General features: G+C 42.7%; 1 pseudogene; it reads left to right on the top strand.

The window, feature by feature from the left end:
• The first annotated feature begins 26633 nt into the window (after positions 1–26633).
• LOC109738916 (E3 ubiquitin-protein ligase SINA-like 10) lies at positions 26634–38011 on the top strand (annotated as a pseudogene).
• Positions 38012–72089: the final 34078 nt, after the last annotated feature.

Here is a 72089-nt window from a genome sequence, read left to right as displayed (position 1 = left end):
ATCCTAAACCAAGCTTCTCTCAATTTTCTCCCCCCTTTGCTGGAAATTGAGAACTTCATTCTCAGGGGTGCACGTAACAAGGGAGGAACTATCCATAATGAGAAAGTTGGCAAGCAAACAAGAAAAAGGCAAACGGAAAATATTTTTGGAATTTTGCAAAAATGTTTTAGAAGTGGGGGAGATGAAAACGAGAGGCAAATAGCAAATAAAGTAATTTCAAGGAGATGAGAGTTTGTGCGTAGGAACCTGATAGGTGTTGATGGTGTCTGCCAGGCAATGCACCAGAAATTCTTCTTGATTGCTTCTATCTGTGTGGTAATTCCCTGAAGAGGAGAGGATGATGCAGCACAACTACAGTAAGTATTTCCCCTAGTTATGAAACCAAGGTTATCAATCTAGTAGGAGAAGCAAGCAACACTATGTAAACAACACCTGCACACAAACCACAAAAAGTTGCAACCCAACGCGTAAGAGGGGTTGTCAATCCCTCCTCAGTATTGAGATAGATTAAATTGTATGAGATTTGATAAATATATATATAACTAAAACACAAAATAAAATAAATAAAGGGCAAACACAGCAAGGTCTTTTTGGTTTTATATGATGGGAAAATAGACCCGGGGGCTGTAGTTTTTACTAGAGGCTTCTCTCGAGAAAATAGCATACAGTGGGTAAACAAATTACTGTTGGGTAATTGATAGAAAAGCGAATAATCATGACGATATCCAAGGCAATAATCATGTATATAGGCATCACGTCCAAGATTAGTAGACTGAAACGATTCTGTATCTACTACTATTACTCCACACATCGACCGCTATCCAGCATGCATCTAAAGTATTAAGTTCATGGAAAAATGGAGCAATGCAATAAGAATGATGACATGATGTAGACAAGATCTATTCATGTAGGAATAGATCCCATCTTTTTATCCTTAATAGCAATGATACATGCGTGTCATGTCTTTTTCTGTCACTGAGATTGAGCAGTGCAAGATCGAACCCATCACAAAGCACCTCTTCCCATGGCAAGAAAAATCAATCTAGTTGGCCAAACCAAACCAAAATTTCAGAGAAGAAATACGAGGCCATAACAATCACGTATAAAAGAGTTCAACAAAGAGTTAAATAATATTCGTGGATAGAACTGATCATAAACCCACAATTCATCAGATCCCAACAAACACACCACGAAAAGTCATTACATCAAATAGATCCCCAAGAACATCGAGGAGAGCATTATGTTGAAGATCAAAAAGAGAGAAGAAGCCATTTAGCTACTAGCTACTACTACAAAAAAATACACTTATGTGATGATACGTGTTTGTCACAGTAGGTCACGTTTTCTGTCATGCATGTAGATCCATGATGATTTTATGATAGAATCAAGATAGTCATACCTGTGTTGTCGTAGAAGTGTTCCATGACAATACCAAAGTTATCATCACGGGAGTGTCCACTTCCATGATGATAAATGGCGCGTCATGGAAGTGATTTCTTCAAGGGTAATCGACACGTGGCATCCACCGTAACGGGTCGCCGTTAAGCTACCGGGCCCAGTTTTGGATCCGATAACCCGTTAACAGCCCGGACCAATGGGATTTTCCACGTGTAAAATTTTCATTGGCCGATGGAAACACGTGTCAGCTCGTCATTGGGTCAGATAGGCGCCTATGATATGTCGACACGTGCGACGGCCCAACACTGGCCCATTTAGCTTACGAAGGCCGGCCCGTTTGACTTGGTCAAAAGCTAGTGGGCCGACCCATGAAAAGCCTATTAATTGTCTGTTCGCATATAGCCCATTGTACGGCCCGGTAACTCGTGGCCCGTTAGGGCCTTCCCGAAATTGGCCCAACAACGTCATGTGGGCCGTCGAATATAGCACTGGCCCATTTCAATTTCGGCCCATGTATGGCCCATGACGTCTTTCAGCCCATATGAGGCCTTTCATATCTTTAGGCCCTTTAGTGGCCCACGGTGACTCTGGCCTATAATGAACAGTAAATTTCTTTGTACCAATTAACGGCCAATGATTCACATGGGCTGTTTCCAGCCCGTGTTAGCTTTCGGCCTACTGACGGCCCATACGTTCTTGGGCTCCTTTCCGGCCCTCGATTAGTTCCTGCCCGTTACTTGCCTATTCCCCTAATGGGCCAAATTCGGCCCGTGGTTAGAATCGGCCCGATTGTGGCCTGTTAACCCGTTGCGCCGTTTCCAGCTCGTCCTATATTCTGGCCCATTAACGACCCGTTATGCCTGCGATAGAATTAAGCCTTTGCTGTCTTTCGACCGGTTAACGGCCCATTATCGTGCTGACCTGATACCAATTACGCCCGTTTATGGCCCATGTGGGCCCATTTATCCAATGGCCCGAGGCCCACTAATTCTACAGCCTGTTGGAGGCCCATTTATCCGACGGCCCGTAGGAGGCCCATGGATCCTCTGGCCTGTAGCAGGCTCAAGGTTACCACGGTCCGCATATGGACCATGGTTGTTGCGGCCACTAGCAAACCAAGGAAAAAGAAGACTAGGAAATAAATAAGCCAGAAACTAACGCTAGGCTATCAAGGCGATTGAATAGATTACATCCAATGGGCATCAAAGTTCGCCACCAGTGCAAATATAGGGAACACCCTACACTATACAAAAATGGCTTGCTGTTTTCTTCAGCCAGTGGCTGCATGTTAAGAAAAAATTTGTATCGCAACAAAAGAAATTACAACCATAACAAAAGGAAGGTTGGCATAAAAGTTAACAGTCCCGCACCACACGAAGTTCAGAAGCTCAGTCATTTGACCTGACTGTTACGTTTTCATGCTGTACTATCCGATGGAGCACCATAACCTTCGCCTTCATTTATCCTAGGCTCCTGAACAACCTAGCAAATGTCTGACAGTCTTGTTTCAAAACCATGCATATCTTGACGACATCGAACAATGGCTGTCCTTGTTTCACAAAGGGTCTCTGTTAGGGAATGGACTTGTGTCTGGAGCAAAGATATAACATTGTTTTGAGCTTGCATATCTTGATCATGAGACGGTTTGGATGAGATTGCCTGAACAACCAACCCAGTATTATGCAGGAACGTGCTTTTGGCACTACTAGTGGACAGGTACTGACCCACTGCAGCAAGAGGTGACATTGCGGTTATAGTTGCCTCGTCACCTTTAGAAGGTGGCGGTTTCACCATTTGTTCTATAGTTTGCTGAAAAGTTGAGTTTTTACATTAGTAGTACTAGAACAGAAGATATTAAGGAGGTAGCAAAACCAAACAAAATAGCTTTGGTCTATATACAGAACTTATGCTGGTGAACCCGTGTAAAATATTAGTTGTATTTTACTGCAAAGTACATAATAAAACCAGGTTCCAAACATATGACCATGTACCATGGCTAATGTATTGTCTATTTATTCACATTGTATTGACAGCTCAGGATAAAGAGACAAAGTTTATAATACGGTAAGCATAGTATGACATCATTCATATGACAAAACAACTGAGAACAGACAAAAAGGCAATTGTAACATTGTGTGGGCAAGTCCAGCACAGAACTAGATTACATATCAAGATCAAAGGAACACCACTCCTCTCTTTTAAACCTTGTAAGGTGCAATGATATGCTAAGACAGTTGTGTATAGAATTGAAAAGAGTAATAGACATTGGCTGCAAACTGTGCAGTTCAATGCACAAGTCAGAGTAAGTAGTAGTTAAAAGACATGAGTATTAAGGACTTACAATAGCGACTTTGACAGGTGTAGTCATGCCCTTCATCTTGCTGGTGTGACAGTCCTTGAAGATTTCCACAACATTTGGTTCAGGTACTTTTTGGTCCTTGCACTTTCCTCTGCATTTGGAACAAGTCAATATAGATCTGATAATATGGCACAGCGAAAAGAGTGAAACAGCAACTAATTGCAAGAGTGTAGCGACCCGACCCGAGTGGATCAAGTCTCTGTGCTTAAGTGTCATCCCTGGATCGGTATGCCGACACACACAGTACTCGAGGATTTATAACAGAGGTAAATCACATGTATAAAGTAACGTAAATACTATTACCTCAATCCAAAAAGCGGAAGTAACAAGGTTGTGGATTCCCATCAACACCAACGGCAAAGTTGAGTGTAGAAATCGTAACCCTAACGTATCACTTACTCGTCGTAAGAATCCTGCAACATGAAACGTTGCAGCCCGAAAACGGGTCAGCACATGGAATATGCTGGCAAATTCACACCATAGAGAAATGATGAACAAAGGCTATCACTACATGCATATATGGCTGGTGGAAAAGCTCTATGGTTATAATGTTTTTGCGAAAAGCCAATTTTTCCCTACTTCAAAGGAATAAATTTTATTTAACTATCATGGTGGTTGTGAAACATTGAGATGGTTGACAGCATCTCAATCCCAATTAAGAACGTGATTAAACCCAAATCAAATTTAAATTAAGTAACATGATGAGATCAACGGGATAATCCAAGAACTAGATACTCAAGATGTCCATAACCGGGGACACGGCTAATCATGATTAGTTTGTACACTCTGCAGAGGTTTGCGCACTTTTCCCCACAAGACTCGATCTCCTCCGTTGGATTTCTCGCACTACATGGTGTTTGAGAAACGGATGATCGAGACACAGTCTTTCAGAAGCATTTACTCTCTACTCCGGGCAGACCGTTACACCTACAATCCCCCTACATCTGCTAGTCCACCTCTTCAAGAGCTCACACAACTTACTCAACTATGCCAGAGCCCATAATGGCTTGTGGCTGCACACGGAAGTTTCTAGCATGAATAATCTTATGATCCCTTTGAGCCTGGGTGGCGGTCCTTATACAAACAGACAACACTGGGTTCTCCAGGTGCCTCAATCCACCCAGATGTGAGTTTTAGTTGCCACCTTAAGTAAACCATTATTAACAATCTCACATCTGTCATGAATATCTCTCAAACCCAATCCACGTCTACGAGCATAGCATGGCAATATAATAGCAACGTAGAAGTAACTCCCAAGGGTTTGATAAATAAAACAGGTAATAGGTACTACCTCAACTACTTCCCAATACCAACAATTTAATTAGATCCTAATCATGCAATGTTTGAGGAATTGATCTAATGCATAACAAAACTGGGTATGAAAGGGGTATGATCAAAGTGTGAACTTGCCTGCAATGTTGATGAAGATGATTCGCACTCAACACTCTTGATAGATCTACTCGTCACACTCCGGTCAATCTATCGCAAGCAAGCAATGGTAACCACACATAAGCAATCACTCAGAAGATCAGAAAGAACGAGGAAAACAATTCGGAAAACTTCAAAACCAAGCAATTAACTCTTGCAACATAAAACAATTTCTAACAGTACCAAAATTATCTGAATTTGGCCTTATCAGAAAGTTTAGTTCAAGAGCTTCGGTTTGCAAAAAGAATCAACTCAAACGGAGTTACGGAACTTAAGTTATGAACAAAAAAAGTTTGAATTCAAATCTGATCTAATTCAAATTTTAAAATTTCAAAAACATGTTTGAGTTGGATTACTGGTTAGAGGAGATCATAACGAAGAAGTGGGCGTTGGTTTCGTTGGATTTGGACAAACGAGTAAAATGTTATAGACGTTTGAAGATCAGGGGCTAATCTGTAAATAAATTATTCACAGATGGGTCCCTGGCCGAAAATAACAGAAAAAGAAAAAGCTAAATAGTGAACGTTCGTTTATAGGATCTAAACAGTGGACGTTCGCTGTTTAGTAAAACAAAAAAACAGATCTAGGCTAGGGTTTTTTTTAAAAAAAACTGAACTTGAAAAAAAACCGGATTGGACCGGCGGGTTATACCGGTTCAGCAGCGGTCCGGCGCCGGCGGGGAAACTCCGGCGAGGCGGGGCAGTGGCGACGGCGAGCTCCGGCGCGGCGGCTCGGCTTCGGACGCGAGGCAAGGAGCGGGCGGCGGCGCAGGCGAGGGCAGCGAGCGGCGCCGGTGGCGGCGGCGCAGGCGAGGGCAGCGAGCGGCGCCGGTGGCGGCGGGCGGCGCGGCGCGGCTGCGGTGGTTGGCAGCGGCGGCGGCGGCGATGCGGCTCGAGGCGGCGGCGAGAAGAGAGGAGAGAGAGAGAGATCGGGGCCCGGGGCTCCGGCTTTATAGGAGGGCGGGGCAGCTCCGAGGCGTGGAGGTGGGGCAACGGGAGGCGTGCCCGACGCGGTTACGACGGCGGCGGCGTCCTGCGGGAGGCGGACAGCGGCGGGAGCTCGGGGACGAGCGGTGCCGGGCTGGGCCGTTGGGCCGCGGCCTGGCTCGGGCGCTGGGCCGGCCCAGTCGGCGACGGGGAGAGAGAGGAGAGAGAGAGCAGTGCTGGGCTTCGGCCTGGCACTGTTTGAAAAGAGTTTTTTTTTTACATTTTCCAGACAAGGAAAAAAAATAATAAAACGAAATAAATAAAACTATTATATAAGCATATAATATATCAAAATTTTCAGAAAAAGATTTTCTACAACATGAACATTTTTGTGAAGTCAAATAAAATCCTCACAAATTTAAATAAATCAAACAGTGCTACTGCCTTAATAAAATCCAATAAAAATCATTTTAAAAATACCAAAATGATTTCAAATTTATTTCTCTCCAATTTTCTGTTGTAGGGAATCATATTACCCTATTTTCTGTATATTTTTATTTTGGAGAAAAATAATTTGAATAAGACTTCAAATAACTCCAAACTAAAAATGATTTCCAAAAGGACTTTGAATTTGACCTTTGAAACTCCCAACTCATATTTCATATGTTTTGAAGAAGTCATTTTATCTTCTCTCGTGAAAATCATTGAGTTGCATAAAGTTTCTGAAATGGGAAATATTTTCAAATGAAATTCAAATATTTTCAACACCCCTTGTCATTTAAATAAATGGAAGAAGTCATGTCATCTTCTCTCGAGGGTTTTGTGATGAAAAGAATTTGAATTCATGGAGATCATAAAAAGCAAAATGAAAGTTTGGGAAAGTCCTTTTATTCCCTCTCATTCAACTTTCAAAAGATTTCGAATTCCACTCACTTTCAGTCAATCAATCAAACTATCAATCCAATCTATCTGTTTATTATAACATTCCAAAATTTAGAATTTTGGGATGTTACAAAGAGCCTCGTAGTGTGCAATATAGCCACGAGATCCTGTCGTCTGTTGGAATTTCACCTTCGTACGGTTGGCCTTGTTCTTTGAACAGTTCACCTACAAGAAGATAGATTTGTGAGGCACATGCGTAAAAAGGAGTTCAACATGTGATCTGATCACACATATATAATGTACTTGGATACTTTGGATTAGACCAGTGTTTAACGAGGCCGCTCCAGTCTTCATCCGATATATTTTCCACTGGAGATGTTTGGGCAAGTTCACTGTTAGCCTTGCCTTCAAAGTGAGTTTTCCTCAAGTTATACCGATACTGTCGTAGAGCAGACTTGAAAACATGGGTGCAAGCTTGTCTGGTTGCATCATCTTGGCTATCCAACTTGAACCTCATCTGTTAAATATGGGAGTCTCATTATCAGCAACCTAGAAAGTGTGGGACAGAGCAAGACGATATTAGTAGTTTCCATACATAACCGTACTTACAGATAAATGGTCGAGGAAGGTGTTGAACTGGGTTTTGTCTTTGTCATTCCTGTACTGAATCCATGTTGGGAGGATACGTTCATGACACCTAACGGCAACCGCTGCCTCTGATACCAACTTGGCTGACTCTGTAGCATCACATGGCCTTTTTAAACCCGCCTCAAAACAGATCTCCATTCTTCCTCCTTTAGATTTAGTTAACCTATCGAGCATTATCCCTGATGTTTGTTTCCTCTTGCACCTAGGTGCTAGTCCAACAACGAACATAGGAAGTGTTAGTGTACATCAAACTGTGAGACTACATATAAAGAAGCATGCAACTGTAACTTGACTCCAGCAACTACCTTCTTGCCGTTGAAGCTGACAAGCTTCATCCGATCTTGCCAACTCGTCTTGTGTCAAGAGTGCTTCGAAAGAAGTGTCAGGTGGCAAGGGAGCTTGGAAACATGCTGCTAGCTGAGTTGACAAACGAGTAACTCATGCAGCTGGTGGTACTGTGGAAGGTGTTGCAACAACTAGGGCTATCGCTGCTTGTTTGGTGGCAGCTATTAGTTTCCGTTTGGCTTGTTTTGCAGCTCGTGTAGCACGGGATACTGCGTTTGTACAATTTTCCGGTGGACTTTGACCTTCTATTGCACCATTTGTACCAGCCGTGTGTCCTCAGTACGAACACCATCCCCTGCCATTCTGTGTTCCTTCCTCTTTCTCTGTGCCATGTCAAGTCAAGCCGACAAGAAAAATGAATAAAAATTTAGTTCCTCAGAACAAATTGATGTGTGATACAGACGAACTGAACTTTGATGTTAGACAACCACATGATAGGAGGATGTAATATGTATGAAAAACAGGACAGCATGAGATAATCAGAAGTATGCTGTGTAAACTAAGCAGAAGGCATTTCAATAAATTAGAAGCAATGCAAGGGAAGGTAGACAACATATGAAATATGCTACAAATATCGATCTGCCAAGTTAACCGTGTCTCGTCATAACTGCCATTTAAACAAATGTGAAGCAGTACAAGAAATAAATCATATGCAAGATGCAAACAACATCGCACTACCAAGTTAAAGGTCTCTCGTCATTAGTGCCATTGCATATTCACAGCATTGCATATTCACAGCTTATGATGTGTAAACTAAGCAGAAGGCATTTCAACAAATTAGAAGCAATGAAAGCTAGACACCATATGTAAGACACAACGAATATCACTCTACCAAGTTAAAATTGTCTCGTTATTAGTGCCATTTCAACAAATTAGTAGTACAAGCTAGAAAATAATGCGAGATGTAAACTATATCAGACTCCCAAGTTCAACGTGTCTAGTGAAATGTGATTGTTGCAGGTTACACAATAGTAGTACTTTGATGTAAGAACATGGTGTGATAGACTGATATTGTATGTTCTAGAAACAGGAACACGTGCCTTATTCACAAGTATAATGTGTCAAGTAAGCAGATGGAATTCAACGAAATTAGAAGCAATACAAGCTAGACATCATACATAAAATGCAACCACATAGAATAGTGCCATATTAGAGGGAGCACCTATGATGGTGGACAAGGGGGGGGGGGGGGGTTGCTCATCATCAACACGACTACATTGAGTGTCTATGCATGTGTTGTCTTCCAAATCTTGTTGGGGGGATGGCGTAGTAGAATGTGTAGAGGCCCTCCGTTTGGAAGAAGCACCTTTATCCACTGCCTTGCTAATTTCCTTCTGCTTTATTGACTTTGCATTGTCAAGTAAAACTGATAAGAAAAAGCAATAAAATTCACTCTTCAGAACTCATTCATGCATGATACTGACAATCACTACCTTGATGTCAGGCAAACATATGATACGAGGATGGAATATGTATGAAAAACAGGACGACGTGGCATATTCACAACTATTTGTGTAAACTAAGCACAAGTAATCTAATCAAATTACAAGCATTACAAGCTAGACACCGTATGCAACATGCTAGGCAATATCACACTGCCAAGCTAGAGAAAGCACCTGTGATGCCGATTTCATCGGAAGAACGCCATCAGTCCCTGCCTTATTTTTATCCTTCCTCTTTCTTAATTGTATTGCCTTGTCAAGTAAAACCCACAAGAAAAATGAATAAAAATTCACTTTTCAGAATTCATTGATGCAAGATGCTGACGAGCACTACTTTAATGTAAGGCGACCGCATGATAGGACGATTGAATGTGTAAGAAAAAAGGATAGCATTGCATATTCACAACTATGATGTGTAAACTAAGCAGAAGGATTTTCAACAAATTAGAAGCAATGAAAGCTAGACACCATATGAAAGATGCAACGAATATCACTCTACCAAGTTAAAGCTGTCTCGTCATAAGTGCCATTTCAACAAATTAGAAGTAGTACAAGCTAGAAAAGAATGCGAGATGTAACCTATATCACACTCCCAAGTTAAACGTGTCTTATGATAAGTGATTGTTGCAGGTTACACAACATTAGTACTTTGATATAAGAACATGGTGTGATAGACAGATATTGTATGTTCTAGAAACAGGAACTCGTGTCCTATGCACAAGTATAATGTGTAAAGTAAGCAGATGGAATTCAACAAAACTAGAAGCAATACAAGCTAGACATCATACATAACATGCAACCACATATAATAGTGCCAAGTTAGAGGGAGCACCTGTGATGGTACACTAGGGGAGACGTGCTCATCATCAACATAGCTACGTTGAGTGTCTATGCATGTGTTGTCTTCCAAATCTTCTTGGGGGGGGGGGTGGGGGTGGCGGAGTAGAATATGTAGAGGCCCTCCATTCGGAAGGAGCACCTTTATCCACTGCCTTGCTAATTTCCTTCTGCTTTAATGATATTGAATTGTCAAGTAAAACCGACAAGAAAAAGCAATAAAATTCACTCTTCAGAACTCATTCATGCATGATGCTGAAAACCACTACCTTGATGTAAGGCAAACACATGATACGAGGATGGTATATGTATGAAAAATAGGACAAAATGGTATATTCACAACTATTTGTGTAAACTAACCAGAAGTAATTTAATAAAATTATAAGCAATACAAGCTAGACACCGTATGCCACATGCAAGACAATATCACACTACCAAGCTAGAGAAAGCACCTGAAATGCCGGTTTCGCCAGAAGACCGCCATCAGTCCCTGCCTTATATTTTTCCTTCCTCTTTCTTAATTGTATTGCCTTGTCAAGTCAACCCATAAGAAAAATGAATAGAAGTTCACTTTTCAGAACTCACTGATGCAGGATGCTGATGAGCACTACTTTAATGTAAGGCGACCGCATGATAGGACGATTGAATGTGTAAGAAAAAAGGACATCATTGCATATTCACAGCTATGATGTGTAAACTAAGCAGAAGGCATTTCAACAAATTAGAAGAAATGAAAGCTATACACCATATGAAAGATGCAACGAATATCACTCTACCAAGTTAAAATTGTCTCGTCATAAGTGCCATTTCAACAAATTAGAAGTAGTACAAGCTAGAAAAGAATGCGAGATGTAACCTATATCACACTCCCGAGTTAAACGTGTCTTATGATAAGTGATTGTTGCAGGTTACACAACAGTAGTACTTTGATGTAAGAACATAGTGTGATAGACAAATATTGTATGTTCTAGAAACAGGAACACGTGTCTTATGCACAAGTATAATGTGTAAATTAAGCAGATGGAATTCAACAAAATTAGAAACAATACAAGCTAGACTACATAACATGTAACCACATATAACAGTGCCATGTTAGAGGGAGCACCTGTGATGGTGCACTAGGGGAGACATGCTCTTCATCAACACAACTACGTTGAGTGTCCATGCATGTGTTGTCTTGCAAATCTTCTTGGGGGGGGGGGGGGGGTGGCGGAGTAGAATGTGTAGAGGCCCTCCGTTCGGACGGAGCACCTTTATCCACTACCTTTCTAATTTCCTTCCGCTTTATTGATTTTGAATTGTCAAGTATAACCGACAAGAAAAAGCAATAAAATTCACTCTTCAGAACTCATTCATGCATGATATTGACAACAAAATTAGAAGTAGTACAAGCTAGAAAAGAATGCGAGATGTAACCTATATCACACTCCCAAGTTAAACGTGTCTTATGATAAGTGATTGTTGCAGGTTACACAACAGTAGTACTTTGATATAAGAACATGGTGTGATAGACACATATTGTATGTTCTAGAAACAGGAACTCGTGTCTTATGTACAAGTATAATGTGTAAAGTAAGCAGATGGAATTCAACAAAACTAGAAGCAATACAAGCTAGACATCATACATAACATGCAAACACATATAATAGTGCCAAGTTAGAGGGAGCACCTGTGATGGTGCACTAGGGGAGACGTGCCCATCATCAACACAGCTACGTTGAGTGTCTATGCATGTGTTGTCTTCCAAATCTTCTTGGGGGGTGGTGGTGGGGGGTGGCGGAGTGGAATATGTAGAGGCCCTCCATTCGGAAGGAGCACCTTTATCCACTGCCTTGCTAATTTCCTTCCGCTATATTGATTTTGAATTGTCAAGTAAAACCGACAAGAAAAAGCAATAAAATTCACTCTTCAGTACTCATTCATGCATGATACTGAAAACCACTACCTTGATGTAAGGCAAACACATGATACGAGTGTAACATCCCAAAATTCTAAATTTTGGAATGTTAGAATAAATAGAGATTTGATTGATTGTTTGGTTGTTGTGTGATTGATTGACTGAAAGTGAGTGAAATTCGAAACTTTTGAAAGTTAAATGAGAGGGAATAAAAGGACTTTCCCAAACTTTAATTTTTGCTTTTATGATCTCCGTAAATTCAAATTCTTTTCACCACAAAACCCTAGAGAGAAGATGACATGACTTCTTCCATTTATTTAAATGACAAGGGGTGTTGCAAATATTTGAATATCATTTGAAAATATTTCCAGTTCAGAAACTTCAAGCAACTCAATGATTTTCATGAGAGAAGATAAAATGACTTCTTCTAAACATATGACATATGAGTTGGAAGTTTAAAAGGATCTAATTTAAAGTCCTTTTGGAAATTATTTTCAATTTGGAGTATTTGGGTTTTATTCAAATTATTTTACTCCAAAATAAAAATATATGGAAAATAGGGTAACATGATTCCCTACAATAGAAAATTGGAGAAAAATTAATTTGAAATCATTTTGGTATTTTTAAAATGATTTGTTATTGGATTTTAGTAGGGCAATAGGACTCTTTGAATTATTTGAAATTGTGTGGATTTTATTTGACTCTAGAAAAATGTTTGTCTCGTAGAAAATCTTTTTCTGAAAATTTTGATATATTATATGCCTATATAAAAATTTATTATTTTTATTTATTCAGTTTTCCTTTCTGTTTCTATTTAAAGAAAACTATACGTGCGACCCTTATTTTTTGCTCACGTGCGCTGCATAGTGGCATCGGGCGCCCCATCATTTTATATTTTCTTCTCTCCTACATGGGCCAGGCCCAGCCGGCCCTATTCCTCCCCATATTTTTTCCATAGTTTTTTTTTCTTTTCTTTCTTTTCAATTGCTCAAAAAAAACTGCATTGCGCGCGGCCGGCCGAACCGCCTAAGGCCTTTAGGCCCATGCGAGGCGCCTCCCCGTTTCTTTTCTTTTCGTCTACGTTTAGTCCCACATTGCATAGCCTTTAACCCCTAAACCTCTTTTCCATCAATAAATATAGACCCATAGAGCCTTCAAAAATCATCTGACTCGGGTTAAATCAATATTTTGGTTTGACTAGATTCCTTAAAGAAAAATATTTTTCTCCTCTCCGGTGCGACTTTTGAGAATTGTCTCCCCTCTCCGAAGTCATCTTTTCTATGCCTTATAAAGGTAACTTTTTTTTCTCTTTTTATACTTCTGTAGTTTATTATTTCTAGACTAATATGATAGAATAATTAGATTATCAATTAGTCTACGTATTTATACATAGACCTTAGCCGTAACTATTTTTCTTCCGTAAAACAGCTTGGCCCTGATTTTTCAAATAACCATAACTTTTTACTCGTTCATCCAAATTAGATGAAACCAACGCCTATAGTTTTGTTTTGTTTTCACCTATCCAGTGAACCTGTCACATGAACTTTTTGAAATTTTCAAATTTCGAAATTTGTTCAAATTCATATACAAACTTCTTTTGTTCATAACTTAAGTTCGGTAACTCCGTTTGAGTTGATTCTTTATGCAAAGCGAAGCTCTTGACCTAAGCTTTCTGATAAGGCCAAATCCACCTAATTTTGGTACTGTTAGAAACTGTTTTATGTTGCAAGAGTTATTTGCTTGTTTTCGAAGTTTTCCGTGATCTTTTCTTCGATTCTTTTGCTTGATTGCTTATGTGTGGTTACTATTGCTTGCTCACGATAGATTGAAACGGAGTGTGACGAGTAGAAATATCAAGAGTTCTGAGTGCGAATCATCTTCATCAACATTGCAGGCAAGTTCACACTTTGATCATATCCCTTCCATACCCAGTTTTTATGCATTAGTTCACCCTCAAACATTGCATGAGTAGGATTGATAACATGTGGGTATTGGGAAGTAGTTGATGAGGTAGGAACCTATTGCCCTACATTCAAACCTTGGGAGTTACTATTACGTTATGCTTATACTGCTATGCTATGCTCGTAGACGTGGATTGGGTTTGAGTGTATTCCATGACAGATGTGAGATTGTTTACTTAATGGTTCAACTTAAGGTGGCAACTTTAATACACATCTGGGTGGATTGGTAGGGGCACCCTGGGGATATACCAGTGGACTTGCCCGGACACCTAGGGATATACTAGTGTTGGCCTAGGAGATCCCGGGGATATACCGTGTGATCATCCTATGGTCCGCCACCCATGCTCAAAGGGATCATGAGATTATTCATACTAGAAACTTCCGTGTGTAGCCACAAGCTATTATGGGCTCTAGCATAGTTGAGTAGGTTGTGTGAGCTCTTGAAGAGGTAGACTAGCAGATGTAGGGGATGTAGGTGGTACTGTCTCCCCGGAGTAGAGAGTTAACGCTTCTGAAAGACTGTGTCTTGGTCATCCGTTTCTCAAACACCATGAAGTGCGAGAATCCCAACGGAGGAGGTCGAGTCTTGTGGGGAAAAGTGCGCAAACCTCTGCAGAGTGTACAATCTAATCATGATTAGCTGTGTCCCCGGTTATGGACAACTTGAGTATCTAGTATCTGGATTTTCATGTGAATCTCATCATGTTACTTTAATTAATTTTGTTGGGTTTTTATGATGATACTTAATTGGGATTGAGAATGCTGTCAACCATTCTCAATGTTTAACAACCACCATGATAGTTAAATAAAATTTATTCCTTTGCAGTAGGGAAAAATTGGCTTTTCGCAAAACTGTAACCATAGAGCTTTTCCACCAGCCATATATGCATGTAGTGATAGCATTTGTTCATCATTTCTCCATGGTGTGAATTTGCCAGTACATTCAATGTACTGACCCTTTGTGGCTGCAACGTCTCATGTTGCAGGATTCTTACGACGAGTAAGTAATACGTTAGGGTTACGATTTCTACACTCAACTTTGCCGTTGGTGTTGATGGGAATCCACAACCTAGTTACTTCCACTATTTGGATTGAGGTAATAGTATTTAAATTATTTTATACATGTGATTTACGTTTGTTATAAATCCTCGAGTACTGTGTGTGTCAGCATACCGATCCAGGGATGACACTTAAGCACAGAGACTTGACCGTCTGAGGTCGGGTCGCTACAACGAGGATGGTATATGTATGAAAAATAGGACAACATGGTATATTCACAACTATTTGTGTAAACTAACCAGAAGTAATTTAATAAAATTACAAGCAATACAAGCTAGACACCGTATGCAACATGCAAGACAATATCACACTACCAAGCTAGAGAAAGCACCTGGGATGCCGGTTTCGCCAGAAGACCGCCATCAGTCCCTGCCTTATTTTTTTCCTTCCTCTTTCTTAATTGTATTGCCTTGTCAAGTCAACCCATAAGAAAAATGAATAGAAGTTCACTTTTCAGTACTCACTGATGCAGGATGCTGATGAGAACTACTTTAATGTAAGGCGACCGCATCATAGGACGATTGAATGTGTAAGAAAACAGGACATCATTGCATATTCACAGCTATGATGTGTAAACTAAGCAGAAGGCATTTCAACAAATTAGAAGAAATGAAAGCTATACACCATATGGAAGATGCAACAAATATCACTCTACCAAGTTAAAATTGTCTCGTCATAAGTGCCATTTCAACAAATTAGAAGTAGTACAAGCTAGAAAAGAATGCGAGATGTAACCTATATCACACTCCCGAGTTAAACGTGTCTTATGATAAGTGATTGTTGCAGGTTACACAACAGTAGTACTTTGATGTAAGAACATAGTGTGCTAGACAAATATTGAATGTTCTAGAAACAGGAACACGTGTCTTATGCACAAGTATAATGTGTAAATTAAGCAGATGGAATTCAACAAAATTAGAAACAATACAAGCTAGACTACATAACATGCAACCACATATAACAGTGCCAAGTTAGAGGGAGCACCTGTGATGGTGCACTAGGGGAGACATGCTCATCATCAACACAACTACGTTGAGTGTCTATGCATGTGTTGTCTTGCAAATCTTCTTGGGGGGGGGTGGCGGAGTAGAATCTGTAGAGGCCCTCCGTTCGGAAGGAGCACCTTTATCCACTGCCTTGCTAATTTCCTTCCGCTTTACTGATTTTGAATTGTCAAGTAAAACCGACAAGAAAAAGCAATAAAATTCACTCTTCAGAACTCATTCATGCATGATATTGACAATAAAATTAGAAGTAGTACAAGCTAGAAAAGAATGCGAGATGTAACCTATATCACACTCCCAAGTTAAACGTGTCTTATGATAAGTGATTGTTGCAGGTTACACAACAGTAGTACTTTGATATAAGAACATGGTGTCATAGACAGATATTGTATGTTCTAGAAATAGGAACTCGTGTCTTATGTACAAGTAAAATGTGTAAAGTAAGCAGATGGAACTCCACAAAACTAGAAGCAATACAAGCTAGACATCATACAGAACATGCAAACACATATAACAGTGCCAAGTTAGAGGGAGCACCTATGATGGTGCACTAGGGGAGACGTGCCCATCATCAACACAGCTACGTTGAGTGTCTATGCATGTGTTGTCTTCCAAATCTTCTTGGGGGGGGGGGGGGGGGGTAGCGGAGTAGAATATGTAGAGGCCCTCCATTCGGAAGGAGCACCTTTATCCACTGCCTTGCTAATTTCCTTCCGCTTTATTGATTTTGAATTGTTAAGTAAAACCGACAAGAAAAAGCAATAAAATTCACTCTTCAGAACTCATTCATGCATGATACTGAAAACCACTACCTTGATGTAAGGCAAACACATGATACGAGGATGGTATATGTATGAAAAATAGGACAACATGGTATATTCACAACTATTTGTGTAAACTAACCAGAAGGAATTTAATAAAATTACAAGCAATACAAGCTAGACACCGTATGCAACATGCAAGACAATATCACACTACCAAGCTAGAGAAAGCACCTGGGATGCCGGTTTCGCCAGAAGAACGCCATCAGTCCCTGCCTTATTTTTGTCCTTCCTTTTTCTTAATTGTATTGCCTTGTCAAGTCAACCCAACCCATACGAAAAATGAATAGAAGTTCACTTTTCAGAACTCACTGATGCAGGATGCTGATGAGCACTACTTTCATGTAAGGCGACCGCATGATAGGACGATTGAATGTGTAAGAAAAAAGGACATCATTGCTTATTCACAGCTATGATGTGTAAACTAAGCAGAAGGCATTTCAACAAATTAGAAGAAATGAAAGCTATACACCATATGAAAGATGCAACGAATATCACTCTACCAAGTTAAAATTGTCTCGTCATAAGTGCCATTTCAACAAATTAGAAGTAGTACAAGCTAGAAAAGAATGCGAGATGTAACCTATATCACAGTCCTGAGTTAAACGTGTCTTATGATAAGTGATTGTTGCAGGTTACACAACGGTAGTACTTTGATGTAAGAACATAGTGTGATAGAAAAATATTGTATGTTCTAGAAACAGGAACACGTGTCTTATGCACAAGTATAATGTGTAAATTAAGCAAATGGAATTCAACAAAATTAGAAACAATACAAGCTAGACTACATAACATGCAACCACATATAACAGTGCCAAGTTAGAGGGAGAACCTGTGATGGTGCACTAGGGGAGACATGCTCATCATCAACACAACTACGTTGAGTGTCTATGCATGTGTTGTCTTGCAAATCTTCTTGGGGGGGGTGGCGGAGTAGAATCTGTAGAGGCCCTCCGTTCGGAAGGAGCACCTTTATCCACTGCCTTGCTAATTTCCTTCCGCTGTATTGATTTTGAATTGTCAAGTAAAACCGACAAGAAAAAGCAATAAAATTCACTCTTCAGAACTCATTCATGCATGATATTGACAATAAATTAGAAGTAGTACAAGCTTGAAAAGAATGCGAGATGTAACCTATATCACACTCCCAAGTTAAACGTGTCTTATGATAAGTGATTGTTGCAGGTTACACAACAGTAGTACTTTGATATAAGAACATGGTGTGATAGACAGATATTGTATGTTCTAGAAACAGGAACTCGTGTCTTATGCACAAGTATAATGTGTAAAGTAAGCAGATGGAATTCAACAAAACTAGAAGCAATACAAGCTAGACATCATACATAACATGCAAACACATATAACAGTGCCAAGTTAGAGGGAGCACCTGTGATGGTGCACTAGGGGAGACGTGCCCATCATCAACACAGCTACGTTGAGTGTCTATGCGTGTGTTGTCTTCCAAATCTTCTTGGGGGGGGGTGGGGGGTGGCGGAGTAGAATATGTAGAGGCCCTCCATTCGGATGGAGCACCTTTATCCACTGCCTTGCTAATTTCCTTCCGCTTTATTGATTTTGAATTGTCAAGTAAAACCGACAAGAAAAAGCAATAAAATTCACTCTTCAGAACTCATTCATGCATGATACTGAAAACCACTACCTTGATGTAAGGCAAACACATGATACGAGGATGGTATATGTATGAAAAATAGGACAACATGGTATATTCACAACTATTTGTGTAAACTAACCAGAAGTAATTTAATAAAATTACAACCAATAAAAGCTAGACACCATATGCAACATGCAAGGCAATATCACACTACCAAGCTAGAGAAAGCACCTGGGATGCCGGTTTTGCCAGAAGACCGCCATCAGTCCCTGCCTTATTTTTTTCCTTCCTCTTTCTTAATTGTATTTCCTTGCATGGTCAACCCACAAGAAAAATGAATAGAAGTTCACTTTTCAGAACTCACTGATGCAGGATGCTGATGAGCACTACTTTAATGTAAGGCGACCGCATGATAGGACGATTGAATGTGTAATAAAAAAGGACATCATTGCATATTCACAGCTATGATGTGTAAACTAAGCAGAAGGCATTTCAACAAATTAGAAGAAATGAAAGCTATACACCATATGAAATATGCAACGAATATCACTCTACCAAGTTAAAATTGTCTCGTCATAAGTGCCATTTCAACAAATTAGAAGTAGTACAAGCTAGAAAAGAATGCGAGATGTAACCTATATCACAGTCCCGAGTTAAGCGTGTCTTATGATAAGTGATTGTTGCAGGTTACACAACAGTATTACTTTGATGTAAGAACATAGTGTGATAGACAAATATTGTATGTTCTAGAAACAGGAACACGTGTCTTATGCACAAGTATAATGTGTAAATTAAGCAAATGGAATTCAACAAAATTAGAAACAATACAAGCTAGACTACATAACATGCAACCACATATAACAGTGCCAAGTTAGAGGGAGAACCTGTGATGGTGCACTAGGGGAGACATGCTCATCATCAACACAACTACGTTGAGTGTCTATGCATGTGTTGTCTTGCAAATCTTCTTGGGGGGGGGGGGTGGCGGAGTAGAATCTGTAGAGGCCCTCCGTTCGGAAGGAGCACCTTTATCCACTGCCTTGCTAATTTCCTTCCGCTGTATTGATTTTGAATTGTCAAGTAAAACCGACAAGAAAAAGCAATAAAATTCACTCTTCAGAACTCATTCATGCATGATATTGACAATAAATTAGAAGTAGTACAAGCTTGAAAAGAATGCGAGATGTAACCTATATCACACTCCCAAGTTAAACGTGTCTTATGATAAGTGATTGTTGCAGGTTACACAACAGTAGTACTTTGATATAAGAACATGGTGTGATAGACAGATATTGTATGTTCTAGAAACAGGAACTCGTGTCTTATGCACAAGTATAATGTGTAAAGTAAGCAGATGGAATTCAACAAAACTAGAAGCAATACAAGCTAGACATCATACATAACATGCAAACACATATAACAGTGCCAAGTTAGAGGGAGCACCTGTGATGGTGCACTAGGGGAGACGTGCCCATCATCAACACAGCTACGTTGAGTGTCTATGCGTGTGTTGTCTTCCAAATCTTCTTGGGGGGGGGGGGGTGGGGGGTGGCGGAGTAGAATATGTAGAGGCCCTCCATTCGGATGGAGCACCTTTATCCACTGCCTTGCTAATTTCCTTCCGCTTTATTGATTTTGAATTGTCAAGTAAAACCGACAAGAAAAAGCAATAAAATTCACTCTTCAGAACTCATTCATGCATGATACTGAAAACCACTACCTTGATGTAAGGCAAACACATGATACGAGGATGGTATATGTATGAAAAATAGGACAACATGGTATATTCACAACTATTTGTGTAAACTAACCAGAAGTAATTTAATAAAATTACAACCAATAAAAGCTAGACACCATATGCAACATGCAAGGCAATATCACACTACCAAGCTAGAGAAAGCACCTGGGATGCCGGTTTTGCCAGAAGACCGCCATCAGTCCCTGCCTTATTTTTTTCCTTCCTCTTTCTTAATTGTATTTCCTTGCATGGTCAACCCACAAGAAAAATGAATAGAAGTTCACTTTTCAGAACTCACTGATGCAGGATGCTGATGAGCACTACTTTAATGTAAGGCGACCGCATGATAGGACGATTGAATGTGTAATAAAAAAGGACATCATTGCATATTCACAGCTATGATGTGTAAACTAAGCAGAAGGCATTTCAACAAATTAGAAGAAATGAAAGCTATACACCATATGAAATATGCAACGAATATCACTCTACCAAGTTAAAATTGTCTCGTCATAAGTGCCATTTCAACAAATTAGAAGTAGTACAAGCTAGAAAAGAATGCGAGATGTAACCTATATCACAGTCCCGAGTTAAGCGTGTCTTATGATAAGTGATTGTTGCAGGTTACACAACAGTATTACTTTGATGTAAGAACATAGTGTGATAGACAAATATTGTATGTTCTAGAAACAGGAACACGTGTCTTATGCACAAGTATAATGTGTAAATTAAGCAGATGGAATTAAACAAAATTAGAAACAATACAAGCTAGACTACATAACATGTAACCACATATAACAGTGCCAAGTTAGAGGGAGCACCTGTGATGGTGCACTAGGGGAGACATGCTCATCATCAACACAACTACGTTGAGTGTCTATGCATGTGTTGTCTTGCAAATCTTCTTGGGGGGGGGGGGTGTTGGAGTAGAATCTGTAGAGGCCCTCCGTTCGAAAGGAGCACCTTTATCCACTGCCTGGCTAATTTCATTCCGCTTTATTGATTTTGAATTGTCAAGTAAAACCGACAAGAAAAAGCAATAAAATTCACTCTTCAGAACTCATTCATGCATGATATTGACAATAAAATTAGAAGTAGTACAAGCTAGAAAAGAATGCGAGATGTAACCTATATCACACTCCCAAGTTAAACGTGTCTTATGATAAGTGATTGTTGCAGGTTACACAACAGTAGTACTTTGATATAAGAACATGGTGTGATAGACAGATATTGTATGTTCTAGAAACAGGAACTCGTGTCTTAGGCAAAATTATAATGTGTAAAGTAAGCAGATGGAATTCAACAAAACTAGAAGCAATACAAGCTAGACATCATACATAACATGCAAACACATATAACAATGCCAAGTTAGAGGGAGCACCTGTGATGGTGCACTAGGGGAGACGTGCCCATCATCAACACAGCTACGTTGAGTGTCTATGCATGTGTTGTCTTCCAAATCTTCTTGGGGGGGGGGGGGTGGGGGGTGGCAGAGTAGAATATGTAGAGGCCCTCCTTTCGGATGGAGCACCTTTATCCACTGCCTTGCTAATTTCCTTCCGCTTTATTGATTTTGAATTGTCAAGTAAAACCGACAAGAAAAAGCAATAAAATTCACTCTTCAGAACTCATTCATGCATGATACTGAAAACCACTACCTTGATGTAAGGCAAACACATGATACGAGGATGGTATATGTATGAAAAATAGGACAACATGGTATATTCACAACTATTTGTGTAAACTAACCAGAAGTAATTTAATAAAATTACAAGCAATACAAGCTAGACACCGTATGCAACATGCAAGACAATATCACACTACCAAGCTAGAGAAAGCACCCGGGATGCCGGTTTCGCCAGAAGACCGCCATCAGTCCCTGCCTTATTTTTTTCCTTCCTCTTTCTTAATTGTATTGCCTTGTCAAGTCAACCCATAAGAAAAATGAATAGAAGTTCACTTTTTAGAACTCACTGATGCAGGATGCTGATGAGCACTACTTTAATGTAAGGCAACCGCATGATAGGACGATTGAATGTGTAAGAAAAAAGGACATCATTGCATATTCACAGCTATGATGTGTAAACTAAGCAGAAGGCATTTCAACAAATTAGAAGAAATGAAAGCTATACACCATATGAAAGATGCAACGAATATCACTCTACCAAGTTAAAATTGTCTCGTCATAAGTGCCATTTCAACAAATTAGAAGTAGTACAAGCTAGAAAAGAATGCGAGATGTAACCTATATCACACTCCCGAGTTAAACGTGTCTTATGATAAGTGATTGTTGCAAGTTACACAACGGTAGTACTTTGATGTAAGAACATAGTGTGATAGACAAATATTGTATGTTCTAGAAACAGGAACACGTGTCTTATGCACAAGTATAACGTGTAAAATAAGCAGATGGAATTAAACAAAATTAGAAACAATACAAGCTAGACTACATAACATGCAACCACATATAACAGTGCCAAGTTAGAGGGAGCACCTGTGATGGTGCACTAGGGGAGACATGCTCAACATCAACACAACTACGTTGAGTGTCTATGCATGTGTTGTCTTGCAAATCTTCTTGGGGGGGGGGCGGAGTAGAATCTGTAGAGGCCCTCTGTTCGGAAGGAGCACCTTTATCCACTGCCTTGCTAATTTCCTTCCGCTTTATTGATTTTGAATTGTCAAGTAAAACCGACAAGAAAAAGCAATAAAATTCACTCTTCAGAACTCATTCATGCATGCTATTGACAACCACTACTTTGATGTAAGGAAAACACATGGTACCAGGATGGAATATGTACAAAGAACTGGACGGCATGGCATATTCACAACTATTTGTGTAAACTAAGCAGAAGCCATTTCAACAAATAAGAAGCAATGCAAGCTTGACACCACATGAAAGATGCAACCAATATGACTCTGCCAAGTTGAAAGCATCCCATCATAAATGGCGTTATGACAAATTATAAGAAACACATGCTATAAATCATATGAAAGATGCAACCAATATCACACTACATGTACTAATGGTGTCTCGTCATATTGATTGATGCGGGATACAAAAAAATAGTAGTTTTATGTAAGGACATGCTTAAATGCAGATGTACTATGTACTAAAAACAGGAAGGCATGTCACATTAACATGTATAATGTATAAACTAAGCAGAATAGCACATGCAATTTAACCAGATTGGAAGAATTACAATCTAGACACCATATGGAACATGCAACCACATAGCACGCTGCCAAGTTAGAGCAAGCACCTGCGATGGCGGTGTAGGGGAAATGCGGTCATCAACTACAGAGCTACGTTCACTATCTCATCTAGCATTGCTGTTTCTTGAGAATCATGTGGGGAGGCTAACACTGCATTCTTTAAAAGAGGATATTTTCTCACAGTAACCCACCGGGGTGACTGTCTCATCATAACTGATTGATGAGGGATACACAAGAACATTAGTTTGATGTAAGAACATGGTTAATAGACAGATGTACTAGTATGTACCAAAAATAGGAAGGCATATCATATTCAAAGGTATAATGTGTAAGCTAAGCAGATGCAATTTAACCAAATTGGAAGCAATACAAGCTAGACATCCGACTGGAGTGGTGAGCATGATCATCGAGGACTTGAGAGCCTGGTGGGAGGCGGGCTGCTTCACCACCATCGTGGCTTTTTAGTTGGCTTCCAGGTGATGCCTATCTGTGCTGGGCTTGTCACTGGCTCGGCCAATGCCCTGACTAGCTATTTGTCTTCTGGTGCTCCCGGGATGGTGCTTCATGTAAAAAGTATATTTCCTTATCTTAATAAAGACCAACTTCGGCCTCTCGAATACAATCTAGACACCATATGCAACATGCAGCCACATATAACACCGCAAAGATAAAGCAAGCACCTGGGATGGTGGTTCATGGGGAGCAAGATCATCAAATCCAGAGCTACGTTTACCGTCTCCATCCGCTAACACTACACCCTTTATAGCAATGAAACATGTCTTGCCTAAGCCCGAAGAAAGCTGGAGCTGCTTCTCTCTTTTATTTCGTGCTTCTATCAGTGGCGAATGGCTGCCACTTAGTCACTCTGCGGCTTGACACCGTCGGCGTCCTGGGAACGGGGGTGCCCAGACTTGCCTGCCTGTGGCCCGCGAGCGTGGCTCCATCAATGGCTCGGTACGACCCAGCTTCAGCAGCAACAACTCAAGACCCTCACGAGGCGGATGACGCCAAGACCTCCCTGGGGGCAGTCTCACTAGGCTGGCTCCAGAGGAGCGGATATATCTATGCAAGGGGCACCTCGCGAGGTTCACATGACGTGAGCCATGACAACCAAGGCCCGGCGGGCGCCAGCGAGCGCAGTGTACCAATTTCCTCTTTGGTGCTAAGGAGGCAAGCGCAGGTGCGGGGTCCCGGGCATCAGGCAAAGGTTTCCATATCGGTGCAACAAGACCAAGACCAGCAGAATGACAGGACGGAGGTCATCGCGGAGCCCACAGTAGCGTCACCACCAGAGCCTTTGGTAGGCGAAGACTACTTTTGTCAGGATAGCTTGTACTAGTTGTCCCTGTTTAAACATGGCCGTTGTGGGATCCCTTCCCGCCTAACATTTGGGAAGAGGACCAAGGCCACTATAAATAGGACCTAGCCACCACCGTAGCAAGGGACGGATCATTCAGATCATCCTCACACCCACCACCTCATCGAGCCCAAGAACATCTCACCTCCTGAGGCTGTTCGTCCACTGGATTAGTCCATCCTCAGCCCCTTGAGGCAATCCACCACACACTGGAGTAGGGTATTACACCGCGAGGTGGCCCGAACCAGTATAAACCCCTATGTCTCTTGTTCTTTGGGTTCATCGAGCTAGGCCGTGGAATCGTTGATGAGCAGCTGGGGAGAGAGTGTTCTTTGTGCGCACCCCAGAGTTCGAACCTCTCAAGGGTCTGCGGAACCCGCAATCCGACATTTGGCGCGCCAGGTAGGGGTGCACCGAAACCCCTCTTTCATCGATCGATGCACCACTGCTCCACCGCTTCCATGGCTGATGCCCGTCGAGCATGTGCGGAGCGCCGAGCTGCTCTCAATGCTTGCGTCGCCCAGACGACGCCTGTCGGCGGGCCTCCCCGTCGCTCTCCATCACCCGCTGCCAACGCCGCCCCCTTCCGTGCGGAGGGATGGATGCACCGCCACCCCGTCGCTGACTCCGGCTGGCTTGTCGTCTCACGCTCGTCGCGGGCCCGTGGACGCGCAGGCTGTGCTGCTCATGGCGCGCGAGCTCCTGTGCTACCGCCCCGTCGACGACCTCTACAAGGACTGGTTGGACCGCATAGCTGAGCTCATCAGCGCCGCTGGGGGCTCTCCTGCACTGACACTCTCGCTGGCTCACCCGCCTCCCGCTGCTGTGACGTAGCCCATGGAGCACCTCCACCACCTCCCTGTCAAGATGTCGTCCTCGGGCCAAGGCGCCCGACCCCGCAGCGCGACCCACCACGCAGGGTGCCCGCACGCGAAGAAGGAAGCTGCCAGGAAATCCCGCCGCTGCAAGAAGATGCTCTAGCACTCCCAGCACCACCACGTCAGGATCGTGCGCTGCCTGCGGCGGCGGTGCGCGGATACCAAGACCAGTCTCCACCTCCAAGACGGGCTCCGGTGACTACAGCGGGCTGCCGTGCCTTCACCCCCGAGCTGTGCAGCGTTGTCTGGCCTGGCAAGTTCAAGCCCGACCTACCTCCACGTTACGGCGGCACCCCCGACCCTGCTGAGTTCCTGCAGCTCTACGAGCTGAGCATCGAGGCGACCAATAGCGACGAGAAGGTCATGGCAAACTGGTTTCCCATGGCTCTCAAAGACGGCGCGCGCTCGTGGCTCCTGAAGCTGCCCGCGGGGTCAATCTCCTCCAGGGGCGAGATGCGAGAGCATTTCGTCGCCAACTTCTAGGGCACTCGCGACCGCCCGCCTACCGCTGGTGACCTGCGGCGCATCAAGCAGCAACCAGGGGAAACCCTGCAGAAGTACATCTAGCGCTTCAACAACGTTCGCCTCAAGATTCCCAAGGTGACGGATGAGGCCATCATCTTAGCATTTTCTGATGGCGTCCGTGAGGTTAAGATGAAGGAAGAGCTCGCCATACACGAGGACCTGTGCACAGCTCTGGGGATGTTCAACATGGCGACCAAGTGTGCGAGAGCTGAGGAGGGACGCCTCTCCCTCCTCGAGCTTCCAGCTGCAGACCCAGAAGACAAGAAGGACAAGACCAAGGACGTGAAGCGCAAGGGAGCGGCCATGCTCGCGGCTGAACCAGAGATGAAGCACGGCTGCGACCACTCAGAACCGTCCAAGGGCAGCCGCCCGTTCTGCGCCTTCCACAACGTACACAGCCACAACAACAATGACTGTAAGGAGCTCAGGGCCATCCGCGACGGGCGCTTCGGTCGATTCCCTGAGCGCAACAACCGAGGCTACGACTGTGGAGGAGGCCAAAGTGGAGGACGCCGGGACGACCGCAGCCCCCGTCAAGAGTGGCGCGACCAGCCTCGTGAGGATCGCTGGCAGGGCCAGCCTCGCGAGGGTGCCTGGAGGGACCAACCTCGCGAGAACCGTCCTCAGGGCAAGGCCGGGCTCCCTCCTCTGCCACCACCACCAAGGAGGAACGACGACCATCACCAGGACGAGGTGGCTGGGGGCTTCCAGGAGCTCGCGCATAGCCTGCATCTTGAGTGGCGCTCAGGCCCCAGCCTCTCATCGCATCTTCAAGCGGTTCGCCCGTGAGGTGAATGCCACCCTCCCGAGGCTCGAGGCCACGCGTCCGCTCAGGTGGTCCAAGTGCACCATCACCTTCAGCTCGTCTGACCAGCTCAAGTGTGTGGCAACCGCCGGCTCTGCTCACCCGTCATCAGCAATGTCCTCGTCACCAAGACCCTCATCGATGGCGGTGCAGGGCTTAATGTCCTTTCCGTCGAGACATTCGACCACCTCCAAGTGCCATATGATCAGCTACAGCCCACCAAGCCCTTCTCAGGAGTGACCGATGGCTCCACCACCCCGATAGGGCAGATCCGCCTCCCTGTCACCTTCGGCCAGCGCGACAACTACCGCACCGAGCTCATCGACTTCGACGTCTCCCACATCCGCTCGCCGTACAATGCCATCCTCGGGTACCAGACTTGGCCAAGTTCATGGCGGTGACCCACCACGGCTACAATGTCCTCAAGATGCTAGGAAGCCGTGGCGTCATCACAGTCGCTGGCGAGGAGAAGGACGCAGTGTGCTCCCTTGAGCGCGCCTACCAAGCCGCAGCAATTGAAGACCCAGACAACGAAGGCACTATCTACCCTCCTGAGGCTGTCCCCAAGAAGAAGAAGCAGTTGCTCCGCCAAGAGCCTCAGGTGAGTGGTGTCTCCAGCGACACCACCTCAGGACCAGCGCCCACGGATGGGGCGCCCCCCTCTCTTGCATAGGAAGGCGCGCCCGACGCCGTCCTCAGGCTGGGCTCGGGGGCTCTCTTCTGGAGGGCCTCTGACTTAGCCGATGTCACGAGGGAGGCGCTCGGGCACCACGTGGAGGCATGCTTCACCGCACGCTTCCCTCATGAGGGCACGAAGCATGGAGAGCCTGGTGCTCAGGAGTTCATCACCAAGGCGATCGAGGAGCTTCAAGAGGCGAGAGCCATGCGCGATGACCGCCACCCACCACCGAGCGCAGCTCCTTGTCCTGGCGAGGACGACGAGCTGCGTGTCTGCGTCAACATCCCGGGGCTCAACAAGGCCGCATCCCAGGAGCGCTTCTGTCCTTCGCGCGTTGGTCAGTGGGAGGGTCCCCCTCATAGCTACGTTCGCATGCCCTTCGGCCTACCGAACGCGGCTATCACCTTCCAGCGCCACCCGCGGAGCATTCTGGCAGCTCAGGAGGCCAGGTATCACGCAGTCCTGGCGGAGATGGCGACGGTTCTTCATGAGCCTCCCGGGCCCCCAAAGCCTCCCGAGGCTTAGGACCCAGGTGGCTCGTGAGGAGCAACTTCTGGTCACTTGGTCTTGGTCTTGGATTGGAGTGGGCAATGTTGCAAAGAGACTAGGAGTAGATGGATTGGAGTGGTGGGGCGCCTTTATGAGAGTCCAAATTGCGCTGCATTCACATCGTGCTGGCTCCATTCTGCTTCTCCAATTACTTACTCCTACCTCTGCATGCTAATTGAATGTGGAGGCATCATTGACAGTTCAATGTTTTGGGAACCGCTACCCTCTGCCTCGTTCGCATTCAAGCCGTCTCCACGTAAATGCATGTAAAAAAGAGACTAGTCAGTAGTAGTATACTCAATATTGTGCACCGCGACCAAGGCGGAGAGGAAAACGAGAGAACTACGTAGTATTTATTTACAGTGTAGATTCACTCATTTTTCTTCCAATGTACTTGCTACCTCTTGAGCACTGCGTTGGTTTTCCCTTGAAGAGGAAAGGGTGATGCAGTAAAGTAGCGTAAGTATTTCCCTCAGTTTTTGAGAACCAAGGTATCAATCCAGTAGGAGACCACGCTCGAGTCCCACGCACCTACACATACAAATAAGAACCTCGCAACCAACGCGATAAAGGGGTTGTCAATCCCTTCACGGTCACTTACGAGAGTGAGATCTGATAGATATGATAAGATAATATTTTTGGTATTATTATGATAAAGAGTAAACAAAGATGCAAAGTAAAATAAACGGCAATAGAAATAGCTAAGTATTGGAAGATTAATATGATGGAAAATAGACCCCGGGGCCATAGGTTTCACTAGTGGCTTCTCTCAAGAGCATAAGTATTACGGTGGGTGAACAAATTACTGTCGAGCAATTGATAGAATTGAGCATAGTTATGAGAATATCTAGGTATGATCATGTATATAGGCATCACGTTCGCGACAAGTAGACCGAAACGATTCTGCATCTACTACTATTACTCCACACATCGACCGCTATCCAGCATGCATCTAGAGTATTAAGTTCATAAGAATAGAGTAATGCTTTAAGTAAGATGACATGATGTAGAGGGAAAAACTCATGCAATATGATATAAACCCCATCTTGTTATCCTCGATGGCAACAATACAATACGTGCCTTGCTGCCCCTACTGTCACTGGCAAAGGACACCGCAAGATTGAACCCAAAGCTAAGCACTCCTCCCATTGCAAGAAAGATCAATCTAGTAGGACAAACCAAACTGATAATTCGAAGAGACTTGCAAAGATAACCAATCATACATAAAAGAATTCAGAGGAGATTCAAATATTTTTCATAGATAAACTTGATCATAAACCCACAATTCATCGGTCTCGACAAACACACCGCAAAAGAAGATTACATCGAATAGATCTCCACGAGAATCGTGGAGAACTTTGTATTGAGATCCGAAGAAAGAGAAGAAGCCATCTAGCTAATAACTATGGACCCGAAGGTCTGAGGTAAACTACTCACACATCATCGGAGAGGCTATGGTGTTGATGTAGAAGCCCTTCGTGATCAATGCCCCCTCCGACGGAGCGCCGGAAAAGGCCCCAAGATGGGATCTGACGGGTATAGAAGGTTGCGGCGGTGGAATTAGATTTTCATGGATGCCTCTGATGGTTTGGGGGTACGTAGGTATATATCGGAGGAAGAAGTACGTCGGTGGAGCAAGGTGGGCCCCACGAGGGTGGAGGGCGCGCCCGGGAGGGGGGGGGGGTAGGCGCGCCCCCTGCCTCGTGCTCTCCTGGTTGATTTCTTGACGTAGACTCCAAGTCCTCTGGATCACGTTTGTTCCGAAAATCACGTTCCCGAAGGTTTCATTCCGTTTGGACTCAGTTTAATATTCTTTTTATGCGAAACTCTGAAATAGGCAAAAAAAACAGCAATTTGGGCTGGGCCTCCAGTTAATAAGTTAGTCCCAAAAATAATATAAAAGTTTATAATAAAGCCCATTAAACATCCAAAACAGAATATAATATAGCATGGAACAATCAAAAATTATAGATACGTTGGAGACGTATCAAGCATCCCCAAGCTTAATTCCTGCTCGTCCTCGAGTAGGTAAATGATAAAAACAGAATTTTTGATGTGGAATGCTACTTGGCATAATTTCAATATAATTCTTCTTATTGTGGCACGAATGTTCAGATTCGATATGATTCAAGATAAAAGTTTGATGTTGACATAAAAACAATAATACTTCAAGCATGCTAACCAAGCAATTATGTCTTATCAAAATAACATAGCCAAAGCAAGTTATCCCTACAAAATCATATAGTCTGGCTATGCTCCATCTTCCCCACACAAAATATTCATATCATGTACAACCCCGGTCTTAGCCAAGCAATTGGTTCATACTTTTTAACACGCTTCAGCCTTTTCAACTTTTACGCAATACATGAGTGAAAGCCATGGATATAGCACTATGGTGGAATAAGGTATAACGATAGGGGTTATGTGGGAAGACAAAAAAGGAGAAAGTCTCACATCGATGACGCTAATCAACGGGCTATGGAGATGACCATCAATTGATGTCAATGCAAGGAGTAGGGGTTGCCATGCAATAGATGCACTAGAGCTATAAGTGTATGAAAGCTCAAACAAAAGAAACTAAGTGGGTGTGCATCCAACCTGCTTGCTCACGAAGACCTCGGGCATTTGAGGAAGCCCATCATTGGAATATACAAGCCAAGTTCTATAATGAAATTTCCCACTAGTATATGAAGGTGACAAAATGAGAGACTCTCTATCATGAAGATCACGGTGCTACTTTGAAGCACAAGTGTGGTAAAAGGATAGTAACATTGTCCCTTCTCTCTTTTTCTCTCATTTTTTTATTGGGCCTTTTTCTTTTTTTTATGGCCTCTTCTTTTTAGTCCGGAGTCTCATCCCGACTTGTGGGGGAATCATAGTCTCCATCATCCTTTCCTCACTTGGTACAATGCTCTAATAATGATGATCATCACACTTCTATTTACTTACAACTCATGAATTACAACTCGATACTTAGAACAAGATATGACTCTATGTGAATTCCTCCGGCGGTGTACCGGGATATGCAATGAATCAAGAAAAACATGTATGAAAGAATTATGAACGGTGGCTTTGCCACAAATACGATGTCAACTACATGATCATGCAAAGCAATATGACAATGATGGAGTGTGTCATGATAAATGAAACGGTGGAAAGTTGCATGGCAATATATCTCAGAATGGCTATGGAAATGCCATAATAGGTAGGTATGGTGGCTGTTTTGAGGAAGGTATAAGGAGGTTTATGTGTGATAGAGCGTATCATATCACGGGGTTTGGATGCACCGGCGAAGTTTGCACCAACTCTCAAGGTGAGAAAGGGCAATGCACGATACCGAAGTGGCTAGAAAATTGTGGAAAGGTAAGTGTGCGTATAATCCATGGACTCACATTAGTCATAAAGAACTCATATACTTATTGCAAAAATTTATTAGCCCTCGAAGCAAAGTACTACTAAGCATGCTCCTAGGGGAAGGGTTGGTAGGAGTAAACCATCGCGCGATCCCGACCGCCACACAAAGGATGACAATCAATAAATACCTCATGCCCCGACTTCGTTACATAATGGTTCACCATACGTGCATGCTACGGGAATCACAAACTCCAACACAAGTATTTCTCAATTTCACAATTACTCAACTAGCACAACTATGATATTACCACCTTTATATCTCAAAACAATTATCAAGCATCAAATTTCTCATGATATTATAATTAAAGCAAATTGCCATGCAGTTTTAAGACTCTCAAAATAATATAAGTGAAGCATGAGAGAACAATAGTTTCTATGAAACAAATCCACCGTCGTGCTCTAAAAGATATAATTGAAGCACTAGAGCAAAAACTATATAGCTCAAAAAAATATAAGTGAAGCACATAGAGTATTCTAATAAGTTCCGATTTATGTGTGTCTCTCTCAAAAGGTGTGTACAGCAAGGATGATTGTGGTAAACTAAAAATCAAAGACTCAAATCATACAAGACGCTCCAAGCAAAACACATATCATGTGGTGAATTAAAATATAGCTCCAAGTAAAGTTACCAATGGAAGTAGACGAAAGAGGGGATGCCTTCCGGGGCATCCCCAAGCGGCTTTTTGGTGTCCTTAGATGATCTTGGGGTGCCATGGGCATCCCCAAGCTTAGGCTCTTTCCACTCCTTGTTCCATAATCCATCAAATCTTTTACCCAAAACTTGAAAACTTCACAACACAAAACTTAGCAGAAAATCTTGTGAGCTCCGTTAGTGAAAGAAAACAAAACACCACTTCAAGGTACTGTATTGAACTCATTCTTTATTTATATTGGTGTTAAACCTACTGTATTCCAACTTCTCTATGGTTTATTAACTATTTTACTAGCCATAGATTCATCAAAATAAGCAAACAACACAAGAAAAAACAGAATCTGTCAAAAACAGAATAGTCTGTAGTAATCTGTAACTAACGCAAACTTCTACAACTCAAAAAATTCTACCAAGATAGGACGACCTAGAAAATTTGTTTATTGATCAGAAGAAATTGGAATCAGTATTTTATCATGTTCTGGTGATTTGTAACAATTGTTTTCGTGGACAGAAAGTTTCTGGAATTTTCAGCAAGATCAAATAACTATCATCCAAGAAGATCCTATAGGTTTAACTTGGCACAAACACTAATTAAAACATAAAAACAAATCTAACCAGAGGCTAGATCAAAAATTTATTCCTAAACAGAAGCAAAAAACAAAAAACTAAAATAAAATTGGGTTGCCTCCCAACAAGCGCTATCGTTTAACGCCCCTAGCTAGGCATAAGATTTCAACGATGCTCACATGAAAGACAAGAATTGAAGCACAAAGAGAGCATCATAAAACACGTGACAAACAAATCTAAGTCTAACATACTTCATATGCATAGGCATCTTATAGGAAAACAAATTATCAAGGCAAGCAAAAACTAGCATATGCAAGGAAGCGGAAAGAATCAATAGCAATCTCAACATAACGAGAGGTAATTTATTATTATGAAAATTTCTACAACCATATTTTCCTCTATCATAATAATTACATCTGGGATCATAAGAAAATTCAACAATATAGCTATCACAAAACATATTCTTAACACGATCCACATGTATGCAAAGTTGACACTCTTCCAAAATAGTGGAAATATCATTAACTGAAGTCATGACCTCTCCAAACCCACTTTTATCAAAAAATTCATAAGTTGAACATTCTCTAAATACGTGGGATCTAAAGTCGACACTCTTCCAAACCCACTTTCAATATTATTGCAAACATTATTATCAATCTCATATTCATCATGGGGCTTAAATAAATTTTCAAGATCATAAGAAGAATCACCCCAATCATGATCATTGCAACAAGTGGTAGACATAGCAAAACTAGCATCCCCAAGCTTAGGGTTTTGCATATTATTAGCACAATTGACATCAAGAGAATTTATAGTAAAATCATTGCAATCATGCTTTTTATTCAAGGAGCTATCGTGAATCTTTTCATAAATTTCTTCATCACAATTTTCAGATTCATGAATTTCAAGCAAAACCTCATAAAGATAATCTAGTGCACTCAACTCACTAGCAATAGGTTCATCATAATTGGATCTCTTAAAGAGATTAGCAAGTGGATGACGATCCATAAACTCTTACCAAGCGAAGATGCAAGCAAAAAGAAGGCACATGGTAACACAAGATCGAATGGAGGAAGGGCGAATAAAACGGCAAGGGTGAAGTGGGGGAGAGGAAAACGAGAGGCAAATGGAAAATAATGTAATGCGAGGGATAAGGGTTTGTGATGGGTACTTGGTATGTCTTGACTTGTGCGTAGAATCCCCGGCAACGGCGCCAGAAATCCTTCTTGCTACCTCTTGAGCACTGCGTTGGTTTTCCCTTGAAGAGGAAAGGGTGATGCAGTAAAGTAGCGTAAGTATTTCCCTCAGTTTTTGAGAACCAAGGTATCAATCCAGTAGGAGACCCGCTCGAGTCCCATGCACCTACACAAACAAATAAGAACCACACAACCAACGCGATAAAGGGGTTGTCAATCCCTTCACGGTCACTTACAAGAGTGAGATCTGATAGATATTATAAGATAATATTTTTGGTATTTTTATGATAAAGAGTAAAAAAAGATGCAAAGTAAAATAAACGGCAATAGAAATAGCTAAGTATTGGAAGATTAATATGATGGAAAATAGACCCGGGGGCCATAGGTTTCACTAGTGCCTTCTCCCAAGAGCATAAGTATTATGGTGGGTGAACAAATTACTGTCGAGCAATTAATAGAATTGAGCATAGTTATGAGAATATCTAGGTATGATCATGTATATAGGCATCACGTCCGCGACAAGTAGACCGAGACGATTCTGCATCTACTACTATTACTCCACACATCGACCGCTATCCATCATGCATCTAGAGTATTAAGTTCATCAGAACAGAGTAATGCTTTAAGTAAGATGATATGATGTAGAGCGAAAACTCATGCAATATGAAATAAACCCCATCTTGTTATCCTCGATGGCAACAATACAATACGTGCCTTGCTGCCCCTGCTGTCACTGGGAAAGGACACCGCAAGATTGAACCCAAAGCTAAGCACTTCTCCCATTGCAAGAAAGATAAATCTAGTAGGCCAAACCAAACTGATAATTCTAAGAGACTTGCAAAGATAACCAATCATAAATAGAAGAATTCAGAGGAGATTCAAATATTGTTCATAGATAAACTTGATCATAAACCCACAATTCATCGGTCTCGACAAACACACCGCAAAAGAAGATTACATCGAATAGATCTCCACGAGAATCGTGGAGAACTTTGTATTGAGATCCAAAGAGAGAGAAGAAGCCATCTAGCTAATAACTATGGACCCGAAGGTCTAAGGTAAACTACTCACACATCATCGGAGATGCTATGGTGTTGATGTAGAAGCCCTCCGTGATCAATGCCCCCTCTGGCGGAACACCGGAAAAGGCCCCAAGATGGGATCTCATGGGTACAGAAGGTTGCGGCGGTGGAATTAGGTTTTCGTGGATGCCTCTGATGGTTTGGGGGTACGTAGGTATATATAGGAGGAAGAAGTACGTCGGTGGACCAACATGGGCCCACGAGGGTGGAGGGCGCGCCCAGGGGCGTAGGCGCGCCCCCTGCCTCGTGCTCTCCTGGTTGATTTCTTGACGTAGACTCCAAGACCTCTGGATCACGTTTGTTCCGAAAATCACGTTCCCGAAGGTTTCATTCCGTTTGGACTCCGTTTGATATTCTGTTTCTGCGAAACTCTGAAATAGGCAAAAAATCAGCAATTTGGGCTGGGCCTCCGGTTAATAGGTTAGTCCCAAAAATAATATAAAAGTGTATAATAAAGCCCATTAAACATCCAAAACAGAATATAATATAGCATGGAACAATCAAAAATTATAGATACGTTGGAGACGTATCAGTACTCATTTAGGGTGTAGTCACTTGTTGAAATCTCTAGAAAGGCAAATACTCCCTTCTTTTTATTTACTCTGCATATTAGAGTTACTAAAGTCAAATTTTCATAAAGTTTGACCTAGTTTATAAAAAATAATATAAAGATTTATCATAACAAATATATATGATGTGAAAGTACATTCAATAATAAATCTATTTCTATTGATTTGTTATTGCTAAGGTTAATAATCTAATTGTATTGACTTTTACCAAAGCTAATACACGGACTAAATAAAAACAGAGGGAGTATTTAGGAACGGAGGGAGTAGTCCCTCCTTTCCGGTTTACAGGGCGAGCAAGTAGAATAGTGGTCTTATAGCCTGCTTACATGGCAATTTTGTCTCATGCAAGAGCCTGGCTATACGCGTGCTAAAAGGCTCCGCACCTCGCCCCACCCCTACACAAAGAGTGCCACGCGAGCGTTCGGAACTGCCACATTCGGGTTGCGCTTGGCTCTTCGCCTCTTCAAGAGGACGAACAATGATGTTACTACTTCTACAGTATCAAATAAACTGCTGCATGTTAGTCCACGACATGCGGGAGGGATAGCTTGTTGTAGTAAGCAAAAGCCTGTCCTCGTCTGCGAGCCACGGCGCGGATGGGCGAGGGAGAGGGCGTGCCGTAGTAAAATCAAGCTTCTACTCGTTGAATGAGTTGACGGGACACATCATAGCACTGGCCCCACATGCTTGCCTCTAAAAACATGGCTAAAAGACCCGTAGTGTACAATATATTTGCTGCAACCTCTAACATTTAACCCGCCACAAATTAAAATATATATTCCAGTCTTGACCAGATGAGCGTGCAAACTACAATCACCAGGATGACAGGTAGGGCCAAAAGATTATTTTAATCAAAAAATGCTTCAAGATGGCCTCATAGCATGGAGCTGACTCCAATGATTTTATGCTTGGCTCATTGCCTCTTCAGGAAGTCGAACAATGATGGTACTACTGCAGTGGAGTACTACTAGTATGCGGCTGGCCATCTGACACCGAATGAACTACTGCATGTCCACCGCGTGCGGGAGGGAGAGCGTGTAGCGAAAGCTTCTCCTAGTCTTGCGAGCCACCACGCTCATGGGCGAGGGAGAGGGCATTGTAATCAAACTTCTCCTTGTTGTACGAGTTGACGCAACACATCAAAGCAGTGCACTCGATATACTTGCATGTGTTGATTTAATGCACCTTGAACTAGTATGAATATGTGACGGTAGAACTTTGTAATGCCCCAGCCCTAAAGCGAGAGATGGTTGTGCACGAGGAGGGCGAGATCATGCCGACAGAACAGGACCCGATGATGGAGCTCTCTATGTTCTCTATGGACCGCACCTTGCTCCACTGCCCCTTGTGCCTCCGCCCCTTGAAGCCTCCAATGTATGAGGTTTGAATACACCTCGTTCGTTCGGCTGATCGAGCAAGGTGCATGTTTCTTGATTGATGAGCTGTTTGATTGATTTTTGCAGTGCAAGGGAGGGCACCTGGCCTGCGTGGGCTGTCATGGTGAGCACCCCGGGAACCAGTGGTAGTGCCAGAAGTGCGAGCGTGACGGCGACTTCGACGTGCGGAACATAGCAATGGACGCCGTCCTCTCCTCGGTGAGGGTGGAGTGCCCGCACGAAGGCTGTGGGCTCTACGTCACTTACCACAAGCTCGCCGATCACCAGAGCATGTGTCCACTCGCGCCCTGCAAATGCCCCATGCCCGTCTGCGGCTACGAAGGACTGCCGCCGGCGCTCTCCCACCACATCAGCACCATGCATCCCATGCCCGTGCACAGGATCCAGTACGGCAAGGTACTCCAGCTGCAAGTGCCAGTGTTGGAGCCACGGCTCTTGCTATTCGTGGAGGATGACGACCACGCGTTTTTCTTAGTCAGCGGTGTGCTCGACATCGGTGCGCCTATCGCCGTGTCGGTCGTCTGCATCAGAGCGGGGGCATCCCCACTGCCGCACTACGTGGCCAAACTATGGGCGAACGGCGCACCGGGGGAGCCCAAAGGCAGGACCGACACCGTCAAGGTGGAAATCGAGGTGACAAGCAGCAAGGATCCAGGCAACGTCGCCGTGCAGGAGCTGACCTTCTTTACAGTTCCGCCAAAGCGGCTGGCCGAGGCTGGGTTGTCGAGGGCGGTGTCCCTCCACATTTAGATTAACAAGCTCGCCTCCTAAATGATTCTACAATGCGTTTTGTTTATCTTAGTAATATGCTAATATAGGGGTTAGCTCGGTCTATTTGAGCTTAAGAGATGGTGGGTTTTGGTGGCGATGCAGCAATTACTTCGACCTCAGATCAGCAGTTAAAGTAATTTCCAACAGTTGAATGGATTTTTTTCTATTGGATATAAAGATCCTTTGCGTAAGAAGTATAAGCAGCTTATGTGCTTGTTTCAGGAACAGTTGCATACATGTGCGAGTTGACGCGACACATCAAAGTAGCACCAGGCAGACGAAGCTTGTGTCATGTTGGTGCCATGTGCGGTCCGCACATTAACCAAAACCTCGCGCCTCCAGCTTAGCCTCCACGTTTTAAACTTCTCAATCTCAAGGCCAAGGAGCAACGGGAACCTATGATAGAGCCAATCGGATGGTTGAGAACACTACAATTTGTAGCTACAGATACGTGTGTGAGCGAGGACGAGTGTGTTCGTGCACCTCTTCTCTTCATGTATAACGTACTAAACTCAGAGTACAAGTGTATTTGGGTGGCATCGACCTAGGGAGCTAGAGTTGGTGCGTGCGAGAAGTCCCGAGAGACTAGGTGTGTCCGTGGGGAAGAGGGAGAGAGATGATATGTGTCGATGTAATGCGTGTGAAAAAAAGACTAGTCTATAGCTCGCCACGAGGCTATTCCTGTCGAATGCTCCGATAACCGTAAGATATGTATCCGATGGTGCCAGTTATTGCATGTACACAACAGTAGAAAAAGAAGTACCAAGGCATATTACAAAACTGCTACACCACGGCCGAGAACACGTGCCCACGTTACGCCATCCGGGAATAGTGCCCCACTTCGAAACTAGAACCGTCAATAAATTTTGAGCTTGCGTCTCGTCACCTTCCAAATTACTGGCACGCTATATTTAATTGCAAACCTGTTCACACCGATCACAACCTAAACGGTTTCCCACTTAGGAGCGTATTAGTACTCGATTAAATACTACTATGCCGAGATGACCGCACATTCCTCCTCAACTCCTCATCCACAAAAACATACAAGTCATTCAACACCGTTCCCTTGCGTCTGCCATGGCCAGCATGAGTTCTGGGTTGAGAGACTACCATGAGGGAGAGGCGAGCATGGAAGTGGAAGCACGAGAGAAGTCACGTCTCGCTGCGAAAGCAGCCGACATGTCCCGCCGCACGGCAGTAGCAGCACAGAGTTCCCGCCGCTCCGCTGAAGCAGTACGGAGGTCCCGCCGCGCCGTCGATGCAGCAGACTTGTCCGGCCGTGCCGCGAATGCAGCAGAGATGTCCTGCTGCACCGCGAATGTAGCAGATATGTCCTCCCACGCTGCGGCGGCGTGGGAAAATGTCTCGCGGGCAGGCGAGGACTCTTACAGGCGCATGCATGCGGTCGTCCATAGCCAGATGGATCAGATCTCCGGCTGGGCGAGGTTGCAGGACGACATGAAAGCCTTGTTTGAATAGGCTACCGACGTCATCTGGCAACTAGGGGAGGGAAATGCGAAACTCTGGGCCGAGCGCGACTTGCTGAGGCCGAAGATCACCGGAACGAAGGAGATCGCTGCCTTGTTGAAGAGGACGGGTGACATCGTCAAGAAACTTATGGACGAGAATGCCATGCTCCATAGCGAGCACAAAAGGCCAGTGGAGAAATCTGTGGATGCTGCCAGGCAGCGTATTAAGGACATGAAACTGATGAAAGAGATCATCGCCGCTCACCACGAGAACTAGTCCCCGCAACCTGGAGCACATCAAGAAAGTAGAGATCAGCGAGCCGGATTGTTGTATGCGTCTTCCTTCTATCGGCGTCCTGGGAACGGGGGTACCCAGACTTGCCTGCCTGCGGCCCGTGGCGTGGCTCCATCAACGGCTCGGCGCGGAGCAGCTTCAGTAGCAACAGCTCAAGACCCTCGTGAGGGCCAAACCTTGCGAGGTGGACGACACCAAGACCTCCCTGGGGCGGCCTCACTAGGCTGTCTCCCGAGGAGCTGAGATATCTATGCAAGATGCACCTCGTGAGGTTCACATGACGTGAGCCATGATGACCAAGGCTAGATTCCTCTTTGGTGTAGAGGAGGCAAGCGCAGGCGCGGAGTCCCGAGGATTCGGGCAAAGTTTTCCATTCCGGTGCAACAAGACCAAGACCACCAGGACGGAGGTCATCGCGCAGCCCACCACAGTGTCACCACCAGAGCCTTTTGCAGGCGAAGACCACTTTTGTCAGGATAGCTTGTACTAGTGGTCTCCCTTCAAATTTGGCCATTGTGGGATCCCTTCCCGCCTACATTTGGGAAGAGGACCAGGGCCACTATAAATAGGACTTAGCCACTACCATCTTGGGGGGATCCATTCCACCCAAACCACCTCACCAGCTCATTGAGCTCAAGAACACCTCGCCTCCTGAGGCTGTTCGACCACTGTACTAGTTCATCCTCAGCTCCTCGAGGCAATCGACCACAAAGCTGGAGTAGGGTATTGATACGTCTCCAATGTATATATAATTTTTTATTCTTCCATGCTATTATATTATCTGTTTTGGATGTTTAATGGGCTTTAACATGCTCTTTTATATTATTTTTTCGGACTAACCTATTAACCGGAGGACAAGTGCTAGTTGTTGTTTCTTTGCCTATTTCAGTGTTTCGCAGAAAAGGAATATCAAACAGAATCCACATGGAACGAAAACTTCGCGAGGATCTTTCTTGGAACAAACGCAATCTAGGAGGCTTGGAGTGGAAGTCAGAGACGCAACGAGGCGGCCACGAGGCAGGAGGGCGCGCCTAGGGGGGTAGGCGCGCCCCCACCCTCGTGGGCCCCTCGTAGCTCCACTGATGACCCACAAGTATAGGGGATCTATCGTAGTCCTTTCGATAAGTAAGAGTGTCGAACCCAACGAGGAGCAGAAGGAAATGATAAGCGGTTTTCAGTAAAGTATTCTATGCAAGCACTGAAATTATTGGTAACAGATAGTTTTGTGATAAGGTAATTTGTAACGGGTAGCAAGTAACAAGTGTAAATAAAGTGCAGCAAGATGGCCCAATCCTTTTTGTAGCAAAGGACAAGCCTGGACAAACTCTTTTATAGAGAAAAGCGCTCCCGAGGACACATGGGAATTATCGTCAAGCTAGTTTTCATCACGCTCATATGATTCACGTTCGTTACTTTGATAATTTGGTATGTGGGTGGACCGGTGCTTGGGTGCTGTCCTTTCTTGGACAAGCATCCCGCTTATGATTAACACCTATTGCAACCATCCGCAACTACAAAAGAAGTATTAAGGTAAACCTAACCATAGCATGAAACATATGGATCCAAATCAGCCCCTTACGAAGCAACTTATAAAGTAGGGTTTAAGCTTCTGTCACTCTAGCAACCCATCATCTACTTATTACTTCCCAATGCCTTCCTCTAGGCCCAAACAATGGTGAAGTGTCATGTAGTCTACATTCACATAACACCACTAGAGGAAAGACATCTCATCAAAATATCGAATGAATACCAAATTCACATGACTACTAATAGCAAGACTTCTCCCATGTCCTCAGGAACAAACGTAACTACTCACAAATCATATTCATGTTCATAATCAGAGGGGTATTAATATGCATATAGGATCTGAACATATGATCTTCCACCAAATAAACCAACTAGCATCAACTACAAGGAATAATCAACGCTACTAGCAACACACAGGTACCAATCTGAGGCTTTGGGACAAAGATTGGATACAAGAGATGAACTAGGGTTTGAGAGGAGATGGTCTTGGTGAAGATGTTGATGGAGATTGACCCCCTCCCGATGAGAGGATCGTTGGTGTTGACGATAATGATGATTTCCCCCTCCCGGAGGGAAGTTTCCCCGGCAGAGCAGCTCTGCCGGAGCCCTAGATTGGTTCCGCCAAGGTTCCGCCTCGTGGCGGCGGAGGTTCTTCCCAAAAGCTTGCTTATGATTTTTCTCGGACGAAAGACTTCATATAGCAGAACATGGGCACCGGGGGCCTGCCAGGGGGCCCACAAGGCAGGGGCGCGCCCAGGGGGGTAGGGCGCGCCCCCACCCTCGTGGCCAGGGTGTGGGCCCCCTCTGGTATTTTCTTCGCTCAGTATTTTTTATAAATTCCAAAAATGACTTCCGTGAAGTTTCAGGACTTTTAGAGTTGTGCAGAATAGGTCTCTAATATTTGCTCCTTTTCCAGCCCAGAATTCCAGCTGCGGCATTCTCCCTCTTCATGTAAATCTTGTAAAATAAGAGAGAATAGGCATAAGTATTGTGACATAATGTGTAATAACAGCCCATAATGCAATAAATATCGATATAAAAGCATGATGCAAAATGGACGTATCAACTCCCCCAAGCTTAGACCCCGCTTGTCCTCAGGCAGAAGCCGATAACGATAAATATGTCCACATGTTTAGAGATAGAGGTGTCGATAAAATAAAATACGGACATGAGGGCATCATGATCATTCTTATAACAGCAACATATATAGATATTGTCATATTATTTCTTATGCTCAAGTAATAATCTATTCACAATGTCAAGTATGAATCAGAAACTTCATTAAGAACCAACAAACTATAATCTCAGTCATTGAAGCAATTGCAATTTATCATAACATCGGAAAGAGTCAATATAAGAGCTTTTCAGCAAGTCCACATACTCAACTATCATTTAGTCTTTCACAATTGCTAACACTCACGCAATACTTGTGGTGATGGAGTTTTAATCGGACACAGAGAAAGATAGGGGCTTATAGTTTCGCCTCCCAACCTTTTACCTCAAGGGTAACGTCAACAATAATAGTTCATGCCAACTTACATCCAATTGAATATATATATCAGGATCTTTCCAACACAATGTGCTTGCCATAGGATAAAATGTAAAAAGGAAAGGTGAATATCACCATGACTCTTGCATAGGGGTAGAAGATAAAAGTAGAAGATAGGCCCTTCGCAGAGGGAAGCAGAGGTTGTCATGTGCTTTTATGGTTGGATGCACAAAATCTTAATGCAAAAGAACGTCACTTTATATTGCCACTTGTGATATGGACCTTTATTATGCAGTCCGTCGCTTTTATTTCTTCCACATCACAAGATCGTATAAAGCTTATTTTCTCCACACTAATAAATCATACATATTTAGAGAGCAATTTTTATTGCTTGCAATGATGACAACTTACTTGAAGGATCTTACTCAATCCATAGGTAGGTATGGTGGACTCTCATGGCAAAACTGGGTTTAAGGGTATTTAGAAGCACAAGTAGTATCTCTACTTGGTGCAAAGAATTTGGCTAGCATGAGGGGGAAAGGCAAGCTCAACATGTTGGATGATCCATGACAATATACTTTATTTCGGATATAAGAAAACATAACCCATTACGTTGTCTTCCTTGTCCAACGTCAACTCTTTAGCATGTCATACTTTAATGAGTGCTCACAATCATAAAAGATGTCCAAGATAGTATATTTATATGTGAAAACCTCTCTTTATTTATTACTTTCTATTAATTGCAACGATGACCAAAACTATGTTTGTCAACTCTCAACAACTTTTAATCATCATACTCTTTATATGTGAAGTCATTACTCTCCATAAGATCAATATGATATTTTTTTATTTCTTTCTTTTTTATTTTATTCACTCAAGATCATAGCAAGATAATAAAGCCCTTGACTCAACACTAATATTTATTATATATAGCTCACGGACTCGATTACATAGAAGGATCATAAAGCAAAACACAAAACTAAATCATACTAAAATTTTATTCTACTAGATCAAGATATTACCAAAAGGATCGAACTAAGAAAAACGGTAAAGATAGGAGTGTGATGGTGATACGATACCAGGGCACCTCCCCCAAGCTTGGCAGTTGCCAAGGGGAGTGCCCATACCCATGTGATTATATCTCCTTTGCTGGTGAAGAAGATGGTGGTGATGATGGATAGTTGCACATCGAGCATAAGAGATCCTCCAACTTGCGGATAATGCCCTTGAGTGCGACGATATGCTCCTTCAACAAAATATTTTCACGTGTGAGATACTTGTTTTGTATACGAGCTAACTCAATCATCTTGAAAGCTTCAATCCTAGTTGGGGTAAGAAGATTTTGATGAGGTGGAGGGATGTCTTCTTCTTCTACTGCTGGAGCTTGGTCCTCCGTGGCCTTCTTGATCCCTTCATCCTTGTTGGTCTCCATGGGTTCTTCCCTCTTCAGCTCTATCTTCATTAGCCAAGCATCGTTCTCACCATTGTTGGAGGAGGGGGACGACATGATGCCTAGCCTTGACAACCCTGACAGAAAACAACTCAAAACAAGAACAGAGGATAATTGCGTGATACGTTGGTCAAAACCTTCGGGAGATTATATAATGAATTTTTACCGACCAAAAGAAGTATCGTGCAAGAAAACGGAGTCCGGAGAGCTCACGAGGTGCCCACGAGGTAGGGGGCGCGCCCAGGGGGTAGGGCGCGCCTCCCACCCTCGTGGAAGCCTCGTGTCCTTCCCGGACTGCTTCTTAATTTCCTATTTTCTTAAATATTCCAAAACAGAGAAAAATTGCCATTAGAACTGTTTTGAAGTCGGTTTACTTACCGTACCACATACCTATTCCTTTTCAGAGTCTGAAACGTTCTGGAAAGTGTCTCTTATGTATTCCTCCGGGGTTACGGTTTCAATAACATTAGTTTCAACATTTATAGGATTAACTGAGATATAATATTTGATTCTTTGACCGTTCACCACCTTCGGATTTGTGCCTTCGAAGTTGTTGATTTTTATGGCACCGGAACGATAGACCTCCTCGATAACATAAGGACCTTCCCATTTAGAGAGAAGGTTTCCTGCAAAAAATCTTAAACGAGAGTTGTATAGCAACACATAATCACCTATATTAAACTCATGCTTTTGTATCCTTGTGTCGGGGATATACCCCGCGACGTAACCCGGCACGACGTATAAGCCGGCTGGACTTGGCGACTCATTGATAACCCGGCGGGCTGGCCAGACGGATGACAAGGCGCAAGGCCAGAAGGCCGGTTCATACTATGGTGGGCCGGTTTACAAGGAATGGCATAAGGAATATTTGCCTTACAAGGAGTTAAGACCTGGACTTGTATCCGGTTTGTATTAGAAGGTAGACTAGTCCTAATCCTAATAGGACTCCACATGTAGCCCGCCCCTTCAACTTATATAAGGAGGGGCAGGGCTCCCCAAAGAGGGACACAAGTAAGAAGAAACAATCTTAGGGCTAGACATGACTACGAGAGCCGGTTTACGACGACTCCCTGGTGATGATAAGGAGATCTAGCCTCAAACAGCATGTAGGGTTGTTACCGGATGATGTTTCCCGGGGCCGAAGCTGTCTAAATCCTTGTCTTCTGCTGCGTCTCTCGATTCCGCTCAACCCCTCTCAAGCTACCACATAGATGCGCTGGCCTCACGACTAAGTCCTCACACTAGGACATCTGCCGTGACAATTCCACGACAGTTGGCGCCGACTGTGGAGCCTGCGACAGTGGTGTTGAGTTCTTGAAGGGATCTCTTTCTGGGACCGAGAAGCTGTGGCCCGCCGGATCCGCAAGAGCCGGCGTGGAAGAATTAATGTCAACTACAAAGATCATCAGTCAAGATCGAAGAAGTTTTCAGCGACAATGTATAGAAGATTGAGCAGAACCAGCAAATTCATTGTTCTGCGGTCAGGATCATAATTAACTTTGGAATTAGCAGTACAAAGTTTCATGGAAAATTAGGGTTGCGTTCTGTGTGGCGGACATGACCCGACGAACCGTCAAATTTGAAGGCAGATCTACACCTGTTGCAGCGGTTGCCGTACAAACCGAGATGATATCTGATTTAGCAAAGTTAGCCGTGTCCTGGCCGGACTCTTTGATACTCGCCGGCAAAGGCAACAAGCAGCGACACGAGCAGCTCCCAAGAAGATTGGATTGATCATTGATGTTGCTGCGCTCATGGAAAAGTCATGGCCAAGTATTAGGAGTAGTAGTTGCACGGTTTTCGAGATCTGTTTTGATTAATAGTGCTACTGTTACTACTAGCACGCGAGCTTGAATCAGAACAAGATCAGCTCCTATTTATCATGAGAAGACGTCTGAAGCATTAAGGGAAGATTCCAGCGCGTTAAGCCACCTCCGAGTCGACCCGCATCGTCATTAAAAAAAAGGAAAAAAAAGGGGGTCATGATCCGGAAACGGAGCTGGCCGCGATCTGGACTACTGCGCCCCCCCGCGTGACACCCGGCTGCCAGATCCACCCGTCCTCGCTGAGCTGCCGCGTCTCCGCCTCCACGGCCATTGTCACGACCGGTTTTTCAATAAAATAATTATTGAGAGACCAATCCCTTTTACGGACCAGCGAGGAAGAATTCCTTCTCACTGGTAGACAATATCTTGGTCACAGAAGAAAAATACCAGGAGTACTAAATATAATACAAGGTTGAGCAGAGACTGCCCAACAATTTAGTACAAGCGCGCCGCTAAAACAAAACGGCGGATAGGGTGGCAACTACTAACTCACGATAATAACGGTGGTGGAAATATCACCGCGAAGCGAGTGATATGATTCCAGAAGACTACAGCTCTTCGAGCGTCAGAGTGAGGCTCGAGAAGACTTATTGCGGGCGGCGGAAGCGTATACAATACAAGTGACCAATATCCGGGATCGCGCAGGACTGACTGGGACTCCTCTAGGCATCGGACGCGCTATCAAACTCTTCATCCAAGAGATCGCCTTCGTCAACATCTGGCCAAATCAACAAGCCAGGTAAGTACTATGAAAGTACTCGCAAGACAGTTCGGACATAAGATATAACAAATGTAAACATGAAGCATATGAACAAGTTAACTGGTGCGATTAGACATAACGGTAATAAATACTGGGTGCCAAGCGAGGGTCTGAATGACGCCTCGAGCGGAAACTGCAGAATAGTAATACTGGTGCCAAACAAGTGTCTGAAAGACGCCTCGAGCGGAAACTGCAGAATTGTAATACTGGTGCCAAACGAGTGTCTGAAAGACTCCTCGAGCGGAAAAATGCGGAATATTAATGCGGGTGCCAAACGAGTGTCTGAAAGACTCCTCGAGCGGAAAATGCGGAATATTAATGCGGGTGCCAAACGAGTGTCTGAAAGACTCCTGGAGCGGAAAATGCGGAACAATAATGCCATAGTCAGGCGTCGGGGCGACACCACAAAAAGGGCTTATAACAGAAAATAATAGATAGTGCATGCCGCAGTCGGACGTCTGAGCGACATCACATAAAGGGCTTATATTTAACGTAAGAAACAAGTACACGCCACAGTCGGACGTCTGCGCGACGTCACATAAAGGGCTTATATCACAACTCATTAATACAATAGCTTGGGAACATAAATTATCACAGGCATGAGACAAATATAAAGTTAGTCCATCCACAGGAATAACAATTATTCTGGATTTGCCACTTGAGCTTGTTCACCGGGGCAAGTTTTGTCACATAGATAGATATGGATATAATTCTTACACTGCTTGATCATGGGTACGATGATTTGGAAAGAATTGACTCTGCAGAGTTTGTACTTAACCACAGCCAACGGATTTCAATAGTCACGGGGACTAGTTCCGTCTACGGTGTTTTGGAAGAAACACGTCTAACCAGTACACACCCAATTTAACCATCCAAAGCCAGGGATCACCCTCGGCAACTTTCAAGAAAAACCTTGAGACGGGGAGGCTACAACCTCGCGTAGCATGGGATCAAATTTCTATACGCGCGCTTTAAGGGGGTGCCCCCCCTCTCGGTCCCAACCGGAAACACCCATGCCCCCTTACCGGATGACTGGCTTTAATCCTGGGCCAAGGTACCATCATCCCGGCCTCTCTGTTTGGTGTGTACACGGAAAGAGGTTACCAACTTACTAAACCGCATCCTGGCAATGAGACATGTGGTAGCACGGAAAGGGGAAAGAACGGTAACGCGGCTCCAACCACGTTAACGTCGGAGAAAGTCGGATGTCGCAAGGCTGGCATGCTACAATAGTACCACCTTGCCGCCATTCATGTCACCACATGATTTGGCCATCTCTCATCAGAGATCATCGCAACTTCGGAACATGAGGAAAAAGATCGATAACGCGGCTCCAACCACATTAACGTCGAAGAGAGTCAGATGACGCAAGGCTGGCATGCTACAACAGTACCACCTTGCTGCCCTTCATGTCACCACATGATTAGGCCACCTCTAATCAGAGGTCATCGCAACTTTGGAACAACCGGGTCATTGCCTTACAAGCAACGAGGTATTTACCGACACCCATATGCCACGCACAAACTCTCACGTGAACATGTAAAACATATGTCATATCAAATGTTCAAAACATGCTTGCCTGGTTCGGAGAAGTCGGAGTCTAGCTCGGCGAAGTTCGCGGCTCCGTCACCTCCCCCGGAACCTACGGCAATCACGAAACGGGTACTAACGTGAAAACCAACACATGCACAGAAACCTTTCCAAATATTTTTCAAATAAATCCCATAAAAAAACTAGACAAAATTTGAAGATTGTCAGAAAAAGAATCACTCAAAAATACCTTTTTATTAAAAAGTTATAAAGGTTTCTGTCCAGGGACTTATCTGTAATGAAACAGAAAAGTTCCAGGGTTTTAACTGAGAAAACAGAAAACGCTTCGGCTAGGAATGCGCAAGCGCAAAGGAGAAAACGTATTCTGCCTGAAGGCGCCAACAGAAAACAGTTCGCGAATAAAAGAACAGAGGCTGACATGCGGGGTCCACATGTCAGGTTTGAAAAGCTCGCCGGCGCCCGAAGACTGCGGTGGACGCCGGCGTCGAACCACGGCGAGTTAGGAGGAACAGAGGGTACCAAGAGCTTCAGCGTCCTCTTCCGCGTCGGTGGGTGGTGGACTCGTCCAACGGGGAGCACTAAGTCGACGGCGACACTTTCTCCGGCGGACGGCGGCTTGGGTGAGGATGGGGAACTCCGGTGGAGGGCTGCAAGCTACGAATTGAGGCGCGGGTCAGAACGAGGGATGCAAGGTGAAGCTACTGGCAAGAGAATGGAGGCGGAGGAGCACACACGGGGGCGAATCGGGCTGGATCCCGTGGCGGGTCGCGGCGGCCGGAGTCGAGGAAGGAGACCTCCTCGGGGCTCTACCAGTGGCTAGGCTTGCTCTAGGGGGAGTGCAGTGCTGGTGGGTGCTCGAGTTGAAGCTCGGGGCCTCTATTTATAGGCAGATCGACGGGGTGGCCGTGAATGGAGAATCTCCGGTGAGCGATTACGGCGGAGCAGTGGGTTGGCGGGGGTTTGAGCGGCCGGGCAGCATCAGTGGAGGTTACTGGACTCGTTTTGCAGCCAAACGGGGTCGGTCTTGGCGTAATGGTGTCGGTCCACGGTGAGGTGACCGCACGGGCTCAACGGCGGCAAAGAGCATGCTCCGCGGCCTGCGGTTCACGACGAGAGCGGCAGCGCGTTCGGGGGAGTGGAAGGCCACGCGGCGAGCTCCGGTGGTTTGGGCGGCCCTTGGTGGCGTCGTCGGCGCCGTGTCTCCTGCTGGCGTCCGCAAAGCCGCCGCCGGGTGTCGGTCACGGGGCGGCGCACCTTCTGCTGCTCGTCGCCGACGCCCGCAAGGCGCCAGGCGTTCGTGCGGTGCAGGAACAAGAGGGCGGGGACGAGGAGCAAGGCGACGCGGTGGCACTGGCGAGATCGACGTCCGCTTCTGAAGAAAACGACAGCAGCCACTTGACTGAATCTCTGAAACTCTGAACTTGACAATGACCATGCACTGCAGGTGTTCGACAGGAGGTTTTGGCCATGAGATAAATTTTTCTGGAGCTGTAACTTGGTGAGATGACCACTCAATGCACCCAGAGGCTGCCTGATTTTACTTGGAATTTTTGGAGAAGGTTTGGAATGAATTTCACCAAATTTGGCAAATCTGGTCCAAACTTGCAGCAAGTGTAGTTTGAAAATTTTGAACTGAAGACCAGTGGATCTTCATAGTTCTAGGTTGGGGTTTCAAAGGACTAGGAGGGAGAGTTGGTTTGGTGGCAAAAACCAAAACAGAAAAAGGAGTTCCTTTGTAAATCTCCAAGAGCTAGAGGAGAAGACAGAAATTTCTTTGAATAGAATTTAAATGGAAATAACCACATGGGGAGGTTCAACTTACTGGATTTGATGCAGATCATGATCCAAAGGTGAGGGAAGGGTTAGGAGAGAGGATTTGCACTAAGGTCATGGCAAGAAGAAATTGTTGAAAGTGGCAAAGGACTTTCCAAAAGCCATAGTGCAAATTTCAAGGAGATTTTCAAAAGTTAATTTCCCAAGTGAAAAGTGTTTTGTCTTGAGTCCAAATGAAAAGCAAGAACCTCCAAGATCAAAGGCAGATCTTGGGTGAATCCACATAAAACTTTTTCCATAAAGAAAAATATTTTAGAGGGAGAGTTCTCTTGAAGAAAAATTTAAATCACCTCCCTCAAGTCAAATAAAATCTTTTGCAAAATCCAAATAAAAACGAGGGTGTCACAGCCATCTCATCCCTAAAGCGTCGTGAATCGCCGCCTCTTTGCCAAGGCACCCCCTGCTAGTGTGATTTTGTTTTACTGGTACAAAGCAAAAGAAAATTGGGGGATAATGGAGCACTTGGAGCAGTGCATGCATGCATGTTGACTCAAAGACTAGTCTGCCAACAATAATGGGGTAGGAGTCCCACTGGGCAAGGCATTATGCGTTACCAGCATCTGCGCTCATTTGGTAATCAGCAAGCGCTATCTGTTCCATATGTTTTATCCGCACGGGTTAAATTGTTTGAAAACGATTACTCTGGTTTGTGATATTTTTTTGCAGGATCAATATTCATTACACAGGTGTGCGTAAGGGACGCACGCTTACATCACTTTTGCGCTAGCAATTATCTATACCATGCTGCCGGATGAATATGAGCGCAAGTCGTCGTCCCTGTGGCCCAGTTTACATACACTTGCCGGGACCGCGCCCGCGGTTGACTCGCCGTCCGCGCGGTTTACCGCGCCCGCAGTTAACTCGCCTGACCATATGGAGCATTACTATCATCTATCGTTCACAAACATCAGGTGATATCCGTATAAATTATTTTATTAGCACTTATTGTTTTATCAAAGAACAGTTTATCTTTGCCTTGGTCTGCAATATTATTAATGCAGGACAATTATTTGCTGCAAAAATGATCATTATGTCACGGATATAAAGCTCGTGCCAATATTATCAAGCGCCAGCATCCAACCATACCGCATTATTCAACAAATATGTGTGCAAACCGCCACCTCTATGGCTCAGTCTGCAACAACAACACCGCAGCTGACTCGCCCGTCCGCACCGGTTTACAATGCCGCCGCCGACTCTCCCCGTTCGCACCGGCTTACAAAACGCCGCGGCTGGTTCATTCGTCTGCTCCGGCGGCCGACTCGCCCGTGGTGATCATCAATTCCACTGTGGATAACTTCTGACCTAACATATCAAGGTGAAATCTGTCCAATCAATTTTTATACATTTTTTATTCTTTAAAAAGAACAAATTACTCCGGCTTGCGATATTATTTATGCAGGGGCAATTGTTCATCACAAAAGCTATGGCCGTGTCATGGATGTATAGCTCGCACCACCATTATAATGCGCTAGCATATAACCACACCATCAAGCTCGATGAATAGCCGTCATTCTGCAGACCGGTTTACATCAACATGATGTGGTTAACTCGCCCGTCCGCGCCGGATTACAATGCCGCGGCCGACTCATCTGTCCGAGCCACCTCTGATGCTGCGGTCATCTTTGTCGTCCGTCTCTCACGGCCTGGTCTACATCAACATACTGGGCCGCACCTGTCTGCATGAGCTGTTTATTGAATATGAGCAAGTCACTGCTTGGGTAGCCCCGTTTCTTTCAACAAAATGGAGGCAAATTATCACATACTATCAACTGCCGTCTGCTCTGGGTTGTTCAATGGGCAGGGGCACAAGTCGTCGCCACTACAGTTTGGTTAACTTCAAATCGTCAGTTGGAAGGGACCATTGGCCGAGTTGCTGAGCCGGCTCATACGGGATCATTTATAACCCATCGCAGTCACCTCAATCTTCTGTGGATTCACATCGTGCTATCAAACACCAATGATATACAATTTATGCCGGTTTATATCACGGTCAAAATATGGAGAATCTTAAGCCAACTCCTCGAGTCGCCTTGAGACTCGGAGGCTACAATGATATGACTCAGCAAATGTTGCCGGTTTTCAGTTAATTCAAGAACCCCAGGACGTCGGAGGGAAAGATAACCCGGTCCCGGAGGCTACTGTTATATTGATAAAAATTTAAAGGCTGTCGGAAAATTTCCGGCTTAGAAAGTATATGACAGTTACAAAATCCCGGCTCAATAAAGAAGTTCCGGGTCATCAGAAAGGATTCCGGTTTAAAATCCGGCTCAAGGGAAGTCAGTCTAACTGAAGCTCTCAAATATCCGGTTTACAATCCGGTTCAAGGGAAGTCAGCCTCACTGAAGTTCTCAAATCCGGTTTAAGAATTTCCAGTTCAAAAAAGAATTAACTTCTCGCAAGTTCGAGTTTAAAGGCCGTTAGAAAATTTCCGGCTGAAAATGAAGATTCCGGTTTAAAATCCGGTTCAAAAGAAAGATGTCTCCCACAAAGCTCTGACGCTCTCAATATCCGGTTAAAAAATCCTGGTTCAAGAAGAATTTATCTCTTGCAAAAAGTTAAAGGTTGCCGAAGAGGACCTGTTGCCATGATGCGCGGTTCAAACATGGGTATCCTGCCTGATTGGCTTATCATATTATTGATCACATGGGGGCTTCTGCTTTATATAGCAAAGTTATGATTACCCATTGATTCGGCTTATAAAGCCATATAAAAAAAATCACTTGGGGGCTTGGTCGTGTCCGAACCATAGCTACACCAGAAAACTACTTAGGGGCCTAAGAGAGTGTTGCAAAAGAACAGCTCAAACATAGGCACCCACTGAGCACAGCTCAAAATATTGCTTGGGGATTCTTTGCTATCGCAATGAACAAAGAATCTACACTTGTAATAGGCTAGCAAGCCACGGCTTGCAAGCCTGGTGTATACACCTAAAACCCCGGGTTAGCCTGCCTTTTTAAGTAAGTCACTCCGTCCAGGTAAACCTGGTATGACCCGCCGAACTTCGACAAGTCAATCTGATAAGACCCTGAACTTGTCAACGTTAAAACGATGATTGGTTAAGGATTGAGGACCATCTTAAAAGGCTTTGTGAAATGGTTTAACTCAGTGGCCTGGCAGCCCATGAAAAGCCTCGAATTTGGGGCCTGGCAGCCCGTGAAAAGCCTCGACTACAAGTTTTCATATGCTTTTGTTTGCCAAGTTTTTTCTCCTTTGATGAGATTTAGGATGTTTTTGATAAACTGGCGTTTATTGACCCGGCTTGGCTTTCAACTACAAGTTGTCAGTACATGATCAGTTATAAGCCGACGTTTATTGACCCGGTCTGGTTTCGACTATAAGTCGCCAGTGTTATATATGGATAATCCGGTGTTTATCACAACCCGGTATGGTTTTATCATAAGCCGGCACAATATGGAAGGAGTTATCAGTACTCAAGATTGGGGTTATCACCTTTACTACAATAAAGTTGGCCAACCAACGATGTGATTCAATGTCACAGGTATGATATATTTCATATTTGATTATGCTTAAGTGCAGCCTTGGTTGTCAACCCAGGTTATATGTTGGGCATTATGCCCCATCCGGCGGTAAACCCCAGGACACTTTAAACTTGCTGTATGCAGAAATAGGTTGAATAAAGCATAATTATAAATCACCAGTGTTTATTAACCCGGCCTGGCTTTAAGACAGTAAGTCACCAGTGTATGATGAGAAATTATCCGGTGTTTATTAACCCGGCCTGGCTTTAAGACGATAAGTCCCCAGTGTATGATGAGAAATTATCCGGTGTTTGTTAACCCGGCCTGGCTTTGGACTATAAGTTGCCAGTATATATTTGGATTGCGCCATTGGAATCATGCGCTTATAAATCATTGGGTATATTGTTCAAATCTTTAATAGCCAACATGGCTGGATTTTTATTATGGTTATCAATAACCAGTATTATGATTAAGGTTTTCAAAGCCGCTTTAGCGCAATGGCTATCGTATTATCAATGGATATGATTTATTCTACGATTGAAGGAATAGTCCCGAGTCGCTGCAGGCTTACAACCCAGCACTTGGGGGCTACATTATTCAAGTTGAGAGTACATCAAATATGCAAGTCTCATGTCGCTGCAAGCATGCACCATGACACTTGGGGGCTAATGGAAAGTCATTTTTTGCTCACCTTATTGAAGAACCGACTAATCATAGTGTAATGATCCGGCCCTTGGGGGCTACCAATTTCTCCTATCAACAATTCAAGGTACACAAGTCTTAATCCATTATATTGAAGGTTTATTGCTCAGTTGGTAAAGCACAAAGCTCTTAACCTTGTGGACGTGGGTTCAAGCCCCATGATGGGGGTTACATCATATGATGTTATTTTCAATGAATTATATATGAAGTCCTAGCTCAATATTATCTTACCGAGCCGGCCCTTGGGGACTACATGTTGCTATTCAAATCTACATGATCATATTTATAAAGTCCCTGCTCATTATTGCATAATGACCCGGCCCTTGGGGGCTACACTGGTTGAAGTTTTTTGAGCATCAGGCAATTAAAAAGTCCCAGGTTGCTGCAAGCATGACAACCTCGCACTTGGGGGCTACATAATATGGAATATTCAATTGTGACTAGTGACTGCGATGAACAATCTGGATTTCTTCAAGGTTGCAACATTTATATTGAAACAAGTCTTAAGCTATCACTATGTTCTCCTCTTAAGACTTGGGGGCTACAGGTAATATGCATATAAAGGAGGAACATCTTTATAACCCGGGATCATCAGTTTTTATAAAGGGCAAATCAGGAAGATTAATTGTGTGACCCGGCGTTGGCAACAATTATAACCCGGCGTCTATAAGCGGTCATGACCCGGGATCATCAGTTTTCATAACCCGACAATTTTGGCAATAATAAACCGGCAAGTTCTACATTTTCAAACCGGCTGATATCAGTTGAATATTTGAAGACCAATATTTTTGTCAAATCAGAGCATTGAAGGCCGATTCAAATGGATTCTTTATTTACAAAATATCTTCTGCAAGCAAATTGATTATGAAGCTGGTATATTGACTTGGATTTTTTAGAAGGAAGAAATGACAAGGAATTAAGGATGATAAAGTGCCGGTATAAGAATATTTAAAGCGGAGCTCAACCCGCCAAATTTGTTCTTGTGTTTATGTTGCAGATTAGTTTAACATGGATAAATCCAAATTAAACTGGGGGCTAATGTCGGGGATATACCCCGCGGCGTAACCCGACACGAAGTATAACCCGGCCGGACTTGGCGACTCACTTATAACCCGGTGGGCTGGCCAGATGGATGACAAGGCCCAAGGCCCAGAAGGCCGGTTCATACTATGGTGGGCCGGTTTACAAGGAAAGGCATAAGGAATATTTACCTTACAAGGAGTTAAGACCCGGACTTGTATCCGGTTTGTATTAGAAGGTAGACTAGTCCTAATCCTAATAGGACTCCACATGTAACCCGCCCCTTCAACTTATATAAGGAGGGGCAGGGCTCCCCAAAGAGGGACACAAGTAAGAAGAAACAATCTTAGGGCTAGACATGACTAGGAGAGCCGGTTTACGGCGACTCCCTGGTGATGATAAGGAGGTCTAGCCTCAAACAGCATGTAGGGTTGTTACCGGATGATGTTTCCCGGGGCCCGAAGCTGTCTAAATCCTTGTCTTCTGCTGCGTCTCTTGATTCCGCTCAACCCCTCTCAAGCTACCACATAGATGCGTTGGCCTCACGATTAAGTCCTCCCACTAGGACATCTGCCGTGACAATTCCACGACAGTTTGGCATTCTCATAGGCTTGGGTTCTCCATTCATCAAGTGAGCTAATGTCAAATAACCTCTTCTCACCGGCAAGTTTGAAATCATAATTGAGCTCTTTAATGGCCCAATATGCCTTATGTTCTAGATCGAGAGGTAAGTGACATGCTTTTCCGTAAACCATTTTATACAGAGACATACCCATAGGATTTTTCTATGCAGTTCTATAGGCCAATAATGCATCATCAAGTTTCTTGGACCAATTCTTTCTAGATCTATTAACAGTCTTATGCAAAATTAATTTCAGCTCTCTATTACTCAATTCTACTTGACCACTAGACTGTGGGTGATACAGAGATGCAATTCTATGATTAACATCATATTTAGCAAGCATTTTACGAAAAGCACCATGAATAAAATGTGAACCACCATCAGTCATTAAATATCTAGGGACTCCAAACCTCGGAAAAATAACTTATTTAAGCATCTTAATAGAGGTGTTATGATCATCACTACTAGTTGGAATAGCTTCTACCCACTTAGTAACGTAATCAACAGCAACTAAAATATGTGTATAGCCATTAGAGGAAGGAAAAGGTCCCATATAATCAAAGCCCCAAACATCAAATGGCTCAATGACAAGTGAATAATTCATAGGCATTTCCTGACGTCTAGTAATATTACCAATTCTTTGACATTCATCACAAGACAAGACAAACTTACGGGCATCCTTGAAGAGAGTAGGCCAATAAAAACCGGATTGCAATACCTTATGTGCAGCTCTATTTCCAGCGTGGTGTCCTCCATAAGCCTCAGAGTGACACTTGCGTAGGATCTGTTCCTGTTCATGCTCAGGTACACAACGTCTAATAACACCATCTACTCCTTCTTTATAAAGATGTGGGTCATCCCAAAAGTAATGTCTCAAATCATAGAAAAACTTTTTCTTTTGCTGGTATGTGAAACTAGGTGGTATAAATTTAGCAACAATGTAATTAGCATAATCAGCATACCATGGAGCAGTACGAGAAGCATTTATGGCAGCTAATTGTTCATCAGGAAAGCTATCATCAATAGGTAGTGGGTCATCAAGAACATTCTCTAACCTAGACAAGTTGTATGCAACGGGGTTCTCAGCTCCCTTTCTATCAATAATATGTAAACCAAATTCTTGTAGCAAGAGAACCCATCTAATAAGTCTAGGTTTAGCATCTTTCTTTTCCATAAGGTATTTAGTACCAGCACGATCAGTGTGAATAGTTACTTTAGAATCAACAATATAAGGTCTGAACTTATCACAAGCAAAAACAACTGCTAAAAATTCTTTTTCAGTAGTAGCATAATTTCTCTGGGCATTGTCTAGAGTTTTACTAGCATATTGAATAACATCTAATTTCTTATCAACTCTTTGCCCTAAAACAACACCTAGAGCATAATCACTAGCATCACACATAATTTCGAAGGGTAAATTCCAATCAGGTGGCTGAACAATAGGTGCAGAAATCAACGCTTTCTTAAGTATTTCAAATGCTTCTACACAATCATCATCAAAGACAAAAGGTATATCTTTTTGTAATAGATTAGTCAGAGGCCGAGAATTTTTTTGAGAAGTCCTTAATGAACCTCCTATAAAAACTGGCATGACCCAGAAAACTTCTTATACCTTTGATGTCCTTAGGACATAGCATCTTTTCAATAGCATCAACTTTAGCTTTATCAACTTCAATGCCTCTTTCAGAAATTTTATGCCCCAAGACAATGCCTTCATTAACCATAAAGTGGTATTTCTCCCAATTCAAGACAAGATTAGTTTCTTCACATCTCTGCAAAACTCGATCAAGGTTGCTCAAGCAATCATCAAAAGAGGATCCATAAACGGAGAAATCATCCATGAAAACCTCACAAATCTTTTCACAAGAGTCAGAGAATATAGCCATCATGCATCTTTGAAAGGTAGCAGGTGCATTACATAAACCAAAAGGTACTGAAAGGGCAAGTAAAAGTGGTCTTTTCTTGATCCTCAGCTGACACAGGTATTTGAGAGAAACCAGAGTAACCATCTAGAAAGCAAAAATGTGTATGTTTGGATAATCTTTCTAGCATTTGATCAATAAAAGGCAAAGGGTAATGATCCTTTTTTGTAGCTTTATTTAGTTTGCGGAAATCAATTACCATCCTATAACCTGTAATAATTCTTTGCGGGATCAATTCATCTTTATCATTAGGAACGACAGTAATACCTCCCTTCTTAGGGACACAATGGACAGGACTTACCCACTGACTATCAGCAACGGGATAAATTATACCTGCCTCAAGGAGCTTTAATATTTCCTTTCTTACCACTTCTTTCATCTTAGGATTCAGCCGTCGTTGGTGATCAATAACTGGTTTGGCGTCTTTCTCCAAATTTATTTTGTGTTGACATAGAGTGGGACTAATGCCCTTAATATCATCAGGACTATATCCAATAGCAGCGCGGTGCTTCTTCAGAGTTTTCAATAATTTCTCTTCCTCCTTCTCTGAAAGGTTAGCACTAATAATAACAGGATATATCTTCTTTTCATCAAGATAAGCATATTTAAGAGTATCAGGTAATGGTTTAAGCTCAAACACGGGATCACCCTTGGGTGGAGGAGGATCCCCTAGGATTTCAACATGCAAGTTGTGTTTCAGAATGGGTCCCTATTTAAAGAATACTTCATCTATTTCCCTTCTTTCATTCATAAACATATCATTTTCATGGTCAAGCAAATATTGTTCTAAAGGATCATTAGGAGGCACAGCAATAGAAGCAAGACCAATAATTTCATCCTTACTAGGAAATTCCTCATCACGGGGTTGTCTATGAAATTTAGAAAAATTAAACTCATGAGATATATCATCCAAACCAATAGTAACAACATCCTTTTCGCAGTCTATCCTAGCATTAACAGTGTTCAAGAAGGGTCTACCAAATATAATGGGACAAAAGCTATCTTGTGGGGAACCAAGAACAAGAAAATCAGCAGGATATTTAACCTTCCCACACAAGACTTCAACATCTCTAACAATCCCAATCGGTGAAATAGTATCTCTATTGGCAAGCTTAATGGTAACATCGACATCTTCTATCTCAGTAGGTGCAATATCATGCATAATTTCTTCGTATAAAGAATGAGGTATTGCACTAGCACTAGCACCCATATCACATAAGCTATGATAACAATGATCTCCCATTTTAACAGAAATAATAGGCATGCCTACAACAGGTCTATGTTTATCTTTAGCACCAGGTTTAGAAATTCTAGCAGTCTCATCACAGAAGTAAATAACATGCCCATCGATATTATCAGCCAAGAGATCTTTAACCATAGCAATATTAGGTTCAACTTTAACTTGCTCAGGGGGTTTGTGTCTCCTAATATTACTTTTGTTGACAACAGTTGAAGCTTTAGCATGACCCTTTATTCTAACAGGGAAAGGTGGTTTCTCAACATAAGCCACAGGAACAATAGGATCATTATAAGTGATAGTCTTTTCTTCAACTTTAATAGGTCCAACTACTTTTAATTCAACGGGAGGATTATATTTAAACCACTTCTCCTTAGGGAGATCAACATGAGTAGCAAATGATTCACAAAAAGAAGCTACTATCTCAGAGTCAAGTCCATACTTAGTGCTAAATTCATGGAAAGCATCGGTATCCATAAAAGATTTAACACAATCGAACTTAGGTGTTATACCTGACTCTTTACCTTCATCGAGGTCCCAATCTTCAGAGTTGCATTTAATTCTTTCCAATAAATCCCATTTGAATTCAATAGTCTTCATCATAAAGGAGCCAGTACAAGAAGTATCGAGCATGGATTGATTATTACGAGAAAGCCGAGCATAATAATTCTGAATAATCATTTCTCTTGAGAGCTCATGATTGGGGCATGAATATAACATTGACTTAAGCCTCCCCCAAGCTTGAGCGATGCTTTCTCCTTCGCGAGGCCAAAAATTATATATATAATTATGACCACGATGAACAAGATGCATAGGATAAAACTTCTGATGAAATTCCAACTTCAATCGTTTGTAGTTCCACGATCCCATATCATCACATAGCCTATACCATGTCAATGCATCTCCCTTCAAAGATAAAGGGAAGACCTTCTTCCCGATAACATCATCGGGCATACCTGCAAGCTTAAATAATCCACAAACTTCATCCACATAGATTAAGTGTAAATCGGGATGCAATGTTCCATCTCGTGTAAAAGGATTAGCCAGAAGTTTCTCTATCATACCCGAAGGAATTTCAAAGTAGACATTTTCAATATGTTCAGTAGGCTAAGGAGCAACTATTTGCTCTACTGGTCGAGGTGAAGATACCCCGAACAAGCCCCTCAAATGATTACTTTCCATAGTAACAAGTGACAGTAAATTTCAGCACACTATATAAATTTTTCCTTACCAAATTCCGCTTACCAAAGGCGCTTCACTCCCCGGCAACGGTGCCAGAAAAGAGTCTTGATGACCCACAAGTATAGGGGATCTATCGTATTTCTTTCGATAAGTAAGAGTGTCGAACCCAACGAGGAGCAGAAGGAAATGAGAAGCGGTTTTCAGTAAAGTATTCTCTGCAAGCACTGAACTTATCGGTAACAGATAGTTTTGTGATAAGGTAATTTGTAACGGGTAGCAAGTAACAAGTGTAAATAAAGTGCAGCAAGATGGCCCAATCCTTTTTGTAGCAAAGGACAAGCCTAGAAAAACTCTTATATAGAGAAAAGCGCTCCCGAGGACACATGGGAATTATCGTCAAGCTAGTTTTCATCACGCTCATATGATTCACGTTCGTTACTTTGATAATTTGGTATGTGGGTGGACCGGTGCTTGGGTGCTGTCCTTTCTTGGACAAGCATCCCACTTATGATTAACCCCTATTCCTAGCATCCTCAACTACAAAATAAGTATTAAGGTAAACCTAACCATAGCATGAAACATATGGATCCAAATCAGCCCCTTACGAACCAACTTATAAACTAGGGTTTAAGCTTCTGTCACTCTAGCAACCCATCATCTACTTATTGCTTCCCAATGCCTTCCTCTAGGCCCAAACAATGGTGAAGTGTCATGTAGTCGACGTTCACATAACACCACTAGAGGAAAGAGAACATACATCTCATCAAAATATCGAACGAATACCAAATTCACATGACTACTAATAGGAGGACTTGTCCCATGTCCTCAGGAACAAACGTAACTACTCACAAATCATATTCATGTTCATAATCAGAGGGGAATTAATATGCATATAAGATCTGAAGATATGATCTTCCACCAAATAAACCAACTAGCATCAACTACAAGGAGTAATCAACACTACTAGCAACCCACAGGTACCAATCTGAGGCTTTGGGACAAAGATTGGATACAAGAGATGAACTAGGGTTTGAGAGGAGATGGTGCTGGTGAAGATGTTGATGGAGATTGACCCCCTCCCGATGAGAGGATCATTGGTGATGACGATGATTTCCCCCTCCCAGAGGGAAGTTTCCCCGGCAGAACAGCTCTGCCGGAGCCCTAGATTGGTTCCGCCTCATGGCGGCGGAGGTTCTTACCGAAAGCTTGCTTATGATTTTTTCTTGGACGAAAGACTTCATATAGCAGAAGATGGGCACTGGAGGCCTGCCAGGGGGCCCACGAGGCAGGGGCGCGCCCAGGGGGGTAGGGCGCGCCCCCCACCCTCGTGGCCAGGGTGTGGGCCCCCTCTAGTATTTTCTTTGCTCAGTATTTTTTATAAATTCCAAAAATGACTTCCGTGAAATTTCAGGACTTTTGGAGTTGTGCAGAATAGGTCTCTAATATTTGCTCCTTTTCCAGCCCAGAATTCCAGCTGCCGCCATTCTCCCTCTTCATGTAAACCTTTTAAAATAAGAGAGAATAGGCATAAGTATTGTGACATAATGTGTAATAACAGCCCATAATGCAATAAATATCGATATAAAAGCATGATGCAAAATGGACGTATCATCCACCGACCTACTTCTTTTGCCTATATATATACTATTATACCCTGAAAACATCTAGGAGAGCCACGAAACCACTTTTCCACCGCCGCAACCTTCTGTACCCGTGAGATCCCATCTTGGGGCCTTTTCCGGTGATTTGCCGGAGGGGGATTCGATCATGGAGGGCTTCTACATCAACACCATAGCCTCTCCCATGATGTGTGAGTAGTTTACCACAGAACTTCGGGTCCATAGTTATTAGCTAGATGGCTTCTTCTCTCTCTTTGGTTCTCAATACAAAGTTCTCCTTGATGTTCTTGGAGATCTATTTGATGTAATACTTTTTGCGGTGTGTTTGTCGAGATCCGATGAATTGTGGGTTTATGATCAAGATTATCTATGAATATTATTTGATTCTTCTCTGAATTTTTATATGCATGATTTGATATCTTTGCAAGTCTCTTCGAATTATCGGTTTAGTTTGGCCTACTAGATTGATCTTTCTTGCAATGGGAGAAGTGCTTGGCTTTGGGTTCAATCTTGTGGTGCTCGATCCCAGTGATAGAAAGGGAACTGACACGTCTTGTATTGTTGCCATCGAGGATAAAAAGATGGGGCTTATATCATATTGCTTGAGTTTATCCCTCTACATCATGTCATCTTGCCTAATGCGTTAGTCCGTTCTTATGAACTTGATACTCTAGATGCATGTTGGATAGCGGTCGATGTGTGGAGTAATAGTAGTAGATGCAGAATTGTTTCGGTCTACTTGACACGGACGTGATGCCTATGTTCATGATCATGCCTAGATATTCTCATAACTATGCGCTTTTCTATCAATTGCTCGGCAGTAATTTGTTCACCCACCGTAATATATGCTATCATGAGAGAAGCCACTAGTGAAACCTATGGCCCCCGGGTCTACTTTACATCATATAAGTTTTCGATCTATAATTTGAGTTTACTCTTTATTTTGGAATTTTATTTCCCAATCTATATAACAAAAATACCAAAAATATTTATCTTATTATCTTTATCAGATCTCAGTTTTGCAAGTGGCCATGATGGGATTGACAACCCCTTTATCGCGTTGGTTGTAAGGTTCTTGATTGTTTGTGCAGGTACTAGGCGATTTGCGTGTAGTCTCCTACTGGATTGATACCTTGGTTCTCAAAAACTGAGGGAAATACTTACGCTACTTTGCTGCATCACCCTTTCCTCTTCCAGGAAAACCAACGCATGCTCAAGAGGTAGCAAGAAGGATTTCTGGCGCCGTTGCCGGGGAGATCTACGCCAAGTCAAGACATACCAAGTACCCATCATAAAGTCTTCTCCCTTGCATTACATTATTTCCCATTTGCCTCTCGTTTTCCTCTCCCCCACTTCACAAAAATTTGCCGTTTTATACGCCTTCTTTTTCGTTTGCTTTTTTCTCGCCAGATCAATTGTTTGCTTGTGTTACCATGTGCCCTCTTTTTGCTTGCATCTTCGCTTGCTAAAATTTTATGGATCCTCATCCCCTTGCTAATCTTTTTAAGAGATCCAATTATGATGAACCAATTTCTAGTGATTTGAGTGCACTAGATTATCTTTATGAGGTCTTGCTTGAAATTCATGAATCTGAAAATTGTGATGAAGAAATTTATGAAGAGATTCACGATAGCTCCTTGAATAAAAAGCATGATTGCAATGATTTTACTATAAATTCTCTTTATGTCAATTGTGCTAATAATATGCAAAACCCTAAGCTTGGGGATGCTAGTTTTGCTATGACTACTACTTGTTGCAATGATCATGATTGGGGTGATTCTTCTTATGATCTTGAATATTTATTTAAGCCCCATGATGAATATGAGATTGGTAATAGTGTTTGCAATAATATTGAAAGTGGATTTGGAAGAGTCTCAAATTTAGATCCCACATATTTGGAGAATGTTCAATATTATGGTATTTTTGATAAAAGTGGGTTTGGAGAGGTCATGACTTTAGTTAATGATAATCCCACTATTTTGGAAGAGTATCAACTTCGCATGCATGTGGTTCATGTTGAAAATATTTTATATGATAACTATATTGTTTAATGTGATTATGATCCTACATGTAATTATTATGAGAGAGGAAAATATAGTTGTAGAAATGTTCATGTCACAAAATTACCTCTCGTTATGCTGAGATTGCTATTGTTTCTTTCTTCTTCCTTGCATATGGTAGTTTTTGCTTGCCTTGATAATTTGTTTGCTTATAAAATGCCTATGCATAGGCAGTATGTTAGACTTAATTTTATTTATCACATGTTTTATGATGCTCTCTTTGTTCTTCAATTCTTATCTTTCATGTGAGCATCATTGAAATCTCAATGCCTAGCTAAAAAGGCTTTAAAGAAAAGCGCTTGTTGGGGGGCAACCCAATGTTTTTTTTGTTCTTTGCTTTTTGTTCCTGTTTAGTAATAAATAATTCATCTAGCCTCTGGTTATATGTGGTTTTATGTTTTAATTAGTGTTTTTGCCAAGTAGAACCTTTGGGAAGACTTGGGTGAGTCTTTGCGATCTTGCTGTAAAAAACAGAAACATTAGCGCTCATGATATTAGCTGCCATTTTTTACTGGAGAGTGCTTTTAGGTTGATTATTTTTGAAGATGATTGATAGATAAATTCCTCACGTCCACCAATTTATTTCATAATTTTTGGAGTTCCAGAAGTATACGTTTGATACAGATTACTACAGACTGTTCTGTTTTTGACAGATTCTGTTTTTCGTGTGTTGTTTGCTTATTTTGATGAATCTATGGCTAGTATCGGGGGGTATGAACCATAGATAGGTTGTAATACAGTAGGTTTAACACCAATATAAATAAAGAATGAGTTAATTACAGTACCTTAAAGTGGTGGTTTGTTTTCTTACACTAACGGAGCTCATGAGATTTACTGTTTAAGTTTTGTGTTGTGAAGTTTTCAAGTTTTTTGGGTAAAGATTTGATGGATTTTGGAATAAGGAGTGTCAAGAGCCTAAGCTTGGGGATGCCCAAGGCACCCCATGGTAAAATTCAAGTACAACCAAAAGCCCAAGCTTGGGGATGCCCGGGAAGGCACCCCCTCTTTCGTCTTCGTCTATCGGTAACTTTACTTGAGGCTATATTTTTATTCACCACATGATATGTGTTTTGCTTGGAGCGTCTTGTATGATTTGAGTCTTTTCTTTTTAGTTTACCACAATCATCCTTTCTGTACACACCTTTTGGGAGAGACACACATGAATCGGAATTTATTAGAATACTCTATGTGCTTCACTTATATCTTTTGAGCTAGATAATTTTGCTCTAGTGCTTCACTTATATCTTTTTAGAGCATGGTGGTGGTTTTATTTTATAGAAATTATTTATCTCTCATGCTTCACTTATATTATTTTGAGAGTCTTTTAGAACAGCATGGTAATTTGCTTTGGCTATAAAATTAGTCCTAATATGGTGGGCATCCAAGATGGGTATAATAAAAACTTCCATATAGAGTGCATTGAATACTATGAGAAGTTTGATACTTGATGATTGTTTTGAGATATGAAGATGGTAATATTAGAGTCATGCTAATTGAGTAATTGTGAATTTGAGAAATACTTGTGTTGAAGTTTGCAAGTCCCATAGCATGCACGTATGGTAACCGTTGTGTAACAAATTTGAAGCATGAGGTGTTTCTTTGATTGTCCTCCTTATGAGTGGCGGTCGGGGACGAGCGATGGTCTTTTCCTACCAATCTACCCCCCTAGGAGCATGCGCGTAGTGCTTGGTTTCGATGACTGTAGATTTTTGCAATAAGTATGTGAGTTCATTATGACTAATGTTGAGTCCATGGATTATACGCACTCTCACACTTCCATCATTGCTAGCCTCTTCGGTACCGTGCATTGCCCTTTCTCACCTTGAGAGTTGGTGCAAACTTCACCGGTGACTCCAAACCCCGTGATATGATACACTCTATCACACATAAGCCTCCTTTTATCTTCCTCAAAACAGCCACCATACCTACCTATTATGGCATTTCCATAGCCATTCTGGGATATATTGCCATGCAACTTTTCACCGTTCCATTTATTATGACACGCTTCATCATTGTCATATTGCATTGAATGATCATGTAGTTGACATCATATTTGTGGCAAGGCCACCATGCATAATTTTTCATACATGTCACTCTTGATTCATTTCCCATCCCGGTACACCGCCGGAGGCACTCATATAGAGTCATATTTTTTTCTAGTATTGAGTTGTAAATAAATAGAAGTGTGATGATCATCATTGTTAGAGCTTTGTCCCATGTGAGGAAATAAAAAAAAGAGAAAGGCCAAATAAAAAAAGAGAAAGGCCATAAAAAGAGAAAGGCCAAATAAAAAAAGAGAAGGCCCAAAAAAATGAGAGAAAAAGAGAGAAGGGACAATGCTACTATCCTTTTTCCACACTTGTGCTTCAAATTAGCACCATGATCTTCATGATAGAGTGTCTCTTATTTTGTCACTTTCATATACTAGTGGGAATTTTTCATTATAGAACTTGGCTTGTATATTCCAACAATGGGCTTCCTCAAATGCCCTAGGTCTTCGTGAGCAAGGAAGTTGGATGCACACCCACTTAGTTTCTTTTGTTGAGCTTTCATACATTTATAGCTCTAGTGCATCTGTTGCATGGAAATCCCTACTCCTCGCATTGACATCAATTGATGGGCAGCTCCATAGCCCGTTGATTAGCCGCGTCGATGTGAGACTTTCTCCTTTTTTGTCTTCTCCACACAACCTCCATCATCATATTCTATTCCACCCATAGTCCTATGTCCATGGCTCACGCTCATGTATTGCGTGAAACTTGAAAAAGTTTGAGAATACTTAAGTATAAAACAATTGCTTGGCTTGTCATGGGGTTTGTGCATGATGAGAGCATTTTGTGTGACGAAGATGGAGCATGGCCAAACTATATGATTTTGTAGGGATGAGCTTTCTTTGGCTATGTTATTTTGAGAAGACATAATTGCTTAGTTAGTATGCTTGAAGTATTATTATTTTTATGTCAATATTAAAATTTTGTCTTGAATCTTTCAGATCTGAACATTCATGCCAAAATAAAGAAAATTACATTGAAAATTATGTTAGGTAGCATTCCACATCAAAAATTCTGTTTTTATCATTTACCTACTCGAGGACAAGCAGGAATTAAGCTTGGGGATGCTGATACGTCTCCAATGTATCTATAATTTTTTATTGTTCTATGCTATTATATTATCTGTTTTGGATGTTTAATGGGCTTTAATATGCTATTTTATATTTTTTTTGGGACTAACCTATTAACCGGAGGCCCAGTGCCAGTTGCTGTTTTTTGCCTATTTCAGTGTTTCGTAGAAAAGGAATATCAAACGGAATCCAAACGGAATGAAACCTTCGCGAGGATCTTTCTTGGAACAAACGCAATCCAGGACACTTGGAGTGGAAGTCAAAGACTCAACGAGGCGGCCACGAGGCAGGAGGGCGCGCCCAGGGGGGTAGGCGCGCCCCCACCCTCGTGGGCCCCTCGTAGGTCCACCGACCTACTTCTTTCGCCTATATATACTCTTATACCCTGAAAACATCCAGGAGAGCCACGAAACCACTTTTCCACCGCCGCAAGCTTCTGTACCCGGGAGATCCCAGCTTGGGGCCTTTTCCGGCAATCTGCCAGAGGGGGATTCGGTCACGGAGCGCTTCTACATCAACACCATAGCCTCTCCGATGATGTGTGAGTAGTTTACCACAGACCTTCGGGTCCATAGTTATTAGCTAGATGGCTTCTTCTCTCTCTTTGGTTCTCAATATAAAGTTCTCCTCGATGTTCTTGGAGATCTATTCGATGTAATACTTTTTGCGGTGTGTTCGTCGAGATCCGATGAATTGTGGGTTTATGATCATGATTATCTATGAATATTATTTGATTCTTCTCTGAATTCTTATGTGAATGATTTGATATCTTTGCAAGTCTCTTCGAATTATCGGTTTAGTTTGGCCAACTAGATTGATCTTTCTTGCAATGGGAGAAGTGCTTAGCTTTGGGTTCAATCTTGCGGTGCTCGATCCCAGTGACAGAAAGGGAACCGACACGTATTGTATTGTTGCCATCGAGGATAAAAGATGGGTTTTATATCATATTGTTTGAGTTTATCCCTCTACATCATGTTATCGTGCCTAATGCGTTACTCCGTTCTTATGAACTTAATACTCTAGATGCATGCTGGATAGCGGTCGATGTGTGGAGTAATAGTAGTAGATGCAAAATCATTTCGGTCTACTTGACACGGACGTGATGCCTATGTTCATGATCATGCCTAGATATTCTCATAACTATGCGCTTTTCTATCAATTGCTCGGTAGTAATTTGTTCACCCACCGTAATATATGCTATCATGAGAGAAGCCACTAGTGAAACCTATGGCCCCCGGGTCTACTTTACATCATATAAGTTTCCGATCTATAATTTTAGTTTACTATTTATTTTGCAATCTTTATTTTCCAATCTATATAACAAAAATACCAAAAATATTTATCTTATTATCTTTATCAAATCTCACTTTTGCAAGTGGCTGTGAAGGGATTGACAACCCCTTTATCGCGTTGGTTGCAAGGTTCTTGATTGTTTGTGTAGGTACTAGGTGATTTGCGTGTAGTCTCCTACTGGATTGATACCTTGGTTCTCAAAAACTGAGGGAAGTACTTATGCTACTTTGTTGCATCACCCTTTCCTCTTCAAGGGAAAACCAACGCACGCTCAAGAGGTAGCAGGTATTACATCGCAAGGTGGCCCAAACCAGGATAAATCCTTGTGTCCCTTGTTCTTTGGGAGCGCCTAGCTAGGCCGTGGGATTGTTGAGCGAGCAGGCTGGGGAGAGAGTGTTCTTCATGCACACCCCACAGTTTGGACCTCTCAAGGGTCTGCGGAACCCCGAATCCGACACCTTCTTCTTTTGCCCTTGTGTTTCGGGCGTAGCCGCATGTGGATTATTTTAATTATCTTCCTAAATATGTAGGACAATTATTATCCACTGTTGTTGTCCTTATATATTCATCAGTCTTGCTATAAGTCGCAGTAGATGCTATATAGGTCCGTCAGATCTTACATCAAGATCCATGCTTAATTTTCTTTTCAGATTTTCTTTTTTCGCTCTTAAATCTCAGTCGAGTGGCACATAGGCACACAATTAAACAGGGGCTCGGGCACCACTAATGGAGACCTTGGGAGAGAGGTCAGCGGCGGATGGAGGTCAAAGGGCTCTCCTCCCGATAAGCACACACAGGGGTCTGATCGCACGCCTCCCATACTCAAATAGCTACCCCGAACGGCGCCTCCTAGCTATAAAAAAAGGGGACGCGTGGCCGCACGCAAATGGTAAGTAGAACACCGACGGTTTCTATAATACTTGTGTTTCCGATTGTAACGTGACATCAGTTGTTCCAAAATGACTATGTTGATTGTTAATGTGTGCGCCTTCGCAAATAGGACAGCAAAATTACCACAGCATGTTGGTGCCATGTCATGACACCAAGCCAAGTTTCATGATTTTCATGCGTGTTTTGGATTTACATGAATTTAAAAACCAAGTTTCTCAATGTTTCCGGCCGAGCCATGACGCCCAGATGTTTGAATTTCATTCCCATTTCTTTCATGGGACCTTGAAATTTACCCCAGGACACACATGTGATTTTTCAACCAACTTTGGTGCACTGGAGCATGTGCTTGTAGTTCAAATTTGAATTATGCACATTAAATGACCAGAAACTCAATTAATGTATAAAAAAGGCCAAACGAACCCGGAATAATTCCAAAATTTAACACGATACTCATATAGTTCTATATTGCCTCTATAAAGAAAATCAAGGGGGGGGGCAGCGTATATCGTTTCGCACACAAAGGTGACACACTCCCTCTCAGAACCATGAGCCTTCTTGAGAGAAGCTCCGGTTTGCAAGAAGCTTATACCAAAACTTGTTCCAATTCAGCCAAGTTTTTTACCACAACATGTTAGTGCCATGACATGACACCATGCCAAGTTTCATGATTTCCAGGTGAGTTTTGGATTTACAGGAATTTAAAAACCAAGTTTCTCAATGTCCTTGGCCGAGTCACGACGCCCAGATGTTCGAATTTCATTCCTATTTCTTGCATGGGGCCTAGAAATTCACCTGAGGACACACATGTTATTTTTCAACCAACTTTGGTGCACTGGAGCATGTGCTTGTAGTTCAAAATTGAATTATGCACATTAAATGACCAGAAACTCAATTAATGTATAAACAAGGCCAAACGAACCCGGACTAATCCCAAAATTTAACACGACACTCATATAGTTCTATGTTGCCTCTTTAAAGAAAATCAAGGGGGGGGGCAGCGTATATCATTTCACACACAAAAGTGACTCGTTCCCTCTCAGAACCACGAGCCTTCTTGAGTGAAGCTCCAGTTTGCAAGGAGCTTATACCTAAACTTGTTCCAACTCGGCCAAGTTTTTTACCACAGCATGTTAGTGCGATGACATGACACCATGCCAAGTTTCATGATTTCAAGGCGAGTTTTGGATTTGCAGGAATTTAGAAACCAAATTTCTCAATGTTCTTGGCCGAGTCGCGACGCCCAGATGTTTGAATTTCATTCCCATTTCTTGCATGGGACCTAGAACTTCACCCAAGGACACACATGTGATTTTTAGCCAACTTTGGTGCACCGGAGCATGTGCTTGCAGTTCAAATTTGAATTATGCACATTAAATGTCTAGAAACTCAATTAATGTATAAAAAAGGCCAAACGAACCCGGAATGATTCCAAAATTTAACAAAATGTTAACTTAATTAATATATTCTCTATGTGGGGCATTTAATAAATGTCTATTATATATGTTTTCTACCCTATTCAAATTTAGTAGATATGACAGTTTGATGCTCTCACATAATCTATTATTGACACAATAGGGGATGTTGATTCCTATCAACTACCATATCCTAAAGGTTAAAACAGGTACATAATCATCTTCTCCTTTTTGCACAGTGCACTACCAACCCCTATACGATGATGCACATTAAACTGTTGATATGAGTTTCACGTAAACTAGTGGCTTAAAGTTGATTTTCATATTGTTTGAAATTGTGTCAATAAAGATTTTTTTAGGAGTATTGTTTTCTGATGTTGTCGGATGTATGTATGAAAGATGCTTTTTTCCTCCCATTGCAACGCACGGGCATGTTTTGTTGTATAAAAAGCCCAAATGAACCCGGAATAATTCCAAAATTGAACAGGGCACTTATTTAGTTCTATGTTGCTTCTGTAAAGAAAATCAGGGGGCAACGTATATCGTTTCGCACACAAAGGTGACACGTTCCCTCTCAGAACCACGAGGCTTGTTGAGAGAATTCCGGTTTGCAAGAAGCTTATACCAAAACTTGTCCCAATTCGGCCAAAAATTATACATATGAAAACATGGTTTAGATTATCCCGAACATCTCGCTACCTAGACCAATGTACTGTGATTTGAATTATAAAATGGATACAAATATTTTAATTGGAGATCGTATGGTACATGTAGTTTATACTGAAATATGATTACTGCTATATGCATGTTTTATGTTATAAGATAATATTTAAATGATGGTAATAAGTTGACAACAATCGTATTCAAATAAGGAAAATTGATTCAAATTTAGTCCATATGGTAGACGACAATATATATGTTCATCGGGTGGAGTAAAATGTTCATATAAGATGGAAGATCAAAATGTAGGACTACATCCATTATAAACCACAAGGTCACCTAACGATATATTCGAATTCAACATCACGTGGATTCAAAATATGAAATTGGAGATACTGGCATTTTTAATCATATAAAAAGGGACAAGACTCTTTTTTGTGGTGGGAATCGATTTGTTTTTTGTTGTTGTTGAGGGAAGTGCAAATTGATTTGGTACTGTACATGGTAATCTTGTTCTCCCGATTTTTTTTACATTTTTCTTGTAGTTTTTTCAATGACATTTATAGCAATATAGTAAAAGGGGACATGACTCTCTTGTGTCTTGTATGAATTGTTTTTTGTGCACATTAAGTTTGTTCTGCCGAACATGGAATCC

This window comes from Aegilops tauschii, chromosome 3 (genome assembly GCF_002575655.3).
Source record: "Aegilops tauschii subsp. strangulata cultivar AL8/78 chromosome 3, Aet v6.0, whole genome shotgun sequence".
Taxonomy (NCBI): domain Eukaryota; kingdom Viridiplantae; phylum Streptophyta; class Magnoliopsida; order Poales; family Poaceae; genus Aegilops; species Aegilops tauschii.
Note: the sequence above shows the minus strand (reverse complement) of the source record. Positions and strands in the feature narration are given on the sequence as shown.